We start from the raw sequence: 72,089 nt of genomic DNA, 5'->3' as shown, positions 1-72,089 counted from the left end.
GCTGATGACCAACTAATTATGAGCCAGAATGTAAACTACTTACAACAAGCTGTCTTTAGTTCGTTTAAAGAGCCAGAAAATACAATCTGAACGTCTCCATCACTAAGACAAAATCAGTGGCACTTTTAGGAAACCAGAGAAATGGTTCAAATGGCTCTGAGCACTATGGGACTCAACTGCTGAGGTCATTAGTCCCCTAGAACTTAGAACTAGTTAAACCTAACTAACCTAAGGACATCACAAACATCCATGCCCGAGGCAGGATTCGAACCTGCGACCGTAGCGGTCTTGCGGTTCCAGACTGCAGCGCCTTTAACCGCACGGCCACTTCGGCCGGCAGGAAACCAGAGATTGTGAGTTAAGACTGAAACTGACAAGCAGATCATAATGCAAGTTAATACCTTGAATATTTAGGGTACAGTATTACATACAGGGCAAACAATGAAATACAAAATAAATTAGCCGTATTTAACTATTTCTGCGGAACTTCATGCAGACAAGTGGGAAAGAAATTCCATAGAGACTCTACTAAATTTCTATAAGGCTATGGCCATACCAGCACTGCTCTATGGATGTGAAAACTGGACTGTTAAGAAGAGAGACGAAATGAGAATACAAGCATGTGAAATGAATTACCTTAGATACGTGGCTGGACATACTCTGATGGATAAAAGAAGGAATAATGACGTCCGAGGGGAAATGAAAATGCTAAACGAAACTGAGATAAGAAAACAATATCAGTTAAGATGGAAAGAACATATAGACTTATGCCAAATGCAAGAATCACAAAAAACATTAAAGAATATAATCCAAGAGGAAAAGGTCTTTGGGAAGACGAGAGAAGAGATGGGTTGGCCAGTTTTGCAGAAGACGGAACGGACGAGAATGTCCAGTTGTTGATATAAATGTATGTGCTTAATTTACATCGACAAAATGGATGTACCAAAGTACTAGTATTGTCAGTATATAATTGATGCAGTTGTAATGTCCCCACAGAAAATACCCTCTACCACGCACCAATTAATCATTTTCAATCAAACCATCCACATTCATTCACTTTGGAAAACTTATCTGATCTGATTTTTTCGTAATATATGCGGCGACAGCTCGACGACGCCAAAGTATTTTCTAGTGCGTTTATTGTTTGAAATAACAGAGATGCATATATGCATTCTCCATGGTTGTTAAGAGTGGTAACTAGGACAGCTTCTGGAGTATCTGTTGAGGGATTGACGTGTTTCTGAGAGATACATATTCTGCTTTTCTTCTCGCTAAAGCGAACCAATTAACATTTGTGCCGCTAGCGGTTTGTTTGAAGAGAAAGAGACTGTAAAAGGAAAATAATTAAGGCGTGGAATCACCGGAGATCTGGATATGTAATGGAGATGGATTTAATACACAATTTCCTCCATAAATAAGGTTTGTGACTTTTTTGTTCTGGAGTGAATGAACGAATGAGTTTTTTCTGAATCATTTGATGATCACGTTGGCCCTGTAATTAGTGGGAAAGTTTCAGCTGTGTCGAAGAGAGCCTGCAATCACTGAGTCTGTGTTAAATCGTCCAAAAAGGCTTCGTACACATCTGGAATTCGCAATCTTTCGTAAAAGGAACAAACTGTCCAAACGATTGATTCTCCCGACTGACTGCAGTGTTTAACAGTAATAATAAATGTAAGGATCTCTTACAACAAGCCAGCCGCTGATTACCAAGACGAAGGACTTCACCAAAGATCCTATTTGGCTGATTTCACGTAATGAAATATTATATTAAAAACTGTACATAGGTAAAGGAGAGAAAGAGAGGAGCGAATGAAAATAGAGATGAAACTATAATCCTCCATTAGTCTAATTTTTCGTCTGTCTTATCACGGGATCAGCCAAGAACTGGGAGGGTCTTTCTTTACTGTATAGATTTATGTGTGAAGGTGAAGTGATCTTAAAGGCAACAGATACACGTCCATACAAACAAGACATTACCCAGAGATAGCGGCTAGCTGCATTCGTCATCCATTCTTAGATAAAGAGACGGCAACTTTTTATCCGAACATTTAAAAATGTTAAAATGGCCAATCCGTGACAGGACACGTTTTTGGACGTTGCTAAAATAATTTTGTTCTCTGTTTCATGTCAACTACGACGAGCTAACCTAACTGACGCTTGGAAAAAGAGGGAAGACTCGCAGGTAATATAATTGGATCTACAAATAAAGCCGAAAGACAGCAGGCTGGGCGCAGAGATAAGGCCAGATGTATATTTTCAGTATTAAAGCTTGCTAGTACAGTTGAAGTTTGAGTATTGATTAATTGTGTTCATGTGACCAGATGTATATTTTCAGTATTAAAGCTTGCTAGTACAGTTGAAGTATACGCTTTCTTCTTTAGTGCTGTTTGATATTTGAGTATTGATGAATTGTGTTCATGTGAGATACAGGAAGTGTTTTGATTGACCCGTCCGAGTTGCATTTATCTGTATATGTACATTAAGAAAGTAGACACAGAAGTACCCTTGTGTGAAGGGAGTTATATATAGTGACAGTAGACCATTTATATGGTTTTAACCAGGGCTATGTTTAGGATGAGTCAAGCAAAGCAAAGCAAAGCAGCACGCATCAGCCTTCAGTTGTTAGCACTGATAATAATGAAGCAGTAAGAAGCGTTGTAGGACCGATGGCTACAGACAGCGCAACAGAACGCCCTGTAGACACGGCTGGAGGTGTAACAGCAAGTACGCATCAGGGATTAGATCCCTTGGTAATTATCATGAGACAGATGCAGATGATAACCGAGAGCATGAATACTATGAAAACCGACATTAATGCGAAATTTGCCTCAGTTACTGAAAGGCAAAATGATTTGAATACGAAATTAGCCTCAATTACTGAAAGGCAGGAAAATCTGAAAACCGACATTAACGCGAAATTAGCCTCAGTTACTGAAGGGTAGGAAAATCTGAAAACCGATATTAAAGCACAATTAGTGACAGTCACTCAAACTCAAGAAGAGATTAAATTAGTCCAGACTGAGATTAAGCAGCAGTTACAAGACAGTTTTTCCGAATCAGAGCAGCGGATAGAGGCGAAGACCAAAGAACTCAAAGATCAGGCCGAAGAGACGAAACGAAAATTAACTGCACAAATAGAATTGGTGAAAGCACAATGTGAGGAATCTAATCACCGCGTACGTGTCGAAATGAAGGAGTATGTGGCTATTAAGATAGATACTGTACGGAAACAAGTGGAAATGGTTCCGCAATTAGTACAAAAGCAAGACGCCATGTCATGTGCAATTACGCAACTTCCTGAATTGACACGTACACAGACGAACCTAAAGGAAAGCGTTGAACATCTTACAGAGCGTCAAGACGTTATAGACCACCAAATTAACGTATTAACGGGTAGATTATCCGAAATCACATTAGAAAACAAAAGGCTAGTGTGTGAAAACGTTGAGCAAAATGTTAAGGCATCATTCCAGAGTTTATTTGGCAAACAGGAAGAGAATTTCTTTGCGAAAGGACTTGAGGAGGTGCGACAGCAGTTAGGCGCTGATTTGGAGCATTGGAAACAAACGATATAAGAGTCGATGCGCGCTTCACAACAAAGCTCAGAACAAATAAAGACAGGGCAGCAGCAGAAGTTGGCAACGACTATAAAGCCAGTTACTGCCCATTCGCACACAATACCGACTTGTGCAAGTAATTCAAACATTAAATTGCCACAAGCTGGTTGTTCGGGTGAATTCTTATCTAACGGAGATTACGAAAGCCTTTGCCATGCCGAAGAAAAAATGATAAAGCATCGGCAATTCCAGATTTTTAACGCTGACAAAAGGGGGGTCCATCCAATTGTTTTTATTCGAAGTTTCAGAGGAGTGCTACCCAGAAATTGGTCGGAGTGGCAGAAGATCAGTTTTGTTACAGGATATATATAAGGTTCGGGGGCGATCTGGGCCTCGGACATGACTTCTGTTTGCCCGACATATGACGATTTTGAGAAGGCATTTTTAGCAAAGTTCTGGTCAAAGGGGTACAGGAACGCCTAAGATGGAGGTGCTCTACCAAGAGCCTTTCTCCTTTTCGAATGGAAGCCTTAGAAGGTATTTCGAAAAATATATAAATAAAACGAGATACTGGGACAGACCTATGCCCTTGCCAGACATAATAAACATACTTAAGGCAAGACTACCAATTAGTATCCGGAATCAATTGATTTACGGCAATGATAAAGACTTGGAGTCGTTCCTCACGACGTTAGACCATATAGATATTATCGAAGAGAACAAACAGAAAGCCCGTGATAACAGATTCCAATATAGGGCGATAGAATCTCCGCCAAACGGTAGGCAAGGTGGAAGGATGGGTTATACCAATGGCGATCAATCGACACTTAGAAGGAATGAACAGAGATCGTTAAATAATGGAGAAACCCCTCAAAATCTCAATAGTAATCCCGGCAATGGTCTTGCGAGGGGCTATTCAAGGAACAACAGGAACGGGAAAAGATACAACCCCGTGTGGGGGAACGAAAGAAATTTCAGACCCCAAGCCTGGGACAATAACAATAACAGAAAGTGGAATCAACCGGGAGGAATGAATTCAAATAGCCAACATCAGTGGGGACGGACATCTACGAATCAACCAGAAATTACCGAAGTGACGGATGATGTCAACCAGCAGACAAATAAAAATCCAACAAACTTGTAAGGACCCACTCGTGCTCCGGAGAAGCGGTCAACAATTGGTTGAGGGGCAACAGGATATATGTACCCATGCTAACGTATAATGATGGACGATTACTGGCAGATGAACGGACCGAGCACTTAGAACCACAAGATGAGGATAAGGAACAGGTGGCAGTAGCCGAAGTGCAAGTCATTATGGAGACCGTACCTATAGTGGCGGTTTTAGACACAGCTGCAACCACAAATGTTATTTCGGAGGCACTATTTAACAGGATCAGAAATATAAGACGAGTACCAATTTTTCCAGGTCAAAATTGCAGAATAATAGGCGCCGTTGGGGCTCGATCGGCTAATGTAAAGGTGCAGTCACTACTTGGTGTGGAATTCGGAAATGTAGCAATATTAAGCACATTCCTTGTTGTGAAAAATTTGGTGGTAGATTGCATTATCGGAGTCGACAGCCTACGTCAATACGGATGCAGAATAGATTTTAAAACAGGAAAAATTTGGTTGAATGTTAATAAACAAGAAATTGAGTTGGAGTTGTTAAAAAAAAGCCTTACGGGAAAATATGATTGTGGGATCAGTGTGCAAGTAATCAGGACGGCCCAAAATTCTAAAGAGCACGTAATTAATGAGTTACAAGTCAAAGAAGATTTCGGTCAATTAGTGTTTGAAAAGTTAAATGAATCCGACTGCATTATCGAAGATCAGAAGAAGCAGCTCGATGAATTATTATTAACGTATGAAAAAGTTTTTGATGAAAGGCCAGGAGTTATTAAGGGATACATATGCCATCTCTACGTTAAGCCGCTCGAAACGTATTGTAGAACTTTCTATCCTGTTCCCTGGAGGTTAAAGGCTCAAGTTCAAAAGGAAATAGATCGCATGTTGAAATGGGGTTTGATCGAACCCTCTACAAGCCCATACTGCTCCCCATTGTTAGTCGTGCCAAAAGCAAGTGGGACTGTTAGACTGGTACTGGTACTCAACGCCAGAGAAATAAATAAAATCATAATTCCAGTGAGAACACATCCGGAAAACATAGACGAACTTATACAACGGTTCCAGGATGTCCAATGTTTGACGAGCAATGATTTGCGGAGCTCTTATTGGCAAGTCAAGCTGGATGAGTCATCAAGGAAGTATACGACTTTCATTTATTCCGGAAGAAGTTACCAATTTACCGTAGTTCCTTTCGGACTCAACATTAGTGCTGGAATCTTTGTAGCAGCTTTAGATTATGCACTAGGCCCAGAACTCAGAAGCAGGATAACAGTGTTTGTTGATGATTTGCTTACTGCATCGAAAACTTGGGAGGAGCATATTACCTTACTGAACCGAGTGTTGGACGTGTTCAAAACCACGGGAATAACTGCTAACCTACAGAAATCCCATTTTGCAGTAAACAGAATCAAGTTCCGGGGGCATATAATTGACGCAAAGGGAATTTTACCAACCAAGGAGAAGCTAATTGCGATTAGTAAGTTTCCAACACCCAGGAATAGGAGGCAATTAAAAGGGTTTATGGGCCTTGCCTCATTTTTAGAAGATTCATAACAAATCAGGCGATGAACGCAGCAGCTCTAAATAGTCCGTTGAAGAAGGATGTACCCTGGCTCTGGACATTAGAGTGTCAAGAAGCATTCGAAGAGATAAAAAAGCAATTAGTAAATGCACCGCTTTTGTACCATCCGGACATGCAAGAAGAATTTTACTTGTCAACAGATTCTTCGAATGTGGGTATTGGAGCGTGCCTTTTCCAAGTACGCAAGATAAATGGACAACTCACCTTCTGTCCTATTGCGTTTGCTAGTCATGTTTTATCAAACTGTGAACGAACTTACACGACGACAGAATTAGAGGCTCTTGCAGTCATCTGGGGATTTAAAAAATTTCATTATTATCTATATGTGTCAAACACTATAGTATATTGCGATCATCAATCATTAACGTTTTTACAAACGTGTAAACTGTTACACCCCAGACTGGCTAGATGGACTCTCGCTCTGCCACAATACCAATTTAAGATCGTGCATGTCTCAGGACAGCAAAACATTATTGCTGACGCTCTATCAAGGTCACCACAGGGTTTGACCAAAGAGATTGACGTAAATAATAACTCAGAATTCCCTGTATTGCTGCTGTAGGAAAATCCATATAAGATGTACTACGTCAATTTGTGTGCGCATATGGCACAGTTACAGAAAAGAGATGCTCAATGGGGAAGTGTCATTCAAAGGTTACAACAGCAACCTTCGGATCAGAAGGCAAATTACTAAAAGCTGGTAAATGGCGTATTATTTTTCCGCTGTGGAAGGCCCAACAAAGTCCGTTGGTGTGTTTGTATATCTGAGGCACAAATAGAGAAACTCGTATGGTTCACCCATTTAACCTGGGGACATTTCGGTGCGACAAAATGTGCAGACAAGATAAGTGTGTACTGTTATTTTCCCAACATAAAGCGCAGAGTGCATGAGGTCTTGAAGAAATGCATAATCTGTCAAAAAGCAAAGCCGGATTCAAAAGGGAGTAAGCACTCATTATGCTCTATATTAGTCCGAGAACCAAAAGAATTAATTTCGTGCGATCTGTGTGGACCGTTACCTACTTCACGAGGAGGTGTTAGATATGTGTTGGCATTTCTCGATGTGTGTACGAAATACGTAAAGCTATACCCGATAAAGGCGGCTACAGCCAAAGTAATTGTATTAAGATTGATAGGGGATTATCTTCCACATGTTGATATAACTAAGGCGATAATAACAGACAATGCTAAGATATTCACGGGATTCCGATGGAAACAGGCTTTGTCTCAACTCGGTGTGAAACCCATACCAACATCATTTTACCACCCACAAGGCAATTTGGTTGAGAGAATTTTTAGAGAGTTCAATCGATTTATGAGGACCTATTGCCATAATAAGCAGACTGCATGGGCAAATCACGTGGAAGAATTTGAGCAGATATACAACAACATGCCCCACTCCTCTACTGGATATACACCTCATGAATTGATGTTCGAGGCAAAAGAAGAAAACTTCTGGACTGAACATATGCCCAAAACTCAGGAAACGGAGATGGCCTGGGAAGAAAAAATAAGACAAGCCATCATAAATATGACGCAAAAGGCTGATCAGAGAAAACAACAATATGACAAATTAATCAAGAGGGTACAGGCGTACCACGTCGGAGAGAAGGTACTAGTCAAAAGACATACCAAATCATCCTTAATAAAGAAGAGTATAAAGAAATGGGAGTTATTATATACTGGCCCATACATAATTCTACAAATTCGGAACTCTGGGGCTTATCTGTTAGAATACCCGGGATCTAACAAAATTAAAGGGTTATTTTCCCATAACGACTTGAAAAAATTTAATGAAGATTAGAAGATAGGGAGGAATGGTGTTGCGAGTGACAGAGATGAACGCTCGTAAAAACATAACAATAAACTGTGTGTGTTTAGTGTTAGAAAACTTTAAACTGAAATAATTAATCAGTGACACAGATTGTAGAAATAGTGACCAACTATTACTATCGAGTGCTGCAAAGAAGATAGTGGAGATAGGCTTCACCTGAGTTTGGGTAAACATAGAACTTTGGCATTGCTAATGTCATCAAGAATTATAAAGGATCTGAATGATCTTCAAGAAGAAAGAAATATTTCCCTAGAATGACGCTGGATAATCAAAAGAGGCTCCCAGTGAATGTTCATATATAATTTCAAGTGCACGCTTGATGTGTAAACGTGTGAAGTGAAGTTTTGTGGTTAAGTAGTGAATCATGAGTGACGGTTAACGCCGCAAAGATAATTTCCCGCGCAAAACAATTGACGTCGGCACGAGAGTTAGAATCGATATAGACGACACAGATATGCTCTGTAAGAGACTCGAATCAAACGCGAGGGGAAACTGATTGATGTTGAACTTCAAAAAAAGTGTCATAATTAGAGGTTAAGAGTTCTTGATTTATTTTTGAATGTCAAAAGAAGTTAATATTCATAGAATTAGTAGTTATTTAATGGGTCTTGTTCACTTTGGAATTTTGTTTGAAAATCCATTTCCATATATGTGCATGTATGAATGCCGGATGAATCGGAGAATGGATGAAAGAAGTGAATCCACATTCCTCACTACTAATAACTTTTACATTACAGCAATCAAGCGGAGAAATATATGTATTTAGGATAAAATTTTTATGAGTATAGGTGTAGATAAATGATGTGACTTTTCAAGGAAATGATGGGTTATGTCTTTGTATAAAATGTACCACACTTTCCATTATTCGGTGATTTGAATCCAAAATTTACTGCAAGTTGCATGAATCCTTTAAATTACGAAGAATAAATCATTGACAGAAAATGTGTCAGAATTTTTGGACTTATAAGCACAAGTGGTGATGCGAAGTCCAAAAGAAAATTCAAATTAGAGTAAATATTATGATGTTTTTGGCAACAGCATTAGTCAATGGATAAATGGAAACCTTAAGTCAATGGCTAAATTCCTTGCAGTACATCGTAAGAAAAAAGGATGCATGAAGCCATAGGGATTTTGTTTTCAAAAAGGAGAATCTTGGACGGTGCAACCTAACCAGTTCTTTTACAGGAAGAGTTTCCCTTTCGGTCATTGCTAATTCTTTTGGAATGAATGTTGCATGTAAAATCTGGTATCATGTCCCTTCTACTCTTCCCATTGTGGGCCGCGTGGAAGACCGACTACAAATGTGGACGTCGGGGACATGCAAGATCCTGGGGAGTTTCAGCACCGCAAGATATTGTCCTGGGAACATGATTGTAAAAAAAAAAAAAAAAAAAAAAAAAACCTCGAGTTATTGATTGTAAAAGTTTTTTTAGCTAGAGGCACAAATCATTCTTCACCAAATCGTTATATAAATCGATCCCTATCTTTCCTTTAGAGATCAATTTCAAAATTATTTTTCCTCTTCTGTAGGCTATCCTATCTTCTATGTACCGTACGCTGGGGGTCTAGGCTTAAGAGGTTTTCCAAGGTTTCTCTGCTTAAGAAAGTTCCCGAATGGGTAGACCCTGATAACAGTTTCACGAAAGATCATCTTCCTTGGTCGTGCACAGCACACATAACACCACCTTGATGCACGTAAAAGCAATACAGCCGCGGTACCTGTCTCTTCATTTCTTCTGTTTTCAATGTTTCTTTTCTTCGTCTGTCTTAAATATAATTTTTTTTTTTCAGTCGGAGGACTCACACTCATCACTTCCGGGTTACCAACACTAATAGATAGCTCGCGAAGTGTGTTCGGTAAATCAAAATTAGGCTCACAAACTTCGCTCGCTGCGAGGGCCATTGTAATGTCCCCACAGAAAATACCCTCTACCATGCACCAATTAATCATTTTCAATCAAATCATCCACATTCATTCACTTTGGAAAAGTTATCTGATCTGATTTTCTCGTAATATATGCGGCGACAACTCGACGACGCCAAAGTATTTTCTAGTGCCTTTATTGTTTGAAATAACAGAGATGCATATATGCATTCTCCATGGTTGTTAAGAGTGGTAACTAGGACAGCTTCTGGAGTATCTGTTGAGGGATTGACGTGTTTCTGAGAGATACATATTCTGCTTTTCTTCTCGCTAAAGCGAGCCAATTAACATTTGTGCCGCTAGCGATTTGTTTGAAGAGAAAGAGACTGTAAAAGGAAAATAATTAAGGCGTGGAATCACCGGAGATCTGGATATGTAATGGAGATGCATTTAATACACAATTTCCTGCATATATAAGGTTTGTGACTTTTTTGTTCTGGAGTGAATGAACGAATGAGTTTTTTCTGAATCATTTGATGATCACGTTGGCCCTGTAATTAGTGGGGAAGTTTCAGCTGTGTCGAAGAGAGCCTGCAATCACTGAGTCTATGTTAAATCGTCCAAAAAGGCTTCGTACACATCTGGAATTCGCAATCTTTCGTAAAAGGAACAAATTGTCCAAACGATTGATTCTGCCGACTGACTGCAGTGTTTAACAGTAATAATAAATGTAAAGATCTCTTACAGCAAGCCAGCCGCTGATTACCAAGACGAAGGACTTCACCAAAGATCCTATTTGGCTGATTTCACGTAATGAAATATTATATTAAAAACTGTACATAGATAAAGGAGAGAAAGAGAGGAGCGAATGAAAATAGAGATAATATTATAATCCTCCATTAGTCTAATTTTTCGTCTGTCTTATCACGGGATCAGCCAAGAACTGGGAGGGCCTTTCTTTACTGTATATATTTATGTGTGAAGGTGAAGTGATCGTAAAGGCAACAGATACACGTCTATTCAGACAAGACATTACCCAGAGATAGCGGCTAGCTGCAAAGATAAAGAGACAGCAACTTATTATCCGAACATTTAAAAATGTTAAAATCATACTGTTCTCTTTCTTAATTCATTTTTGCGTGCAACGTAGCCGTATGAAATATTGAAAGCACCACGAAACAACGCGCAGAGACACGTGCCGGTTGAAGCCGTAAGAGAGTTTCACGCCAGGCACAAGTATTTGAAAGGCCACGTGGGGTGGTCCGATGGTTCACTGACCACCATACAGAGGCCGCCGCCGTGCAGAAGCGTTTCAGGAACCCAGCCATCTTGTAGAAGGGCAGAGAGCCTCTCCCATAGAGAAAGGTTGCGTGAAAATATTTGGACTTCAACTTCCGCTAACTACCAGGAAAAAGTAGTGGACATCAGGACATACAAAAAAGAGGAATAAACGCCAATCACACTGAGGAAGCTTTGTGCATAGAAGGGAATGCATTCAGAGTAAACACTCTTAAATGCAGTTAGCCTACAAGAGAAATATCCATTAGCAATTGATAACCTGTGAATGCTTATTTCCGAAATTTCAAGAAACAACTATAATACACTGCCTGACAATTCTTACGGAACAATTGACACCCGCTAAGGAACAACTGCCAGTTCCTACGGAACAACCGAGTATTGCTACGGAGTACCCGACAAGTGACAGTAAACGGAAATGTAGAGGTCGGGACATGTTAACTGCAGAGAAGCCTATGCACGAACGCTCTGTATGTAGTACGGTGGTTGACGAAGATTCTTGTGGAACCGATTATTGCGACATTACGTGTGGTACGGCAAGACATGATCTATGTGCTTACGATCGTGGACGAGTAATTGGACGGCCCGAAACCGGCCAGAATGTCACTACTGAGGGATACAGTAATGGGAGTGTCTAAAAGTGTCATTTCCTGATTAAAAAAGGCCACTGAAGGTGAAAATGTTATGCAAAATTACACAGATTGTCGTAGTCGGCCCACTACACCGCAAGAGGATCGGTAAGTAGCTCCAGTAGAGAAAATAAACAGGAAGATCGCTGCAAACCTTGCAACCGCTGCCGGTGCCGGCCAGAACCACTTCGTGGCAGTTAAATAAGGCTGATTGTGCGCTCGGAAGCCTGTTGAATTGAACCACCCAATCGCCGAGAAAGAGTTCTTTGGTGCAGGATCATGTTGACTGGGTGCAGCAACAGTGGTCCAGAGTGATGTTCTCCGACGAATTCGGTTCCACTGTGGCCAGTTCGTGTGGAGAGAGACACGAGTGCATTACATAACACAAGATGGTCATGAACGTTATTAGTATGGCCTAGACGTTATTGTTTGGGCAGACATATGCACAGTGGTAGAACACCGCTGCATATCTTTGCAGGAGGCACCGTAACAGCCCAGCGGTATTGCAGGGAGATTGTTCCAGATCGTGTCAGACTATATAGGGGTGCGGTACATACCAACTTTCTATTCACAAAGGACGATGCCCACCCACACAGTACCACTTATGTGTCGGACACACCAGAAAGCGAAGATGTTGAACGTATCGAATGGCCTGTGTATTCGCCGAACGTAAGCCCTACGGAGCAAGCCTGGAGAGCTCTTTGCAGACGTGTTTCTCAACGAAAACCCTGTCCTTGACCCGTGCAGTAGATGAAAATCGTCTTGGGAAAGGAGTTGGAATAGCCCCTGGAGACACCTCAACAGTTTGGCAGCCAGCATGAAGAACAGGTGCAAAATCTGCGTTAGTGGCCGAGGAGGGCATATTCTTTAGTTAGAATCCGATATCGACCTTTATGTTCAGAGTCTGACCCAAGCCGAAGATACACGTTATTTACGTCTGATATCCTGCTTTCCTGTGTGGTAAAGTCTGTACCATTTCTCGATATAAATATACCACTCGATCACTGTTACGTATGTACTACGTTACACGTCGTTCACCATTGCCTGTGATTATTCCTGTCCACCAATGTCTCTGTTCCTTAGTAATTATCAAGGAGTGCACACTCGAGAGTATTGCATAGCAGAGATATCATCCACGGATAGGAAAAACGTGATGGCATCACGCCCCGCGGGTACTTTGCAAGACAAGAATGTGGAATATCTTCCTCGTTATCATGATCATTCATGAGTAAAACAATTTCGCGAATCATAACTATAAGATTAATGTAGGCTGATTCTACAAAGAAGAAGACTACAACCAGCCACTATTAAACTGCTATTTATTTAAGTAAACAGCGTCGTAACCGGTTTCGAACTGACAAGTTCATCATCAGACGGCTGTTCGCAAGATTTACAAGATGCACTTTACATAATCCTCAGTTTTCCATTTTTCTTCTTCCATTGTAGCGAAATATTCTTGGTGTGTTGGTGCCATCGAAAATTCCGCGCAATTTTGTTGCGAAGTTGTAGGATTGTATTTTTCAAATACTGCAAAATACACTGCTGGCCACCGTAAATGCAACACCCTGAAGGAAGCATCCGAATCGAGTGAAATTTACACCATGGGTTTGCAGTGATGAGATATGCAACTGATTAGAATTTCAGCGCAGACGCACATCACGCGCGCCTGTGGCGCCACCTCATAGCGCCATTTAAGGCTTGGCGATTTCGACGAGTGTACGTTCCGCACGTGTGTTTGCCTTGTGGTTGTTTCACAAGACGATCAGTTATGTCTCGTAGACAACAGCGAACATCGTTTGATCAAGTATCCGAGTTCGACAGAGGAAGGATAGTGGCTTACCGAGATTGTGGATTATCATACAGAGAAATCGCTAGTCGTGTTGGACGAAACCAAACAACTGTAATGCGGATATGTGACCGTTGGATGCAGGAGGGTACGACGGACCGACGTGGTCGATCGCATTCACCTCGGTGCACCACTGCACGTGCTGATAGGCAAATTGTGCGCATGGCAGTGACGGATCGCTCAGTGACCTCCCGAACCGTAGCACAGCACATTGCGCCTGTAACGCATCATCCAGTGTCTGCGCGTACCATTCGACGCCGTTTACAGCAGAGTGGTCTGTCCGCAAGACGTCCATTGCTTCGTCTACCATTGACGCAGAACCACAGACGTCTCCGTCGCTAATGGTGTGATGACAGACGGATGTGGGCGGCAGAATGGAATGACGTTGTCTTTACTGACGAGGCACGCTTCTGTCTGCAGCACCACGATGGTCGGATTCGAGTGTGGAGACAGCGTGGAGAGATGATGCTGGACAGCTGCATTATGCACCGCCACACTGGTCTTGCACCGGGTATTATGGTATGGGGCGGTATTGGATATTACTCTCGCATGCCTCTAGTACGCATTGCCGGTACTTTAAATAGCCGGCGCTACATATCCGAGGTGCTGGAGCCAGTTGTCCTTCCTTACCTTCAGGGCTCGGCCACAGCCATATTTCAACAGGATAATGCGCGACCACACGTGGCACGCATTGTCCAAAGGTTCTTCGTCAATAACCAGATTGAAGTGCTTCCCTGGCCGGCTCGCTCTCCGGATCTTTCGCCGATAGAAAACATGTGGTCCATGGTTGCTCAACGAGTGATCCAGATTACATCCCCAGCTGCTACACCAGATGATCTTTGGCAACGTGTGGAAGCTGCTTGGGCTGCTGTACCCCAGGAACACATCCAACGTCTCTTTGACTCAATGCCGAGACGTGTGGCAGCGGTGATCTCCAACAATGGTGGCTACTCTGGCTACTGATTCTGGCAGGAACCACATGTCACAGACGTCTGTAAACGTAATCATTTGATACTTGGTCAACATGTTATCTACAAAATAAATTTTGTTGTGCTACTTCTTGTCTTTCTTGGTGTTGCATTTACGGTGGCCAGCAGTGTATATGCAGCACTTATTTGATTTGCACATCTCATATTGTGCAAAGCACCACACACACACACCAGAAAGTATTTGCTACATGTAAGAATCAACCTACATTAATTGTACACAGCTACGGTCTCACCATGTCAGTTTTAGAAAAAACAGAACTGTAAGAAATTTGCAGACTTTACTGCACTCCAGCAACGCAACGAACAAACAATACGTAAATTATTACGTAAAAGCGATTCTGAATATCGACTCACACAAGCCTGATTATGTAAAAAACGAATTTTTTGGATGAATTTACTAAACCGAGCACTAGCAGCTCTATTAAAGTCCAAATTTCATATACAGAATTCTGATACCGTTAGTGTGGCCAAAGTCATGCACTGGCAGTAGTAAACACAGAGATTGTGGGGAGCTCTACTATATCACAGCCATTCTGGAGGGGCAGAGGTTCTGAGAGCGGTGCGGTGGGAAACAATAAGGTCAAGCCAAATCATAAGTCGTGTTTTTTTTTTTCTCTCTGTTGACGGAGGCGCTCTAATTCAAATCTCGAACGCCACGGAACAGGATAAGTCAGTCAGGTACCGCCTGCAAAGTGCGTCTTGTAGATACACTTTCGTTGTGCAGCCAAACACTTTGCATTTCTCTTAGACGAAAACGGCGAAGAGAGAGAGGGTATTTGCGCCTCGCCAGAAGAAAAAAAAATTTGCATTCTGTAGGTAAGTAGGAAGGTACGAAAATTCTAAAAGAGAAATTGACAGGATGATGTTAGATATGATGAGTGTGTTCTCTTGGATAAAACATTCTGTAGATAAAATAGTCCCACATTCTGATGCCCGGGTGGTGACTACTCAAGAGAATGTCGATATTAGGAAAAAAAAACTAGCATTCTTTGGGCTGGAGCCTGGAATTTTAGATCTTGCAGTCAGGTAGGTAGGCGGGTACGAAAATTCTAAAAGACAGGATAATGTTAGATATAGTGGAAATTAGTAAGTGCAGTGACAGGATGAACAGGAATTCCGATCATGTGAGTATAGTTTAATAAATACAAAATCAGTCATGGTAATGCAGAAGTAGGTCTGATAAGGAATGCGGAGCAGCATGTTGAACACATTCACAACTAAGACAGACTCACCGGAGTGGTACAAGTTTATATGAGAAATAATTCCCCAGATGATGAAGAGGTAGAAAAAAATGTGTGATGAGATAAAAGAAGGTGTTCAGAGAGTTAAATGCGAGGACAAATATCTGTGACGCGAGGCGAATTTGAGTGTAGGGAAGGGGAGAGAAGGAAAAAGAGTAAGAGACTGTGGGAAAGGAATAAAAGAAGAACGCGTTTGATACAGTTTTGAACAGAATGTAATGTAGTCATATCTAACACTTGGTTTCACAATCATATCAACTGTTGAACGTAGAAAATCATGGAGACACTGGAAGGTTTCAAGACCCATTATAAAAGCCAATATTAAGCAAAGAACGGAAATCTGGAACGTAAAAGTAACATATAGATGCACTATACAAGTGAAACGGACTTTAAATCAGTATTATAGTAACAGAAGATCACGTAGATAAAGATGAGATGGGGGATATGATACTGTGAAAAGCATTTGACAGACTATTTATGTCGAAAGAAGAGCCCTGGAGTAGAAGACATTCCCTCAGAATTACTGATGTCCTTGGCAGAGCCAACCATAACGTGGCACCTGATGTGCAAGCTGTTTGGGACAGGGGACATGACTTTATGCTTCAATTAGAGTGCAACGGGAAGCAGATGCCGACAGGTGTGAATAGTACCGAACTGTCACGTTAAAGAGTCAAGGAAGCTAAACACTGACACGAATTACTTACAAAATAATGGGAAAACTGGTAGTAGCTGACCTCACTGCAAATCAGTTTGGGTCACAGTGAAATATCGAAATGACCGCGGCAGTACTGATCCGGTCATTTATCTTATAAAATAGGTTAAAAAAGATAAACATTCCTTTACACATGGAAACGCTTAATTTCCATGTTATAGCTCATTTTAGTTTCGTCAGTATGTACTGTGCTACCTCGATTCACCGCCAGTTGGCCCAATTGAAGGAAGGTAATGTTGACTTCGGTGCTTGTGTTGACATGCGACTCATTGCTCTACGGTACTAGCATTAAGCACATAAGTACGTAGCATCAACATGTTAGTGTTCATCACGAAAGTGGTTTTGCAGTCAGTGCAATGTTTAAAAATGTGGGGTTGGCAGGTGCCCATTTGATGTATGGATTAGCACGGGGCTATAGCCGTGGCACGGTACGTTTGTATCTAGAAATAATTCCAGAACGAAGGTGTCCCGACAGGAAGACGTTCGAAGCAATTGATCGGCGTCTTAGGGAGCACGGAACATTCCAGCCTATAACTCGCGACTGGGGAAGACCTAGAACGACGAGGACACCTGCATTGGACGAGGCAATTCTTCGTGCAGTTGACGATAACGCTAATGCCACCGTCAGAGAAGTTGCTACTGTACAAGGTAACGTTGACCACGTCACTGTATGGAGAGTGCTGCGGGAGAACCAGTTGTTTTCGTACCATGTACAGCGTGTGCAGGCACTATCAGGAGCTTATTGGCCTCCACGGGTACACTTCTGCGAATGGTTCATCCAACAATGCGTCAATCCTCATTTCAGTGCAAATGTTCTCTTTACGGATGAGGCTTCATTCCAACGTGATCAAATTGCAAATTTTCACAATCAACATGTGTGGGCTGACGAGAATCCGCACGCAATTGTGCAATCACGTCATCAACACAGATTTTGTGTGAACGTTGGGGCAGGCATTGTTGGTGATGTCTTGATTGGGCCCCATGTTCTTCCACCTACGCTCAATGGAGCACGTTATTATGATTTAATACGGGATACTCTACCTGTGCTGCTAGATCATGTGCCTTTACAAGTACGACACAACATGTGGTTCATGCACCATGGAGCTCCTGCACATTTCAGACGAAGTATTCGTACGCTTCTCAACAACAGATTCGGTGACCGATGGATTGGTAGAGGCGGACCAATTCCATGGCCTCCACGCTCTCCTGACCTCAACCCTCTTACTTTCAGGTATGGGGGCATTTGAAAGCTCTTGTCTACGTAACCCCGGTATCAAATGTAGAGACTCTTCGTGCTCGTATTGTGGACGGCTGTGATGCAATACGTCATTCTCCAGGGCTGCATCAGCGCATCAGGGATTCCATGCGACGGATGGCGAATGCTTGTATCCTCGCTAACGGAGGACATTTTCAACATTTCCTGTAACAAAGTATTTGAAGTCACGCTGGTGCGTTCTGTTGCTGTGTGTTTCCATTCCATGATTAATGTGATTTGAAGAGAAGTAATAAAATGAGCTCTAACATGGAAAGTAAGCGTTTCCGGACACATGTCCACATAACATCTTTTCTTTATGTGGGTGTGAGGAATGTTTCCTGAAAGTTTGGCCGTACCTTTTTGTAGCACCCTGTAGTATTTGTAGACTTGGAGGAATATTTTGAAGACGTTGAGTGGCATACACTCTTTGAATTACATAGGTGGCAGGGTTAAAATACGGGGAGCGGAAGATTGTTTGCAACTTGTGCAATGACCACATGGCAGTGTAAAAGACTTATGTCGTGGGACGGTCTTTCGTCTAACACTGAGGTGACAAGTTGTGAGATACCTGCTAATTTTGTGTTGGACATCCTTTTGCCCGGCGTAGCGAAACACTCGACATGATATGGACTCAAAAAGTCGCCGAAAGTCCCTTGCAGGAACGCGGAGTCGAACTTCCTCTGTAGCCGTTCATAATTACCAGAACTGCGCCTCGGCAGGATTTTGTGCACGGTCTGACCTCTCGATTATTTTCCATGAGTGTTTGATGGGATTCTTGTTGGGCGATCTGGGTGGCCATATCATTTGTTCGAATTATCCAAGATGTTCTTCAAACAATAGGGAACTTTTGTGGTCCGGTGACATGGCACATCGTTGTTAGGGAACGTAAAGTCCATGAATGGCTGCAAATGGTCTCCAAGTAGCCGAACATAACCATTTCCCATCAATGGTCGGTTCCGTTCGACCAGAGGACCTAGTTCATTCAATGTTAATACAATCCACACCATCAAGGAGCCATCACCAGCTTGCACAGTGCCTTGTTGGTATCTTGGGTCTATGGCTTCGTGGGGTCTGCGCCACACTTGAAATCTGCCACAGCTCTTACCAACTGAAGTCGGTACTCTTTCCCAGTCGTCTAGCGTCCATGCGGTATGGTCATGAGCCCAGGAGAGGCGCTGCAGGCGATGGCGTGCTGCCGCCCGTCGTGGCCGAGCGGCTCTAGGCGCTTCCGTCCGGAACCGCGCTGCTGCTACAGTCGCAGGTTCGAATCCTGCCTCGGTCAGGGATGTGTGTGATGTCCTTGGGTTGGTTAGGTTTATGCAGTTCCAAGTCTAGGGGACTGATAACCTCAGATGTTAAGTCGCATAGTGGTTAGAGCCACTTGAACCATTTGATTACGTGCTGTGAACAAAGCCACTCGTGTCGGTCGTCTACTGTTATAGCACATTAACTAAGTTTCGTTGCAGCATCCTATTGGATACGTTCGTCGTACGACTCACATTGACTTCTGCTGTTATTTCATGCAGAGTTGCTTGTCTGTTAGCACTGACAACTCTACGCAAACGCTGCTGCTCTCAGTCGTTAAGTGAAGGTCACTGCGTAGTTCGAGGTGAGGGGTAATGCCTGAAATTTGGTATTCTCGGCACACACTTGACATTGTGAATCTCGGAATATTGATTTCCCTAACGATTTTCGAAATTGAATGTCTCATACGTCTACCTACAACTACCATTTCCCGTTCAACGCCTTAGTTAATCTCCCGCGTGCGACCCTAATCACGTCGGAAATCATATCACATGAAGCGCCTGAGTACAAATGACAGGTCGCCAAGGCACTGCTCTTTAATATCTTGCGTACGCAATACTACCGCCATCTGTATACTTGCATATCGCTATCCCATGACTTGTTACTTCCATGTATACCAGCTGAGAGCTAACTGTTGCACTCTGTTCTCCAGAGTGCCAAATAATGTAGAGTTCTTTTTCTGGTGCCTTTGTGTCGCACTGGCCCAGGATCGGCATGGTTTGTAATATATTTGGCATGTAATTACAGAACATACACACAGCAACTTCGATTGCACAAATTTTTGTCAATTGACCACGGTTTCGATTGCACTAGGGCAATCTTCATCAGAATAAAATGTTGCATGAAATACGTGTAATCACACCATAGTTTAAAACGTCTGAGCAAAAGTGCTTTCGTCGGTTGCTGGATTACAGCCACTAAAATGTTTAAAATTTCAGGTTTAGGCACGATTACTTAAAGAGGCATCCTGCTGCCATTCTTGTCGGCACCCCTATTACCCACACCCAACCCCGATCCACGAGGGAATATGCAGACCCAAGTATCTGCGTGTAGTGTAATTCATGTGGAAGAGAGTGAAGCTTTTCCGAATGTTTGTGAATCGTGTAGCTGCAGCGGGACTGGGTAGCAGTCGGGTAGTCACCTAGCGGAATGTGGGAAATCATCGTAAGGCCACATACAGGTTTGCCAGCACGCCGACCCTCGTCTTTAATCCGCCGGGCAGATTCAATCCAAGACCGGAGATTGTCTAGAGTTACATGAATATTAATTGATTTTTAGCTCTTACTTCTATACTAACAAGAAAACTACACAACAGAAATTTAATTAGTGCACCCCACAGCGACTGAACACGATTTGCACGTGGCTAAGTAATTTAGATAACTTTGTCTCACAGGGTACATGAGACAAGAAATTACAGGACGAGGAAAAGAGTTCTAATACGCACTCTGGGGCGAAGTTCATCGATCTAAGTAAGTGCATAAAGTACATTTATTTAACAGAGGGAGAGAGAGAGAGTACTAAACCTGCATTTAAATGGACCACGCATAAAAAATACTGATTCCGTGATTCCATATGGGCAGAAAATAACAACATAATGATAATCACTTGTCAGCAAGGACTGTGTCTAAAAATAACTGCAAAATGTCCTCTAAATTACTCATAAACAAATATTCAAACAAATATAGTAATCGAAAGCAAAGTTCGTCACTTTCCGTCAATAAATGACTCATAAAAGCTGACTAGAGTGTCACAGCGCAGAGAATCACGAAAGCTAACAGGGTGCTCGACGCATGAAGTTCCGTTCCGTTTGAATCTACGTAAAACAGTAAAGCACAATCACTTGCGAGATTAACGCTAATCGTTGTAGAGGGTCCTAACTCAAAACCGAAATAACTCCCATTGAAACACTACTGTTCACATTTGCACGGGTGGAGCACGTTATACTTACTAGGCCAAGGAGCAGCGACTGTTATTCTGTATGATATCAAACCTCCCGCGTCTCTGTGCACAGAGACGAAGCAAAAATGGGAGGGGGAGAACAAATCAATCACAGTGACGAATTTTCCAGGGGTTCCTCCTATCAGAAGAAAGTGGTGGAAGCGGCTGGTTCTTTCGGCCTAAATTTCTCCATCTACACTCCTGGAAATGGAAAAAAGAACACATTGACACCGGTGTGTCAGACCCAACATTCTTGCTCCGGACACTGCGAGAGGGGTGTACAAGCAATGATCACACGCACGGCACAGCGCACACACCAGGAACCGCGGTGTTGGCCGTCGAATGGCGCTAGCTGCGCAGCATTTGTGCACCGCCGCCGTCAGTGTCAGCCAGTTTGCCGTGGCATACGGAGCTCCATCGCAGTCTTTAACACTGGTAGCATGCCGCGACAGCGTGGACGTGAACCGTATGTGCAGTTGACGGACTTTGAGCGAGGGCGTATAGTGGGCATGCGGGAGGCCGGGTGGACGTACCGCCGAATTGCCCAACACGTGGGGCGTGAGGTCTCCACAGTACATCGATGTTGTCGCCAGTGGTCGGCGGAAGGTGCACGTGCCCGTCGACCTGGGACCGGACCGCAGCGACGCACGGATGCACGCCAAGACCGTAGGATCCCACGCAGTGCCGTAGGGGACCGCACCGCCACTTCCCAGCAAATTAGGGACACTGTTGCTCCTGGGGTATCGGCGAGGACCATTCGCAATCGTCTCCATGAAGCTGGGCTACGGTCCCGCACACCGTTAGGCCGTCTTCCGCTCACGCCCCAACATCGTGCAGCCCGCCTCCAGTGGTGTCGCGACAGGCGTGAATGGAGGGACGAATGGAGACGTGTCGTCTTTAGCGATGAGAGTCGCTTCTGCCTTGGTGCCAATGATGGTCGTATGCGTGTTTGGCGCCGTGCAGGTGAGCGCCACAATCAGGACTGCATACGACCGAGGCCCACAGGGCCAACACCCGGCATCATGGTGTGGGAAGCGATCTCCTACACTGGCCGTACACCACTGGTGATCGTCGAGGGGACACTGAATAGTGCACGGTACATCCAAACCGTCATCGAACCCATCGTTCTACCATTCCTAGACCGGCAAGGGAACTTGCTGTTCCAACAGGACAATGCACGTCCGCATGTATCCCGTGCCACCCAACGTGCTCTAGAAGGTGTAAGTCAACTACCCTGGCCAGCAAGATCTCCGGATCTGTCCCCCATTGAGCATGTTTGGGACTGGATGAAGCGTCGTCTCACGCGGTCTGCACGTCCAGCACGAACGCTGGTCCAACTGAGGCGCCAGGTGGAAATGGCATGGCAAGCCGTTCCACAGGACTACATCCAGCATCTCTACGATCGTCTCCATGGGAGAATAGCAGCTTGCATTGCTGCGAAAGGTGGATATACACTGTACTAGTGCCGACATTGTGCATGCTCTGTTGCCTGTGTCTATGTGCCTGTGGTTCTGTCAGTGTGATCATGTGATGTATCTGACCCCAGGAATGTCTCAATAAAGTTTCCCCTTCCTGGGACAATGAATTCACGGTGTTCTTATTTCAATTTCCAGGAGTGTAGTTTAATATCTGAAAATTTGTAATCGGCGTCTCTGTGCTTGAATTCGATAGGCAAATCGTGTGGTCACATGTCTAGGGAAGCGCAGCCTGATGTGGACCAGTTGAGTCAGGCAGCAGAGAGTCCACCAATGGCAGCAACAGCGAAGTAACCGATTTTGTGACACTTTACGAGTTCCTAACGAGGAGCGAATACATAGCTTCATCAGTGCGCTTTGATAGTTTAGTTTTTGAATTTCTGCGTGTTAATTTAATATTTACTATACACAGATCTCGTGTTTTTCTTTGTATTGGAAAGTGAACCGATTTTGTGACATTTCACAAGTTCCTAACCAGGAGCAAATTAATTAGTCTCACCTGTGGGCTTTGGTAGTTGAGTTTTTGAATATTTATTTGTTAGTCTAATTAATTTGACACAGTTCTTGCATTTTCGTCAGTCAGTCGAATTAAGTCTGGTGGTGCTGTGGGAATTAGATTAGGAAATGAGACACTTAAAGTAGTAAATGAGTTTTGCTATTTGGGAAGCAAAATAACAGATGATGGGCGAAGTAAAGAGGATATAAAATGTAGACTGGCAATGGCAAGGAAAGCGTTTCTGAAGAAGAGAAATTTAAGTGTCAGGAAGTCGTTTCTGAAAGTATTTTTATGGAGTGTAGCCATGTATGGAAGTGGAACATGGACGATAAATAGTTTGGACAAGAAGAGAATAGAAGCTTTCGAAATGTGGTGCTACAGAAGAATGCTGAAGATTAGATGGGTAGATCACATAACTAATGAGGAGGTATTGAATAGAATTGGGGAGAAGAGGACTTAGTGGCACAACTTGACTAGAAGAAGGGATCGGTTGGTAGGACATGTTCTGAGGCATCAGGGGATCACAAATTTAGCATTGGAGGGCAGTGTGGAGGGTAAAAATCGTATAGGGAGACCAAGAGATGAATACACCAAGCAGATTCAGATGGATGTAGGTTGCAGTAGGTACTGGGAGATGAAGAAGCTTGCACAGGATAGAGTAGCATGGAGAGCTGCATCAAACCAGTCTTAGGACTGAAGACCACAACAACAACAACTACAGTAGAGTTTCGTTACGCCTGTCGATAGTCGCTTGTTACTTTGTTTTGAAAGCTAGTAATCACTCGGTGGCTTTAGTCACTCAGCTAGTCAAGCAGCAGTGCCGACCATGACAGAGCAGCAACAGGAAAGTAACTGATTTTGTAACATTTTACGAGTTGTTTACCAGGAGCGAACTATTTAGTCTCACCTGTGCGCTTTATTAGTTTAATTTTTGAATCTCTGCTCGTTGATCTAATTTATTAGACACAGTTCTTGCGTTTCCGTCTGTGTCTACAACAGAGTTCCGCAGCGTGTGCCGACAGTCCTTTGTCTGTCGGTGCAGTGTGGTTTTCCACGATCTTTAGTATGGACAGGGAGTGTGAGTGCTGTGTGTAGATGAAAGCCGAGTTGGCGACATTTTACTCTGAACTCCAGGCTGTCTTTACTTCTGTTACACAGCTTGAGGCTGCAGAGGATGAGCATCGCTGTTGTGGGGATCAAAGGAATGTCCAACACGACACAAGAGCCCGCCAGTTGGTCCACTCTGGTGGCCAGCCCAGTTACTTGTCCCATTGTGGTGGACCTCCCTAAACCATGGTCCAGTGGGAGGTCGCCTCGAGGTTTGGCAGCCAGCGAAAGACTTCCCAGGGGACTGAACGTAAAGCCTCCTCCGTTAGTCTGACAAATAGGTTCCACGTGCTGTCTGTGGCTGGCACTTATCCTCAGTCAGGTGCAGTCGCTTATCCTCTTTCAGGGGAAACCTCTCAGCCTGTGAGATCTGGGCAGTCACACAGGGTGGGAATATTGGTAGCTGGGAGGTCCAATATTACGCTCTTTATTGGCACCCTTAGGGACATGGCTGATAAGGAGGGGATGAAAGCCAGTGTGCACTCCATGTGCATACCGGATGGAGTCACTCCAGATGTGCAATGGGTCTTTCTGGATGCCATGAAGAGCACAGGGTGCAGCCAACTACAGGTGGTGGCTCATATCGGTACCAATGTAGTGTGTCGCTTTGGGTGGGAAGAGGTTCTCTTTAGTTTCGAGTGGCTATCAGAAGTGGTAAAGGCTCCAGACTTCCTTGAGAGATGAAATAATAGCTCACCATTTTGAGCATAGTCGACAGGACCGATTGCGGACCTCTGATATAGGGCGGAGAGTAGTGGCAGAATCAGAAGCTCAGACGGGTCTGCGATGTGTAGGCTGCAGATTACTCGACTTGCGCCGTAGGATGGATGGGTTACGGCATCTGCTAAATAGACCAGGAGTCCATTACACGCAGGAAGTGGATACAAGGATAGCGGTGGCTGTGTGGCGTGCATTAGGCGGTTTTTTCTAGGTCAGAGTGTCTCCGGGAAATACAAAATATGCTTCAAAGACTGAAGGTTGAAGAAGTAAGAACCATTGCTATAACGATTGATAATTGTCGTAGTACCAGAGGTCCAAGCGCTGTAGAAAGCACTGATGGTCAAACCCGGGGATAAGATCAGCTGAAATTCTTGCGAATGACTGAACAGTGTTCAGAAAGAATAGGCTAAAGACAGTTGCCGCTGACGTATTCGTTTGTATTAGAAGTGGTTTACCTTGCAGCAAAATTGAAGTAGATTGTTCACGTGAATTCCTTTGGGTAGAGGTCACTCTTGGCAACCAGAATAAAATAATAATTGGATCATTTTTCCGATCACCCAATTCAGATGACAAAATTGTTGGAACGTTTAAAGAAAACTTGAGTCTAATTTCAAACAGATACCCGACTGGTACTATTGTAGTTGGTGGCGGCTTCAATTTACCCTCGATATGTTGGCAAAAATACATGTTTAAATCCGGAGTTACGCATAAAACATCATCCAAAATTGTGCTAAACTTATCCTCTGAAAATTCTTTAGAGTATTTAGTTCGTGAGCTCACTTGAATAATAAACGATTGCGAATACACACTTGACCTCTTAGCAATAAATAATCCTGAGCTAATAACGAGCACCAAAACGGATACAGGGATTAGTGAATACAGGGTTGTCGTAGCGAGAATGAACACTGTAACTCCCAAATCCTCCAAAAAAAAAATGGTGAACGTATCTATTCAAAAAAGCATATGCAAATTCGCTTGACGCCTTGCTGAGGCACAATCTCCACTCCTTACAAACTAGCAATGTAAGTGTAGACCGAATGTGGTTTGAATTCAAAGAAATAGTACCAATGTGAATTGAAAGATTTATATCAAATAAATTAACAAATGACGAAGTTGATCTTCCATGACACACAAAACAGGTCAGAAAACTGTTGCATTAACAACAAAAAAAGCATACCAAATTCAAACGAACGCAAAATCCTCAAGATTGGCTATCTCTTACAGAAGCTCGAGATTTAGCACGGACTTCAATGGGAGATGGTTATAATAGTTTCCACAATGAAGCCCTGTCTCTAAACCTGGCAGAAAATCCAAAGACATTCTGGCCGTATGTGAGGTATGCTAGCGGCAAGACACAGCCAGTGCCTTGCCTGCGCGATAACTAGATAAATACTGCCGATGACTGTGCTTCTAAAACTCATCGTTCTGATATTTGGTTTTGGAGGGAAGTGTGAGGAGTAAGAATTATACAGGAAGACCAAGAGATGTCTCACGACAGCAGGTTCAAATGAATGCAGTATGCAGTAGTTATTCGGAGATGAAGAGGCATGCACGGGATGGAAGAGAGAGAGAACTGCATCAAACCGGTCTTCGAACTAAAGACCAAAACAACCAAATAATTTTGGGAGGTAATTGATTTTTGGGCGTGCTTATTCATATGCACTTGCAAAACATTTTTTACTGGGGAACTTAAAGGAACAGTATCATTTCAAACTGAAGAACATGTTAAAACCCTTACGTACCTTTGCACAGTGCTGCCGTACAAAGAACGCTCTAGTCCTAATACATACAGAAACAGAATTATGTAACCAACTGGAACCCCTCGGCTTTGCTAAGTCCAGGTGCCAAGACAACTGCAAACGAGTTCTGCAGACGTCCACAATTAGGATACATGAGGAATTAACGTTATGATTTAGGTGGGAACTTGACATACTCGTACACGGTATTTAATCACGATAATATGATAAACTAATACTCATTACAAATTATAATTGTAATGTCAGGATTAAGTAAATGTAACGTGGTGGTATTGCGCAGTCTAAGTAGATCAACTTTTTATGTTGTTGCATGAGGGCTTCATGTTACTTCGTTGCGTGTGTCAGGTAGCTTATTTTTCCTCTTTTTCCACTGAAGTTGTCACCCAGTAACGTCTAACAGCCTAAACATATCCATTGTTATGTGTTCTAATCTTAAGGAATGGAAACTAACATTTTCATGTACTAACAATGTAACATTGTGTCGATACATATCTTATGGGAATAAGACGTATCGTACTTTTAATTGATCATCATTGACGATATTTTAGTGGATAAGACCTCACGTAGTGTGACTGCTTGTCTGTTTGGGACATATTTCCTTTTCGTTGACATATTATTTTGTTTGAAAAAAGCATTATGCGAATCAGCTTTTGAAGGTGTGCCAAATTAATGCCAACAATGCATATAGATTTTTTTGCATAATTGTAAACCTAAGAATTTTCTAGAAAGATTTCATTTCTGCTTCTAACTTTCTACTTTCATCTTTTTGGGCACCGTTTGATAAATGAGATTGTTCTTAACACAAGGGCTGTGTGTAATTTTAGAAAAAAATACAGACTATCAGTTACATTTGTAAATGCCAGTTTAACGACGTTTTATTGAATGAGTACTGAAGAATTAGGATGAGGTGGTCATGTAACTTGCAAAATGCTTGAATTTAAGGGAGCGCTGCTTTCTGCATATGATAACACGTCGTCGGAATGTAGGTGCGCCGCAGGTGACGAAACGGAACGAAAGAAACATTACTCGAAACCGGTAAGTGGTGTGCTCTGGAAATGCCGGAGAACTGGATCTGCTGAGGTGAGCGGCCTACTGCACGACATCCAGCGTAAACCTCCGATTTATCTCTGGCAGAAGTCTGCTGGAATTTTACATTCATGGCCGTCAGTAGCATTACGTCTTCAAGTCAAGAGGAGCGGTGGTGAGAACTGAGTTCAACAGTGTACACTGAAGTGTATGGAAGTGATTGAAAAACGAATACAGATTGTTCAGCATGTAGTAAAGACACAAAACAAATTCCTTCTTTGCATTATCCCTTTCTGCCTAAAAATGTCATTTTATTAGTTTTGTTTTGAAGCACCAGTGCCCTTAGCATGAAACCACCTAATGTTTTGCAACACACTGACATGTAATGGCGCACTAAGTACATTTAAGAATGTAATGCATTGTAGCAGTCATTTACAGCGTTCAAAGCAACAGCTGGTGCTCAGATTGTGCTGCACAATTTTAGGTGACAGTGAGTTGCAATTTTTGTAGTGACCATATTGAGGAGATCAGTAACAGTTAAATATATGTATTTGAGTCTATACTACTGCTTATATGAGTGATTTCGAAATGAAACCATTGGGGCAGTATGTAGTTCTAACGCATATTTTTTTTTTTAAATTTTTAGGCCAATTTTTGATTGTTATTGAGGACTATAATTTTTTTTAAGCATTATGAGATCGTGGAAGTTTCGAGACGTGCAATGAGTGTAGGAATTACTCGAAATTTCTTTCAAATGTGTCACATGAAATGACGGATGGCTGGAAAGCGTATGTCCTAGTGTTTGCAAAATGAAACCAAATCTTGTATTCGTTACTTCCTTTGATAATAAGGGTTAATTTTGTGAAAAATTTTAAAATTATATCTTTTCATATTTTGGGGGGGGGGGGGGGGTCAAAGAGTTAAAGTATTGAGCTACTCCTTAACGTTGGTATGTGCTGTTTTTTGCTTGCAATTATCTTACCGATTAGGATGGGACATTCACAATATAACGTTGGCTTAAGAAAGCTTCGATAACTTCGTGAATGTCTGATATTCATTTGGCTTCCCTGAAAGTTTTTAATAATTGTTGCTTCCATTATTTTAGATACCCGTGCCGATTCTTAAGCATATTTTAGTATGAGTATAATTTCAGTTGAAGTTAAGTGAATAAAAGTACATCGCAGTTATGTGATCTATTCAAGTAGGTTATTATGAATGGAATCGTCAAAAATCTATAATTTGGCTCTGGCTATAAATTCTATTTATCTCTTACTTCATTTCATTTTCCGTTTAAGATGGTTACGTGATGCAGTATATTTCACTGTCGTGGATCAATTTTTTTGTGAATCGATGTTACAAGCCCACAATGGACTACGGAACTAATACTGTTGATGTTGTTTTGGACAGTTTATGAAGTATAATACTGTGATAATTACTTTCTGTATCTGTGACTACGTACTTCAACATATATTGGGGTGCGGGTGCACAAATCTCATAATTACTTGTAGGGAAACGATTGCTAAAATGTATGGGACTGCAGTGTTTCCAAGTTGTCACATGAAATCTCATCGTGGGCTTAGTATGGAACAAGAAGAGAACGTTAATGTCAAAGGTCCGTTACTAACCCTACGACAGTCACACAAAAAATTATCTTACCTCCTAGGAAGAACTCACGTATGAGAAACGTCGAGAAGGGAAACAGTCACAGTTCATCTTCACGTAGGGATTGCTGACTGATGGAGATACGGTAGCTGTATTCTAACGAATTCATTAATGATTCTACTTGGAGAATACCTTGATTTCAACCGCTTTACTTCAGTCCCGAAAGAATCGAAACAATTAATTTGAGTTTACGGGCAGCTTCGTTTGTTTATGTCGACTGGTCTGTTACTGATCTGAAGCAGAGCCAACAATATTAAAACACATTGAACGTTATTGAAATTCGTGATGAATATGTGTAAGTTTCGTTTGATTATGTGTTACTGACTACGGTTTCGTACTACTGCTAATACAAAATAAAGTCTGTGCTAGCGCAATACGCTAAAACCCATTCAGAAGCTGCCTGTAAGGCCTGCAGCCGGAATATCAACACTATAGAATTTTACGACCGCAAAATATTCACCTGCTACTAGATTCACGAAGGCAGTCTGAACGTTCGCTGTTTATGGTATAGTTTGCATAAGTTGAAGAGGTAGTTACACTCGATGTTAAAGAGAAAGTGACTCAGAGTTAGCTGCTCTAGTGTTGTGTGATGTATCTCACTGGACATGCAGATCTGCACAAAAGCAAATATGACTGTTTACCTCAGACTTCGGTAACTATATACTACTGTGCATACAAATCATCAGTTCCATGAGAGATGTAACGTTATCACTTCTTCTTTTATGCTCAAATTCAAGGGCACTTTTGCGCTGCAGCACTTCATACACGGCAAACCACTACGAAGCCCATAGCAGAGGAAAAATGAGTCTGCAGTATACACTACCACTTTTTTCCCGTTCCATCCGCTTAAGGGGGCTTTGGAAAATGAGTGAGTAAATGGATCTGTGCATGCTGTAATTAGTTTAGTGTTGACTTCATGACCGCTTCGGTAGCAATGTGTAGGGGTGCTGTAGTTTAACCTAAATGTTGGTTATTGAAACTCTGTAAGCTGACTTTCGTAAGTTGTGATCGATCTTCAAGCGTCTGTCAGTTCAGGTTTTTCAGCATATCCATGGTACAATCTCGTGTGTCAAATAAATCTGCTGCTTTACTTTGTATACGTTCAATAGCAGCTGATAATATAATTCGGTATGTATCCCACACATCTGAGCTAAATTCAAGGATGGCTGGTAAGAGGATTTTGTAAGAGAAGACCTAAAAAGATTGTCGTTACTTTCCCAGTATCTTACCAATAAAACAACTATATGCAGAGAGTGATGTTTGTTTTGAGCTTGGGAGATAATATCATGAGTGAGAAGAGGCATTTGTTTCACCATTGCAAAGCTTTGTTTGCAAGGCAATCTGGAGCTCGAGGCATACAAATCGTCTCAACCGTTTCATGCTGGCTTGTGTTAATTATAACAGTTTTGAATATTATTTGCTCTGTTACGCCTAACTCATCCGTTGTTTTCTTCAAATATCAGGACGAAAATCTACGTGTGGCGGATTTAGTAGCTGAAAAAGCACGTGGCTAAAGACTGACGAAATATTGAAGTTAGCGAACCTACAAATCGCTCCTTCAGAGACACTGCGTGAATTGTGTTTACACAGGATCCAATTTTTTTAAACTGTTTATGATTGAATGGCATTTAAAATAACCCGGAAAATTTGTAGCGACGTTCGTATCTGAAACAGGGTTGTGAATAATTGTTGAGTTTTAATTATAACAGGTGAAAGTATGTGCAGTGTTAAAATGGTACATTCCGAGGTTTCATCTGTGTTTTCTCTTCTTTCCACTTGCCAATAATGAAATTTTTGTTGCGAAAGAACCACTGTTACTACCGTCAGACAATGCAGAAGATATCGTTTTCGCTTCGCACCTCTGCAAATAATCCACTCAACTAGCTCTGTGAACGGATGTAGGGTAAAAGCTCACGGCTAGCAGGGACGTGCCAGTAGCTAGCTGATGTGAGCTAGCAGAGAGGTTGCAGTGTAATTGAGTCCTTCCACCCTATGTACTTTTGTAAGAAAATGGTGAATGAAGTTGATTTCTGGGATTACTTTGTCGAATTAGGAGATGAAAAAATGATAAAGGAATTCTGTCACTAAAAATTCAATGTGAAAATCGCTATCACGATCGTCGGTATCATATGTTAATTCAGCTTTATTTTCCTCTGATTTCGCATTTTATGGTATAAAAATCAGTTCCTCTTCCTCCTACTACCACTAATTTTCGTGTAAGAGTTTGAAACAGTCCTTCCCATTTGCATGACAGTTGTACTGGTTGCAAGTAAAGCACTTCGCTTTACTTCTGCTATCGCACTACTTATATTGACACGTTGTCGTGACAAAAACCCAGCCACTGTGGACCACTGATCGTACGAATCGTATCGCTTGTGCAGACCTAGTATTGGATAAGGTTTGTATACGTTTACCTTTTTTTGAGATGCCTAACTGCTTAAATTTTGAATAAAAATGATCAGCAAAGGCAACCTCACCCTGCCAGTCGACTTGTCAAAGATGGCGAATGTGTGGACAGAGCTTCAGGACACTCTCCTGTCCTTAGGGTGGGAAATTGACCCTAAAAGTTTGAAGAATCAGCAGTGATCAATAGCATGAGGATGCAGAATACAGTGGCAACCACTACCATAAAGATACATAATGTCTATCCACAGGACATGAGGCCTGTAATTGAAACAGTGTCTTGACGAACTCTCCTTTGAGAAAAGATTTCGGATTATTCCTCCATTCGGACCTCTGGGATTGGACTGCGAAGGGGACGGTGACCATGAGAAAAAATGGAATAACCAACCACGAGATAACATGGAATGTCAGACGTTGGAACGAAGTAGGAAAGCTAAAGAATTTGAGAAGGTTAATTCTAGATACATAGGGGGACAGTGAAGTTAAGTGGAAGGAAAATAGGAATTTCTGGTCAGACGAATATTGGGTAGTATCAACAGCAGCAAGAAGTGATATAATGAGAGTGGGATTCATTATGAATATTACAGTAGGGCAGAGAATGAGCTACTATGTACGTTGCAGTGATAAGGTTGTTCTCATTAGAATAGGTAGGAAACATAAGGTTGTTCTCATTAGAATAGGTAGGAAACCGTCACAGACCACGATGGTTCAGGTATACATGCCGATATTGGAAGTAAAAGGTGAAGAGATATAGTAAGTATGAGGATTTGGAACGGGTAATTCAGTATGTAAAGGAAGATGCAACTCTAATGATCATCCGAAAGAATGAGTGTGGAATGGAGTAGGATACTGGAGTACCGAAGAATGATAAGACGCTTTGGCGTTCGCTGAATATAGCGTCACAAGGAATACCAGAGTAGACAGTTTAGTTGGAGAGGAATTGACACCTTTAAATAGGCTAACCACATACCACAGACAGACATACATAGGTATAAGAAAGGTAACTGCGAAGAAACCTTGGGTAACAGAAGAAATACTTTAACTGATCAACGAAAGAAGGAAATACAGGAACATTAAGGAAAGACGGGAATACAGGAACATAAATTCTTTAGGAATGAAATAAATAGGAAGTGTAAGGCGGCCAAGGTGAAATGGCTGCAGGAAAGATGTGAAGTGGAAGGCGCATCAGACCAGTCAAAAGGCAGATGATTCGAAAAGAAAAAAATCCTCGTCTTATGGCACTGCCTCGCACTCTTGTGGCCTTCTCTTTCAGTGAGAACAAGGCAAAAGCGCCACTGCAATAATCATCTTAAATTTAAGAATATTCATAAAATTATTTTTTTGTAGTCTGGTTTCAGGTTATAACTGAAAAATCTATGCACTAAACATCTTAAAGACGCGATTCAAATCAGAATCACCTTCATCAGGTTACCTGTCATTAGGAATGTGGGTGCACTCAACGACTATAATATGACTTTCAAATGATAGAGCACAGCAATCCCTCGTCCTTTTTTTGAAGATTTTATTCGGCAGATACAGATTTCGGCTAAGGCCTAGCAATTATCAATGCATCATTTCATAGTATCAACGCATGTTCTACTACGTCAGTCTCCTATTGTTCGGGCTTCTGTCACAGTTCGTGCAAGCGTAGTCTTGAGCTATAGGGTACTGACGTACTAGAACATGCATTGATACTATGAAATGTTGCATTGATAATGGTGAGGCTCTAGCCGAAATCTTCATTTGCCCAATAAAAACTGCAAGAAAAGGACGATTGATGACTGTGCTCTGTCATTTGAAAACGAGAAGCGTCTGTCGGAGAAAGAGTTTCATTTTCTCTTGAAACTGTAATATCGAAAGCAAATTGCATGAAAGCCCTCCCATAAGAGAGGTACAGAAAGCAGATAGATCGAGCACAAAACCATGTCCACTCAAGCCGCAAGTTACGCAGTTAGCACCTAAACTGCACGATCGTACCACTACAATTATAACCAATAAAAGTAGGATATGAATTGCTATGTGGGCAGCAAAATAACTGAAGGTGGCCGAAGTAGGGGAGGCACAAAATTCAGACTGGCAATGGCAATAATTTTTTTTAATGAAAAATAGGAATTTATTATGAAATAGAAATTTGAATGTGACTATGTAGACTTTCCTGGCGTGTTAGTATATCAAATTCTTGTCGGGTTTCCAGCCGGATCAAACTGTAATGTGAGCACAATATTTCAGTGGTCCACATGGCCGCCATCATGAGATGAGAAAAGCTACGCTGCTCTCGCCTGTAACTGATTCCACTCGCAAATGACTGTACCTCTATATGCATCGGAAGTACTACAGCGCATGCACTAGGTACAGTACGCACGCGCTCATTCATTCCTGCTGCCCCCCGGCGTAAAAAGAGTTGCAGCACATCCGGTGGTGAATGCTGTTAAAAACGATATATCGTTACAAATGATTATCCATAGCCGGCCGATTCAGGTGCCGTGGTTTCCTCCTGAAGAAAAAAGCAGTGATACATCGAGCACAAAACCATGTCCACTCAAGCCTCAAGTTACCCAGTTAGCACCTAAACCGCACGATCGTACTTCTTCATGAAGAAACAAGGGCACCCGAATCGTCCGGCTATGAATAATCATTTGTAACGATATATCGTTTTCAACAGCATTTACCATCGGAGGCGCTGGAACACTTTTTGGGCAGCAGGAATGATTCAGCGCGTGCTCGCTGTATGTAGCGCTTGCGCTGTTGTACTTCCGATGCGTATAAAGGTGCAGTCATTTGCGAGTGGAATCAGTTATCGGCGAGAGCAGCGTAACTTTTGACACCTGATGGTATCCAGGAGGACTGCTGAAATGTTGTGCTCAGATGACAGTTTGATCCGGCTGGAAACACGACAAGAATTTGAGAAATTTGAATGTTAGGAAATCTTTTCTGGAGGTACTTGTCTGGATGTGACACGTGGATGGTAGGCCATTGAGACAAGAAGAGAAGAGAAGCTTTTGAAATATAGTGTTGCCGAAGAATGCTGATGATCGGATGGATAAATCGAAATGCAAATGGGGAGAACTGAATCGAACTGGGGAAAAATATATTTGTGACACAACTTGATTGAAAGAAGGGGTCCGTTAACAGCGCAGATCTTGAGACATCAAGGGATAGTCAGTTTCGCAATGGAAAGATGAGGCAGTGGGGTGGATTGTAAAGGGGACCAAGATCTTAATACGGTAAGCAGGTTCAAATGGATGGATGTTTCGGTAGGTAAGCAGGAATGAGCAGGCTTGCACCGGGTAGACTAGCATGGAGAACTGCACGAAAACTGTCTCCGAAACGGACACTACAACAATAGACATGAGCTTACTGTTAGTCTATAGGTACCATTACAGACTCCTTAACAAACAACCTTGCCAAGTGGATCCCCGAAACAACACAATTCAGCTACTGACCTGGCAATGACAAGGTGCTTATGTCTTAACGAGACTTAATTACATGGCACCGAGTAGCAGCACAAAGAAATAAATATGTAGCGCAGAACGCGCACAATTGTTGCAGATCGGCGGAAGAATGGCAAGAGACTCAGTCAGCCGTTAACAAAATGAAAACTGAATCCACACGAGCGTGCGGGCTAGAGTGGGAAACGCTAAGGACGCAACACAGCAGGTGAACCAGGAGCGCGGACGCTGTACGCTCCGGAGTGACTGCTGAGCTGAGATGCCACAGGCAGTGAGTGCGGCGGCTGGCAGAGCGTCCGGGCCGGCGCTGGCACACGCACTGGCCGAGGAGGCGGTCTTCCCTGCAGAAGGACGGCTCCCTCCGGAGTCCGGAGCAGCCCCTCCGCCTGCGCCGCCGTTGCATCACCGCAGCCACCGCCCGCGATGGTCGAGGACGCCGGCCGAAGACGTGCAGAAGGACGCGCCGTCCAGCCCATCCGCGCCGCCCCATCTCGACTATATAAGCGGGCCGTTTCTCCACCTGAGGCACGCAGTCCACAGAGGAGTACTCCAGCTGCAACATGAAGTTCCTGGTGAGTACCGCAGCTCCTGCACTTGGAGCGATCCAGCTTCTGCATCTGCTCCGCCGGAGCGTGGCGGAGGTTACTTCATTTACATCTACATCTATACTCCGCTAGTGTGTGGCGGAGTGTACTTTCTGCACCACTATCACTCGCCCCCCTCTTTCCTGTCCCAGTCGCGATTAGTTCGCGGGGAGAACTATTTCTAGGAAGCTTCCATGTGGCCTAGAGTATCTCTGTCTTTCCCCATATGTAGAAGGAGGCATTTTATTTGTTGACTCTTCTAGAAACGTACGCTTTTGCCCCTTTTAGCCTCTGCGGCATCGTCTGTCATTTGAGTTGGTTTATCGTCACTGAGACGCTTTCTTACTTACTAAATGAACCTGTAACGAAATGCGCTGCTCTTCTTTGGATCGTCTCTATTTCCCCAACGAATGGCTCTGAGCACTGTGGGACTTAACTTCTGAGGTCATCAGTCCCCTAGAACTTAGAACTACCTAAACCTAACTAACCTAAGGACATCACATATACCCATGCCCGAGGCAGGATTCGAACCTGCGACCGCAGCGGTCGCGCGGTTCCAAACTGTAGCACCTAGAAGCGCTCGGCCACACCGGCCGGCTTTCCCCAATGAATCCTATTTGGTACCGATACCTTACTGACGAGCAATATTGAAGTAGCGATCGAACGAAATTTTGTTAAGGTACCTCATTTGCTGATAGACTAGTTCAAATTCAAATGGCTCCAAGCTCTATGGGACTTAACATCTGAGGTCATCAGTCCCCTGGACTTGGAACTACTTAAACCTAACGAACCTAAGGACATCACACACATCCATACCTGAGGCAGGATTCCAACCTGCGACCGTAGCTGCAGCACGGCTCCGGAATGAAGCGCCTAGAACCGCTAGGTCACAGCAGCCGGCGATTAGTTTCATGCCTTTTCATTTCAGTCTCTGACCACAATATGAATTCTTTAGACGATGACCCGTTTCAGTCTGTATTGACCATCATCAGATCTTTGTTACACCGTGTCCTAAAGTGTTACGTCCATAATGGCATCGTCAAAACATATAAATATATCACTTTAGGACATGATCTAAAAAAGATCTGAGGATGGTCAATACAGACTGAAACCGGTCATCGTCTAAAGAATTCATATTGTGGTCAGAGACTGAAAAAAAAAGCATTTTACAGTATTGGATCACTGTTTGTATATGCGATTATGTCGCAGTTGGTGAGACTAGTTTCACATAACTAACCTCAGGACATCATACACATCCACGCCCGAGGCAGGATTAGAACCTGCGACCGTAGCAGCAGCGCGGAGTCGGAATGAAGCGCCTAGAACCGCTCGGCCACAGCGGCCGGCGATAGACTAGTTTCCTGAGGATTCTCCTAATAAATCTCAGTCTGGCATCAGCCTTTTCAGCTATTAGTTTTATTTAGTCGTTCCACATTAAATCAATTCTTATGTATACTCCTAAATATTTTGTGAAAGTAACTGGTTCTACTGATTGTTCTGCCCCCATGTAATGATACAGTAATGCGTCTTTCTGTCTGCGTATACTTCTATTTATTTACCTTGAGGGTCAACAGCCTGTCCTGCACCATTCGCCGATCTTCTGCAGGTCTTCCTGCATTTCGCTACTGTTTACTAGTGTTTCGACTTCTGTGTATACAACAAAATCATCCACGGAAATCCCCATAAAACTTCCGATGCTATCTACTATGGAACTTATGGCGCTGTAACACTCCCTTGGAGTATCCTCGTTGTCACTTTTACATACAATGACTTCGCTGCTTTGGGAATGACATGCCGTGTTCTGTTTAGTAGAAACTCTTCAGCCAATCACACAGTTAGTCTGATATTCCTTGCGCTCTCATTTTGCTCAGTAGGCAGCAGTGCGGGTCTGTATAGAAAGCCTTATGGAAGTAAAAGAACACGGCATCTATCTGGGCGCCTGTATCTACCTCCTTTTAGTTCTCGTGAACGAACAGAGCAAGTCGGGTTTTCCATGAGCGTTGTTTATGGCTCCCATATTGATTCCTACAGAGCAGAATTTCGGTCTCCAGGAACGACATAATACGCGAGCATAAAACATGTTCCAAAATTCTGCAACTGACCGATGTCTATAGCTTTGTGTGTCTAAAAGACGACCCTTCTTGAGAACGGGAATCACCTTCGCTTTTAATCGTAACTGTAGTAACGTGTCACTCTTTCACCAGAGGAAGAGCACGTTCTTTCACACACTTTATTCAGGAACGTACTGGTATTCCGTCAGGTTCAGTGGCCTTCCGTTTGTTGAGTGATTACGTTACTTTTCTATCCGGGAGTCACTTAATTCGATAACTGTCATTATGAAGCCCGTGCAATAATCAAAACTCTATAACTGTTATTACGAAGTTGGTTCGATGATTTAAATACCGAAACGCAGTACGATCTTCCTTAGAGCAATAGACACCTGGGAAGTTCCTTATTGAACTGTCACCTACACAGTCGCTTTCTTAGTTAGATGAAAATAGGTATTATGTGCTCCATGATTAAGAACTTTAGCTGCTGTTGTTAAGTTGTTCGTAGGCTTTTTGAATGAGTGTCAGTTTTGGAAACTTCCTATCAGATTGAAACTGTTGGCCACACTAAGAGGAAACCCACACCCTTGCCTGTGGTGAGCAGTAGTCTTACCCAGGTGTGACTCACGATTTGCTCAGCTTCACTTCTGCTAACTCCTCCCCCCCCCCCCCCCCCGTCCCCACCACCACCACCCGCTCCCCAAACCCTATTTTACTAACAGAAACTCTCCTGCACACCTCGCTGGACTAACAGTCCAGGAAGATTTTTAGAAAAACGCCTGTGAAATTATTAAAACAAGGTGGGAAGCTTACAGAAGCGAAGCTTCGACAGCGATGGATTGCTCAATAGGTAAAAATGTAGGCAGCGGAAACAGAGCCCTGTGTTCGTGTCGTGCTATGGCCTACAATTCAATTTGCCAATGAAAACAGCACACACTCCGTGAGAGAATGAAACATGCATTCTGGGATCTGTTAGTTTATCAAACATCACGCAGTTGAAGAAAAGTTGTAGTTTACTCCATCAACTTACATTTCCATTGGATGTAATCCTCTTTCGCCAACTGCACTCTTCTAATTCACCCTGCTCTCTATCAGTGATCTCATTCCTGTGATTTGCGATCACTGAAGCAGTTGTAGGCTGATTAGGATAGCTCATTCATTCATTGAGTGAAACTTTTCACCGCCGCCTACGTAGAGCAATTTCGGTTAACTTTGTTTCTAGACTAAATATTTATATCAACATAATGATTTTATACCTTACGGCTATGTCGCTTGATACAGACGTACACAACTTATTTTTCTGTTTTAGTATATTCTTGTGTTGTCGCCGTACGTATGAATGCATTTATTTTTTACTCCCCCCCCCCCTCTATATGAGATGCCACTGGTGATGGACTATATGCCCCTATACCAGTCTCCAAATAAACACTATTCAAGTGCTGTTCATATCATACAATAAGAAGTTGTTAACCACAAGCTGTGAATCAGCCAGCACACTAGATTGCCTCCACTTTTCGTTTTCTGTTTCAAAGTGTTTAGCTTAGAAACCTGTACAAATCGACTCATACGAATACGGGAACTAACGAAAAGCCTTTAGACAAATCCTTTCAAAAGCTGGAGTTTAAAAACTAGCATACGTTGTCGTTGTGCTCCTTACAGATTTTCGTCTATCATTATATTGACATTTGGCTTAAGTTATTTGCGACAGCGTAATATAGGACGACGAGTGAAAGACTGCGACACCATTCCTCCTGAGAGCATGCGAAAAATTGAGCTATATCACCTTGTCTGAAACTGGGGCAAATCATGTCAGGACCACGCCAAAGGATAAGGAGAGGACGAAGGATACTGCTGGCATTTCTCCAGTAAGCACTGCGGAATGTTTTGCCAAGGAGCGACGATAGGATCCGCGTGCCTTGAACTGCGTTCATAAAATTTATACATGCTCGACAAGTATGCGGGTACGTGACGTAAGAGAGCTTGCACGCGATTGTCCTGCAGACTGCGGTATACTTATGAAAATAACTCAGCACACATTATTCCTAAAAACATCTAGATTCTGTAAATCGTAACAACTTTATTTGAGTTCCATGCTCATGCTTCCGATCCTAAAGATAAATATTTCTGCACTGTACGCTCTGTATATACTCTTCACTTGTTATTGTATTCGTTAGGGGGTAAATACTTTAGACCTGTGAACTGATACATTATTCTGTAATGGTCTGACGTCATTGAGAATAACTATGGTTCAAATGGCTCTGAGCACTATGGGACTTAACTTCTGAGGTCATCAGTTCCCTAGAACTTAGAACTACTTAAACCTAACTAACCTAAGGACATCACACACATCCATGCCCGAGGCAGGATTCGAACCTGCGACAGTAGCGGTCGCGCGGTTCCAGACTGTAGCGCCTAGAACCGCTCGGCTACTCTGGCCGGCGAATAACTATGCAGATGCTTTTAATGGTAGATATACAGTGATTATATTGTACCTACCACAGAGATTATATTATACCTGCCCACTGCAAGATTGAATGTTGCCTGGCACCGTTGCGGTAACATGACGCGGTAACGAGAGTATATAATCGGAAATGAGGAATTATCGTAGCGGTGGGAAGCACCATAATTGGGGAAATATACTGACATTCGTGACTGTGACAGGAGGCACATTGCCTGGGACTGAGCATTCGCAATCGGCAAAGATATTCACACCTGTCATTGATCGTGGGGCTCACAGACTTCCCCACCTTCTACCTTTGTAATGTAAGATAGGTGTCCCTGTGTGGCAGATATGACGACAGAGTACAGTGTTGCTCCACTCACAAGTGTTTCGGAACACAACGTTCAGAACACGTGTTGAACAGGGGGCTCCGAAGCAGACAGCACCTACGTGTTCTCATGCTTACCCAACAATATCGTCAATGTTTATTGTACAGGATCCTCAAGAATGGGCAGTGTATCAATGGAAACATGCCATCTAGTAGCGTGAATCATGTTTCTTGTTCCATAAACTTTATAGCAGTGCCAGGATATGCCTTCGTGAACGGCTGCACGAAACACGCAACCGGCCACGGACGCTGGTGGAAGGAAAGAAGATTAGTGTTTAACGTCCCGTTGACATAAAGTTTTTTAGGGATGGAGCATAAGCTCGCGATGTTTCAAGGATGGGGAAGGAAAGCGCCCGTGCTCTTTCAAAAGAAGCATCCCGGCATTTGCTAGAGCAACTGAGATAAACCAAGAAAAATCTAAATATGGCTGACCGGACGCGGATTTGAACAATCGTTCTCTCGAGTGCGAGTCCAGTGTGATAACTACTGAGCGACCACTCTCGGTGGAGACAAGGGTAACAAACATTTGGGCTTACAAGTGGTCTGTGGTAGTAACTGAAGACACACCGAGAGCTGTGGGCTAGGTGAACATTATTGGGAACCACATGCACCCCTTCATGCTTGATGCTTCTGCCGACGGTGACGGCGTCATTCCAGCAGGATAACTCTCTGTGGTACAAGGCCAGAATGGTGTTCCGCTGGTCTTAGGAGCCTGATAGTGAACTCACTATGATGTCTTGGCCGCCAAATTCGCCTGATCTCAATCCAATGGAACACATATGGGACGCTGTTGGGTGCCAGCTCTGCACACAAACCACCGGCTCCTAAATTACAGAAACTGAGTGACCTGTGCATAGACGTAAGATGCTACATACGTTCGGTAAGCTACCAAGGCCACAGAACCGGTTTTGTAGTGCACGAACTCGTTAATATCCAGGCAATCACAGTGTTTCGATTCATCGATGTGTATCTGGTGTATGTGTACGTTATTGGATTTCTTTCCATATTTTAGAGATTATTATAAGAAAAGCTCAAGCAGTAAGAGTAATGTAAGGTAGATTACGGGAGCATAACACAAACATTTAGTAAACAGTCACTAGGTTATTTTTACGTCTGTTCACAGAAACTAAGAAATTAAGACTAGGGCTTAACTTTTAAGTAAAAGTGATGCATTTTTCCTTCCCAGTCACAACAGGCGGGTATGCTACGGAAAACTCTCATGAAAACTGTTTCTTATAAGCCAAAATTCCATGCGAGAAAAGAGACGTTTTTGAACCAAGACTCGATCTTTCAAGCTGTTCAGTTTTAATTTCAAGGAGAGGAATATCGAACGCTTACAGTACGTAATGCAACATATTCTTTTTCAGAATGCAGTTTGGTTTTATTCGGGATTCCGCTACACTCACTCATTTTGGGAACAAAACCCTATTATTCAAAATAATCTCCGTTCAGTGCGATGGCCTTACGCCACCTTACTAGCAGGTCCTCCTGTATGCCCGCACTGTACCACTCTACCGGTTGATGTAGGAGGCAACATCATGCTGCGTAAATAAGCTGCCCATCATCCAAGTACTGCTTCCCGAGGAGTGCGGATTACATTGGGTCAGACTGTTGGAAGGCAACAAATGCGAGATCCGGATTGTATGACAGATAAGGAAGAACAGTTCAATGAAGTTTTGTGGCCGACTATGTCAGCACTACCATCACAGATGTCCAGTTGAGCAACGAGGCGTTATACTGTGACCCGTTGATCACATCGAGAGAGAGTGTCTGCACGTTCCAAAAATGCAGCAATCACCGTTGTGTGCGGCCGGCCAGAACCCGGGAGATCTGACAGGTCTGCGCGACCATGTTACCTTGATGACAGACGCCTCGCTCAAAGACTCCCCGTGCTTTTGTTCACTGCCAGATCTGGTAGACATTTTACAAGTGCCTGTGAATATCCGTGATGCTTTGATTTTCCGCCAGATGAAACTCAATGACAGCTCTAATGACAGCTCTCTGCTTGGAACTCACGTCCATTACAGACGCCATTTCCAAGGCTGTGTATAACGCCACCATCGATGGGAATTTCACGACACTTTAGGGGGTGAAACGGGAATATTCCACAGTGTTACACAACTGATTCCACATTTTTGCAACCGAAATCGGTCGAGAAAAAGTTACATTACTTATTGAACGCTCCTCCTACATAGCATAAAAATATAGAGAAATCTAAACTGGCAGACGCTACCTTCGTTTCATGTCAACGGTAGGTATGTGATTTACAATGTGGTGTGTCGTTTGCATCCATGTCGTCTACGATGGATTACAGTAATTGGCGAGGGATGGGAAAAAGATAGTGAATCGTAGTGATGATTGGAGTGCTCAGATGAAGGAATTTAGAGAAACCAAAGGATAACTAAGGTGTGGAATGGATTTGAACAAAGTTTCTCGAGAATAGTCACTGAGACACTTCGGTTAGGTGCTGTTGCTCTCATCTATATAATCTTTCTGAGATTTGTTGATAAGATGGCTGTATTTGTCACATGCAATTCAGATTTGAATATTTTGACGACTGCATCTTATAGTCAAATATGGGAAATGTTCCAAGATGCACTATGCCTCTAGGAACCCCAAAGAAAACATAAATGATCTGAAATATGCGTAGTATACACATAAATTCAGATCTGAAGGGTACTATTTCCAAGCATTAATCCCGACTTGCAGGGTCTGCTGGTTAATCGGATGTGGCATGTTAATTCTGAGGGGTAGACAGGTGCCCTTCCTGTCGCCAACTCGTATCCTCTGGGAAGGAAATAGTGCACCGCAAATTTCTGCATCTATTGTAATCCTTGGAATAGTGTAAATGTGTTCAGATGTCTGCGAACCGTGTAGCTGAGGCGCAAAGTGGGGACCAGCCCGGTATTCACTTAGTGGGATGTGGAAAACTACCTAAAAACCACATCCAGACTGGCCAGCACTCCACCCCACGTCGATAATCCGCGGGGCTGGTGCGCCTACCCAAGTCCAAGAACCAGCGCGTTAGCGTATATGAAGTGTACTGACACATATTTTTAGTGTCTGTGAGAAAACGGGAGCTGCGTATTTTTCAACCAAACAAAGAGGCACGGAACTAGATGAGCATCGAGCATTTCACAGAGAATGGCGCAGAAAGCCTCGATGTTGCTGTATCTATCGCTTCGCTTATGCCAGATATTCGAATGCGACTGAAACTAGAAACTTTTGTTTATGTGGACGGCGCTGTTCCCATTCAGTTCCCATATTCTTTCTTATCACCATGTTGGAAAACATATGGAAAAAAATATCGTCTCAACTGAAGTTACAGTTGGACCTGTCAATGTTACTTTATGAAATGGGGCGCCTTTCTGTACCCGCTGTGCTGTGCTAGACAGCGGGGAACGAGACAAATAGCCTCTGCCTTACGCAGTCGCTAATTAACGACGCCGTGTCGTCACAGGCCTAGCTGCACTGTTTGTACACAGAAGAAGGCCAAGGTCATAATCACTGTTCTATCCTCTTATTACGAACTAGTGACTCATGACAAAAGCTGTTTTCTGGTATGCTGCAAGAAGAAAGAGCCAAGATGGTGACCTTGATTCTAAACAGGATTTTCTCAGTAAACGTGTGCTTTACAGAGCCGTTTGACACAAATACTTTTTCTTTAAAACAAGCTAAGATTTAATTTAACACTGTTCTTATTTACTTAGTTACTTATATTATGCGTTTGTAGTTGATAAAATTTGCAAACTTCTGGTAGTACTCAAGAAGAAGAAGATTAGTTAGCGTGAAAACGGACGTGAATTACATTCTTTGGCCTCTGTACCCTGTAACTGAGAAATATATCGGAGTCATTAGTCAGTGCCTTTCGGCAAGATTAAGTAAATGTTCTTTATTGTATATGGAATTTCTTGTGTTTTGGGTAATCGACACTGGTACTCCAAAGTTAGAGTAATCGACAGATCATAGACCGAAAGGAACCAACAGCACTAGGGTAAGGAAGCAACAGCATTACCTACGTAATACAATTCCGAGAAATTGTTTTCATAGGAAGTCACGTGTGGTGCGAGTGGCGGTAAGAAGACAAAATAAGTCTCTTAAACCATTTCCTCGGTTTCACATATCTTAGCGTGGTGGAATATTGTACCCAAAACATCTTTAGTGTGCTCATAACTGGCGTGACGTTCCACACGTAATTCTTACAGTTTACTAGAAATAATCAAAACGCACGAAAATCACTGCTGCTATGTTAATATTTGTTGTATCTGCACCTTACTAATACACAGTGAAAAATGACATTTTCTTATGTTGTTTCTGAAGCTCTATATCCACAGTATGCCGTGCATTTCAATTACTTGATACGTTTTTCATTTTAATACTGAATAACTTTATTCTTTTGCAATCGAAATAGAGAGGAATGAGTAACAGAAAAGCAAAGAATTTATTCCTCAGTCGTTATGATCACTTATCTCTCCTTTCATCTCTGTAAATAACATGTCTTTGTGTTAACTGTGACAGTGGAACACGAGGTTTAGAGAGTACTCCAGTGACACCAACATCCCCTGGCCGGCGCTGACTGCTACCACCATGCATATCGGTAAAAAGAATACAGAACTAGGCCAATCTGGTAGTGCTCTATCGAACAGGCGCGTAAGTCTCCGATTTAACAATAATTCTGTTTGAAAGGAGAAACAAACCGACGGATTTCAGAAGTCGTATGAAAGACATGAGTAGGATTTGTTTGGGCTGACACCAGCTACACAATGCAACAACTAAATTGCAAATATCTGCCGAAACGCTAGAGGCAGTGCGCCTGATGAATCGTGGGAGAGACATCCGGTATACACCGCCAAGCGTCAGGCATTAATAAATATCATAAGTGTGTACCCTGTGGTATTACGCTAGACATGAAATCGTGGATTTCAGAAGGTATCACGCATACAAAACAGTTTCTGAGTTTTAATCAATGGAATGGGCTATTCTCTGTACAATTATGCGAGAATAGCTTCAGGGGAGAATCGCATCTAGCCATTGCAGCCATTTTTCATATGTTACAAAGGCCGAATTCGTCCTGTATAGGAAACCGAATTTTGGTTTTCTGTGATTTCTCTGAATCACTGCAGGGGAGTTAGTCTAATTATGCATTCAACAGAAAAAGTAGAGCATCACTGTCCAGATGAGTCTATGTACCATAGTTCTTCTGTTCCCTTTTTAGGCTGTTATGTAAATAACACTAAGTTATCAAAGAATAACTAATGCTGTAATTATTCAGATTTTCCTGATGTTATGTTGACGTGTTAAATAATCTGGCCTTCAGCCGGTCATTCTCGTTGTTCTCACACGATATTTCGTCGGAGTGAATCACTGGCTTTTCAGGTGCTCCCTGGGCATTAAAAACATGTGTCAGTACCCTTCGTATACCCGCCAGGGTTGCCGAGACCGCTAATGCGCTGCTTCCTGGACTTGGGTAGGACCGCCGACCCCGCGCATTACCGACGAGTGGCGGTGTGCCGGCCAGCTTGGATGTAGTTTTTAGGTGGTTTTCCACATCCCACTAAGTGAACATCGGGCTGGTCCCCACGTTCCGCCTCAGCTACACGGTTCGCAGACATCTGAACACATTCGCACTGTTCCAAGGATTACACTAGATGCAGACAGTTGTGGTACACTAATTCCTTCCTGGCGACAGGAATGGCAACCGGCTACCCCTCAAAATTAACATGCCACATCGGATCAACCAGCAGACCCCGTAATTCGGTATTAATGCTTGGAAAGAGAGAGAGAGAGAGAGTGCCGTTCGGATCTGAATTTACCTCTACAGGGTGTTGCAAAAAGGTATGGCCAAACTTTCAGGAAACATTCCTCACACACAAATAAAGAAAAGATGTTATGTGGACATGTGTCCAGAAACGCTTAATTGCCATGTTAGAGTTCATTTTAGTTTCGTCAGTATGTACCGTACTTCCTCGATTCACCGCCAGTTGGCCCAATTGAAGGAAGGTAATGTTGACTTCAGTGCTTGTGTTGACATTCGACTCATTGCTCTACAGTACTAGCATCAAGCACGTCAGTACGTAGCATCAACAGGTTAGTGTTCATCACGAACGTGGTTTTGCAGTCAGTGCAATGTTTACAAATGCGGAGTTGGCAGATGCCCATTTGATGTATGGATTAGCACGGGGCAATAGCCGTGGCGCGGGACGTTTGTATCGAGACAGATTTCCAGAACGAAGGTGTCCCGACAGGAAGACTTTCGAAGCAATTGATCAGCGTCTTAGGGAGCACGGAATATTCCAGCCTATGACTCGCGACTGGGGAAGACCTAGAACGACGAGGACACCTGCAATGGACGAGGCAATTCTTCGTGCAGTTGACGATAACCCTAATGTGAGCGTCAGAGAAGTTGCTGCTGTACAAGGTAACGTTGACCAAGTCACTGTATGGAGAGTGCTACGGGAGAACCAGTTGTTTCCGTACCATGTACAGCGTGTGCAGGCACTATCAGCAGCTGATTGGCCTCCACGGGTACACTTCTGCGAATGGTTCATCCAACAATGTGTCAATCCTCATTTCAGTGCAAATGTTCTCTTTACAGATGAGGCTTCACTCCAACGCGATCAAATTGTAAATTCTCACAATCAACATGTGTGGGCTGACGAGAATCCGCACGCAATTGTGCAATTACGTCATCAACACAGATTTTCTGTGAACGTTTGGGCAGGCATTGTTGGTGATGTCTCGATTGGGCCCCATGTTCTTCCACCTACGCTCAATGGAGCACGTTATTATGATTTAATACGGGATACTCTACCTGTGCTGCTAGATCATGTGCCTTTACAAGTAAGACACAACATGTGGTTCATGCACGATGGAGCTCCTGCACATTTCAGTCGTAGTGTTCGTACGCTTCTCAACAACAGATTCGGTGACCGATGGATTGGCCTCCACGCTCTCCTGACCTCAACCCTCTTGACTTTCATCTATGGGGGCATTTTAAAGCTCTTGTCTACGCAAAACCGGTACGAAATGTAGAGACTCTTCGTGCTCGTATTGTGGACGGCTGTGATACAATATGCCATTCTCCAGGGCTGCATCAGCGCATCAGGGATTCCATGCGACGGAGGGTGGATGCATGTATCCTCGCTAACGGAGGACATTTTGAACATTTCCTGTAACAAAGTGTTTGAAGTCACGCTAGTACGTTCTGTTGCTGTGTATTTCCATTCCATGATTAATGTGATTTGAAGAGAAGTAATAAAATGAGCTCTAACATGGAAAGTAAGCGTTTCCGGACACATGTCACTATAACATATTTTCTTTCTTTGTGTGTGAGGAATGTTTCCTGAAAGTTTGGCCATACCTTTTTGTAACACCGTGTTTACTATGCATATTTCAGATGCTCCTTGAGACTGGGTCTTGGGTGGTTCGGGTCCAGTATTTGTGCCTGAACGGCACAAGGCGCTCCGATTTCTGTCCGCGCCACATCAGGAGCTCAGTCCACAGTCTGCGGAAACATAACGAAGTGCCTAGAACCGTCAAAGCATAAATACTGGACCCGATCCACCCAAAGACTTGTCTCAGGGAGTACCTAAAGAAGACAGTGAGCCAAGCCGTCGAAATATCGTTAAAGAACGAGGCAAACAGCCGTCAGAAGACCCCTTATTCAACATGTCAATACACCAACGCTAATGCAGTTACACGATTTCGGAGAGTCCCCTTCTTAAAATCTGGAGGTGGCGCAGTGGCTAGCACACTGGACTCGCATTCGGGAGGACGACGGTTCAGTCCCGTGTCCGGCCATCCTGATTTAGGTTTTCCGTGATTTCCCTAAATCGCTCCAGGCAAATGCCGGGATGGTTCCTTCGAAAGGGCATGGCAGACTTCCTAATCCGATGAGACCGATGACCTCGCTGTCCGGTCTCCTCCCCCAAAAACTACCCAAACAATCTTAAAATCTGATGAGGGCGTTACTTGTTGTCAGGTGGTACTGAGCGCCTTCGTAGCGGCAGCGCTGGCTCGTCCCGGATACCTGGGAACGGGCCTAGCGGGCCTGCTCGCCAACGGCGTCGGGGCTCCAGCGCTGGCGGCACCTGGCGTCGTGGCTCCAGGCCTCATCGGAGGGGCGGGAGCAGCCTACCTGGGGGCGGGGGCGGCCTTGCTGGGAGCGGGAGGCGCGCCCGTGGGTGGCCCCGCCAACATCGTCATCGGACCCGACGGCGTTCCCGCGGACACCCCTGAGGTGGCGGCCGCCAAGGCCAGCCACGCGTCGGCCGTCGCGCAGACGCAGGCGCGAGACGCCGCCCAGGCCGCCGCCGACGCCGCAGCGGGCATCTACGCCGGAGCCGGCGCTGGCGTCGGCGCCGGTGTGGGGGCGGGGTTGGGCGCCGGAGGCGGCGCTCCGGGCGCCGGTCTGGCCCTGTACGGCCCGGCCAACATCGTGATCGGCCCCGGCGGCGTGCCGCTCGACACCCCCGAGGTGGCGTCCGCCAAGGCGGCCCACGCTAGCGCCGTGGCGCAGACGCAGGCCCGCGACGCCGCCCAGGTCGCCGCCGACGCCGCCTCTGGTGCTGCGTTCGCCGGTGCCGGGTTCGCCGGGGTGGGTCTGGCCGCTGCAGTTCCTTCTGCGGGTCTGGCGCGCTACGGCCCGGCCAACATCGTGATCGGGCCCGGTGGAGTGCCGCTGGATACCCCTGAGGTAGCTGCCGGGAAGGTGGCCGACGCCGTCGCTCACCTGCACGCCAAGGCCCGTCTGGGACTCATCGCAGGCTGAGAGAAACTTTGGTTCCACGACTGAAAGTTCCCCTGTATTTTGCTCAAGACGACCGGCCACTCAGTACTCATGCTGTATATAATAATTTATAATTTTTCTACAATGTGATGTAAACCCTTTGCAATAAACAGAGTAATCTCTGGAAAACCAGAAATGTTACTAAAAATAATTTATCTGTTAGAAACTGGTAGCCCCAATTCTACAATTCTAAAGACACGAAAGCCGAAAAAGAGTGCAACAGGTTGCAGCCTGTCCGTGATATAAAGCAACCATTGAGCAAGCAGTAAAGAATACCAATGACAAAAATGCGAGAGGAATTGAAGTTTGGTGAGAACAAATGAAAAGTTTTGGGTTTGCTGATGACATTATAATTGGATCAGAGACCACTGAGGACTTGGAAGATGTTCAACAGAATGGACAGTGGCGTGAAGGAGGATATAAGATGAATTTCAAAAAGGATAAAACGGGGATAATGGAATGCAGTCGAAAGAAATCAGATGATGCTGAGGGGATCAGAAAATGAGACACTAAATGTAGTAGATCGGATTTGTCATTTAGGCATTAAAATAACTGATGAAGGTCACAGTAGAGTGGATATAAAATGGAAACTGATAACAGTAAGAAAAAAATTTCCGAAAAAGAAGAATTTGTTAATATAAACATAAGTATTAAGAAGTTTTTTCTGTTATTATTTGTATGGAGTGTAGTCTTCTACAAAAGTGAAATATGGAAAACACGGTTTTTAGTGAACAAGAGAATAGAGACTTTTGAAATGCGATGCTATAGATGGATGTTGAAAATTATGTGTGTAGATGGAATAACTATTTAGAAGATACCGAATCGAACTGCGGAAAAAAGAAATTTATGACACAATTTGACTAAAAAAAGGGATCAGTTGATAGGAAACAGTTTGGTAACTGTGGGAAGTTTGTGGCGGGTGGGGAGGTAATGTTGTAGAGGGAGACCACGGTATGAAAACAGTAAGCAAGTGCAAATGGATGTAAATCTCAGTAGTTACATAGACATGAAGAGGTCTGCACAGGATATATTATTGTGGAGAGCTGCATCAGACCAGTGTTCGGACTGAAGATCACGACAACAACACCAGAAATGTACAGTGCAGTTTTCAAAAATGGTTCAAATGTCTCTGAGCACTATAGGTCTTAACTTCTGCGGCCATCAGTCCCCTAGAACTTAGAACTACTTAAATCTAACTAACGTAAGGAAATCACACACATCCATGCCCGAGGCAGGATTCGAACCTGTAGCGCCTAGAACCGCTCGGCCACCCCGTGCAGCTTTGTGAGAGGGAATTATCACTTATAGAAACAAATAACCTTAGCTCAGACAGCAACCTCGTGGATAGTAACTTGACAGCAGCTTCGATGTGTGTCTGTACTTAGCGTGAATGAAGGGGGTGCATTCTTGAGGTGTGAAGTAAAGAAGTTATACACTAATACTAGTACATCTATCAGCAGATAATTTATTTGGCGTATCCTCATCTCCAATGATATTTTCCTGCTGATCTCCACCCTCTTATCATACGCTGCATACGTCAAAATTTAATCAGAAAAAAGGTATCTCGTTTGTGGGTCACGAATCACAGTTCCAGTGATGCAGTTCAGCACCAATGTGCTTCAAATATGTGTTTATGATACAAGTGAGATGTGATTTACCTCATCAATGCTAATATCAATCAGTTCACACAGACCCATTAAGCTGCCAAGGTGGGCGTTTATCATGGACAGTTGGAAGGTTGCCTTTGACAACTCACGCTGCTCGTCCATTAGTGAGCAATAAACTAGATTCAAATTTTTCTCCATCATACGGATGTCTCCGCTTGGGACTTAATTACTGCTGGCCTAATGTAGTAACTGGCCGTACAAGTCAAACATCACTACAATTATACAAGTTACTGCTGTTAACAGTCATGCAGAAAATTTGTTGTCAGGTGTTGACACGTTTAGTAATACCATTTTTGCTAATCATGGGCAATGCAACACAGAACACGGAAAATCTCAACAGTCTACATGTTGAAGTCATAGACAATCATCTTTAGTATGAGTATTATATTATCGCTGTACAACCTTAGGAATGCTAATCTATGCTTCACTCTATTGGCGTTAGGCTGCCTTACAGTGTCCAATGTTCTAATGCACATTTTTCGCACACTGGAGCCCTGAATACTCTTGTACTAAAAAAGTGTTGAGACTTCTGTGGGCACTTATTAATATTGCCTGTTGGCTTTCGTCTCGGTATCTTCTTCCGTTATTTGTTTAATGGTTTTTCTGACTTTTCCAAAGCACGAGTGGCTGACATCTACAAAGATTTACTCTCCATTTTCAAATTTCTGCAATATCAAATATCAAGTAGTTATTACAAGATGTAAAAATTGAAGAGTTTCGTTAACATCGTTACACTTCGAAAATTACAGCTACCGTTATTTTACTCACAGTAGCGTCGGTGCAATATGTAACTGTAAGAAAGTAAGTGGCATTGTTAATCTAAAAAGAGTAACTACGTAAAAAAAGTTTTATCTTATCACCCTTTATTATCTCATTGATATTTGATACTGCAGGAATTGGAGAGAGCCACATGCCAGAACTAACCAGTTATGAAATACATGATGTAATTTTTTTCTGATTTCATTTTGTTCGTTATTGTCCATTTGTTCGTGATGGACGTGCCATTACACCTGCTAAAGGTCAATGTTGATCCGTTCACTCTGTTTTTTTATTATAGAGGGCAGCTAACCCTCTGACCGAACACGCTGAGCTACCTTCCCGGTACAGGTCATCTAGGACACAGAGGATACTGCGACTGCGACTGTAACCAAAAACTGAGTGAATGGATCAACAGTGAAAATGAATATGTATATTGGGACGTCCGCCCCGAGTAAATGGAACGAACAATAAAAAACAAAATGAGATTCAAACAAAAAGCAGAGTAAAATTACAATGAAATCCAGACTTTGGTAGCTGCTTACAGGTGTTGATACATGTCAACAGGGACAATTGACAATGTGTGGCCTGATTGGGGCTCGAACCAGGGATCTTCTGCTTACATGGCAGACGTTCTATGCGACTGAGCCATCGAGGACACTACCCTCTGTGTCCGCGATAGCTCAGTCTGATAGAGCGTCTGCAATGTAAGCTGGAGATCCCGGGCTCATGTCCCTTCGGTGCACACATTTTCAACTGGTATTTATCAACGCCTGTAAGTAGTTACAAAGGTCCGGATTTGACTATAATTTTATATTTAAAATGGTTTCAGTATTGAGAAGTAACGGCGAGGCTGTGGACGCACAGTGAGGGACTGACGGAAAACACTCAGAGATAAGTTTTTATGAATTTAAATAGTAATAACTAGGGAGAATACAAATCACCTATAACGCAACTGGATTTTGTTGTCATGAAAGTAGTTCTGGACAAAAGCGGCGCATTTAAATAATCATCTTTACAAAGCAACTGCATGTTTAAGAGAAGTGCGACTTTAGTCAGAGAAGTCGCTTTATATTAAATTCGGTTGAGGTGCCATTTCCAGGACGCACTACGATGATACACAATTGGCAAATCGCAGAAAAAACTCAGACAGAAGTAGCCGTTTTTGTGGCCAGTAGAAACAATATGTGTCATGACAAGTTCGGCGCTTAGGTCCTGAAAAGGATGATGAAGGGAGACGGCACATTTCGATCAATGACATTTACTCGAAATAATAGGACTGCGATCCTATTTGAATTACAGTTCACTTTTGTTGCAGACACCAACTGAGAGATGTCATCGGTTAGCTTCTCCACAAGGCTGTATGAATCTGGTAACGACGTGCGAAGTCTGTAACGCTCGTCACTCTGTGACGATGAAGTTCTTGAAATTAATACACCAACGTGTATACTTCAATACAGATATGGAGAATCTTTACCTGCATAATTGGGATCCGGATTAGCTTAAAAATATCATGAGGATTATTTTTACTTGCAACTGGGAAACGAGATTATTCAGCAAGCATTATGGCGTTGTAGCAGTTTTGCAGTGTTTATTGTGTGATATATTATCAAGTAGCCTTGTCTTTCCACAAGAGGCTGTGACAGCTCGTATGAGCAAAGACGATGCTCTTGCCATTTGAATACGTGATGCTTTCATTGCACTGGATAACAAGAATGTAGAACAGTTTTAGAATGATTTTGGCGGACTTGTTACTCTTGTGAGTCCTCCTTAAAATGGAGAATGACATTCATTTCCAGTGCAGCATGTTGACATTATAATTAACAGTATCAGCCTGTCTTCTTCCTATGTAACTTGCCTATAGAAAATTTAATTGGCGTCTGATTCTCTTGGGTAATCGTAAGTAGGCCTACATTAATAAATATGAAGTAAGCAATTATAAACAGGAAGTTAATAAACGAGTCGAAGTTTTCTAACCACTCAGTTCCCTTAGGGGCAGTTTGGTGTAGTTCTTCCAAGCATCCGGTGACAGTATGCGAGGGGCTGTCCTGAAATGCAAGTGGCACCACCTGCTCCGCCTCAGTGACTGCAGTCACAGCTTGGAGACTCTCGGCACCCACAGCTCCTGAGAGCCGCAGCTGTTCTCTCCCTCCCACATCTGATGCGATTCAGACTGCGGCATGTGACATGAGAAAGACTCAAGCCCATGCGTATGACAGGTGGCCTTTGAAGTAGGGAAGTCTTGCTGGAGGTGAAGACGACCACTCTGATTTTCAGGCAACCAGAGGATTGACTCCGTGGTGATGAGGCCCATGTTGGTTCTTCAGTCAGATGGTAGAACCTCGCTGAATCATTTCATGTATGAGAAGAGACTGATACTTCAGCATTTTGGCCAATAGCCGAGACAAAGTTTGCTTTGTTCGTGTGAGTCGGAGCGATGTTTAACGCTGTGTGCCACTGAACAGGACTGTGCACAAGTGTAGCAGACACAACGTACCAGACACAGTGCACATGTACTTCCCAAGTTGGCTATCCAACAGACGAAAGTGAGAACTCTAGAGCCATACAATTGGAAAACACTCAGTTGACAAACAGACTGATGTCAACCCAATCATTCTCAAAGTGTTCGCGTCCGTCATCCAAGAAGCTCCAATTAGCTTTCGCAATGAGTAATTGTGGCTTTTCACTATTTCAGCTACTGAAAGGTATGTGCTGAGATTCGATCAGGATAGAGCCAGTGAAAAATGTCGATGGTTCCCAACCGCAAGGTTGGACGAGTAGTACATCTTCGAGTGGTAAGATCTTTGACAGCTAAGAGAGATAGGTGCACGAGGTAGAAGTTTGAGTAGTGGTGAGGAGATGCGCAGAGACAGCAGACGTGTTTCGAGTCGGAGCTAGATGCCTGCCGGAGGCAGCCGGGTCGTGACAGCATCAAAGTAAGAATTGGCGCTACGCACATAATAAGCTATATATTGAGGGAAACTCGGCACATACCTGAGGAAACTAGAAAGAATAATTAATAAAATAGGTTTTCTTTGTTTAAATAATGTCTAAAAGCTAGATAGAAATCCCATTGTTGATGCAATAAGCGTTTTGTGAAACTTTCTCGTAAATCCATGCTATAGAAGTCTTTTTAGTTTTTCACATGTGCCTTAAAAGTTTGAACGATAAATATTTTTTAGATAAAATTAGAGTTTCATCTCACACCTTATGTCGTTATCCGCATCCTGTGCTTGCATTGAACCAAAAGGTACATAAAAGTAATGTTCCCATGAGTAAAGCTAATAATTTCATTTATCAGTGAAAAATAATGTATATGCCATTGTACAGTTGGCAAATTATTCAGATCAGGACAGAATTTTTACTAAGTAACAAACAGGGCCAAAATGAGTAAAGTTATCTAGAATGACAATTTTATGCCATTGCACTACGGATGACTTGAATATATGTTTTATTATCGGCTAAACGGGAAGGAGTGCAAGAGCTAAGTCCACAGACGCAGTCTGATGCAGGTTGGTGACTTTCATTTATTTTTACCACTAAACTTTCATGCAGTCAGATGGGTATTTTGAGTATTAATTTTCCAACAATATTTTCATGCAGTCAGATAAAGTTCAGTTCAGTTAAATACGCAGTCAGATGCAAGTTTTATTTAAGACTAAAGCAGTCACATGCAGTTCAGTGTAGTTTAAAGAGAGAATTCTTATTAACAACACTTTCACTACTGTCAGCAGTTAATATTCAGAGACCATGCGTTGTGCGGAACAGATACAGACATTTTCACATATGTTATAATTTGACCCAGAGCTTATCTCCTGGCATCCACTGAATTAGCATAATATAACTCGAATTTTCTCATTATAACTTTACAGAGACCGAGGAATGTGGCCTGGCAGACGCTGTATTGCCCTCTACACAGATCCGCTGAGCTCAGTTGTCGAACTCTCCAGTACCCTGTAAGTCACAAAACCAGCGTATTTGTATCACTCTCAATCCTAGCTGTTTCGCTGTCTGGTGGTGATGGCACACACAAATGAGTGCCGAGCACAGCTGATTGAGGCGGCACCTAGCGCAGGAGTCTGGCTACAGGTTGACGTAATGCGTTGGGCGGTAAGCAGGTCGGGTATGTCGTCATCCACTTGCGACAGTAAGCGGGTCATCATATCCCTGAATTCGTCCGTGTCGCGGCATTCCGTCTGCACCGAAACAGTACCTTTTCATTTCTGATTTCCAGAAGTAATAGGAGCTTCGAGATGAAATAACGGTCTAATATTAATAACATGACAAAAAATTGCTCCAGTAACGATATTATCATATTGTATTCAACTAAGAACTTTCATTTGAACAATTATCATTTTAAGAATCATTATTGGAGCAATAGGAGGTTTAAATCAAACATCTCTACGTCAACTTCAAGCATATTCTTCAGTTAGACATTTAGGGTGAATAATTAGATCCCTAACAGTCAGAGAAAACATCTGAGAACTATATTTTATTATTTGCTCACTACTAAGATTAATTATGGTTTTATTATTTAAGCAAATAAATCTATTTTTCATAAACCAAATTTATTCAGCCAGAAATATAAAAACTGAAATTAAATTCATAATATTCTTATCTCTCCTATCTCTAGGTGGTTTACCACCATTTCTTGGGTTCCTACCAAAATGAATTGTTATACAATCATTAATAGAAAACAACATAACAACTATTATAACTATAATGGTCGTATTAACTACAATTACACTTTATTATTACATACGTATTAGATTCACAGCCTTATGCACACAAATCTGAAATTTTCACCTCTCAAACTTGCGTGTGTAGGGAAGAGTTCTCGGTAACAACCGGCAAAAAAAAAGAAAAAAAGGGAAGAGAGCCAACAGCAGAGATACTTCCATGAGGCGAAGGCCGCACGTCAGCTGCGACAGGTCCGGTCAGAAGCGGTCTTCTTGACAGCAGGTCACGACGTCGCCTCCCCTCTTAGCGGCGAACCATCCCGGCGTGGCTGGTCGCCCCGCCCACCGCTCGCCGCGGCCCTGGGATGCCTGCCAGTGCCTACGGCCTTACCGCAAATAATTTACGCTACCGCTGCCGCTGCCGGTGCACTGCCCATAATTGTGATTTGGCCGCCGAGAGCAAACAGGCCGGCGCGGCGCGGCGCGGCGTCTAGGTCAGCGGGGTGGTCCGGAACAAAGGCCAGCGCTTGCCAGGACTACTTTCACTCACCAAGAGGCGGAGGCGCGGCTCGGAGCGTCTCGCACTGCTAATTGAGCCGCTTCTCGTCATAAGTCGATCAAGGGCACCGCGACGTCAGCAAAGCCGGAAGAACCGAGCACATTAAAGCACTACTTTGGTCGTCACATAAAAACACAACGTCCGCATTGCGAAGTTCCGAGAAGACTTTATGGTCCTCTGTTTGATCTGGCGGATATGCAGGGAGTGGTGGGGGCAAAATACTCCGTCGGAAAGTGGTTCTCGTTCCACCGGTGTGTGTCAACGAGAGGAATGCGTGCGAGAAGCGTTCAACGAATTTGCCACGTGATCTGATTAAAAATCTTGAGAAGCATTGCAATTGTTTGATACACTACTAGCCATTAAAACTGCTACACCACGAAGATGAGGTGCTACAGACTCTAAATTTAACCGACAGGAAGGAGATGCTGTGATATGCAAATGATTAGCGTTTCAGAGCATTCACACAAGGTTGGCCCCGGTGGCGACACCTACAACGTGCTGACATGAGGAACGATTCCAACCGATTTCTCGTACACAAACAGCAGTTGACCGGCGTTGCCTGGTGAAACGTTGTTGTGATGCCTCGTGTAAGGAGGAGAAATGCGTACCATCACGTTTGCGACTTTGATAAAGGTCGGATTGTAGCCTAACGCGATTGCGGTTTATCGTATCGCGACATTGCTGCTCGCGTTGGTCGAGATCCAATCGCTGGGTTCAGGAGGCTAATACGGAACGCCGTGCCGGATCCCAACGGCCTCGTATTACTAGCAGTCGAGATGACAGCCATCTTATTCGCATGGCTGTAACGGATCGTGCAGCCACGTCTCGATCCTTGAGTCAACAGATGGGGACGTTTGCAAGACAACAACCATCTGCACGAACAGTTCGAGGACGTTAGCAACAGCATGGACTATCAGCTCGGAGACTATGGGTGCGGTTACCCTTGACGCTGCTTCACAGACAGGAGCGCCTGCTATGGTGTACTCAACGACGAACCTGGGTGCACGAATGGCAAAACGTCATTTATTCGGATGAATCCACGTTCTGTTTACAGCATAATTATGGCCGCATCCGTGTTTGGCGACATCGCGCTGAACGCATATTGGAAATGTGTATTCGTCATCGCCATACTGGCGTATCACCCGGCGTGATGGTACGGCGTGCCATTGGTTGCACGTCTCGGTCACCTCTTGTTCGCATTGACGGCACTTTTAACAGTGGACGTTACATTTCAGATGTGTTACGACTCGTAGCTCTACCCTTCTTTCGATCCCTGCGAAACCCTACATTTCAGCAGGATAATGCACGACCGCATGTTGCAGGTCCTGTACGGGCTTTTCTGCATACAGAAAATGTTCGACTGCTGCCCTGGGCAGCACATTCTCCAGATCTCTCACCAATTGAAAACGTCTGTTCAATGGTGGCCGAGCAACTGGCTCATCACAATACGCCAGTCACTACTCTTGATGAACTGTTGTATCGTGTTGAAGCTCCATGGGCAGCTGTACGTGTACACGCCATCCAAGGTCTCTTTGACTCAATGCCCAGGCGTATGAAGGCCGTTATTACGGCCAGAGGTGGTTGTTCTGGATACTGATTTCTCAGGATTTATGGACCCAAATTGCGTGAAAATGTGATCACATGTCAGTTCTCATTTAATATATTTGTCCAATGAATACCAGTTTATCATCTGCATTTCTTCTTGGTGTAGCAATTTTAATGGCCAGTAGTGTATTAGTAAGCATAAAACCTTCCATCTGTTTCCATATTCTGCAACTGTTCTACAAGCTGTGTCAAAGGCACAAATACAGCGACTGTGTTTGAATAAGCTGCCTACTGTGATGGCTAGCAAGGCTACAAACATGGACATGAAGACCATCAATCGCACCTGCGGTGTACGCCGATAGCGCAGTAAAAATACCACCCATGAAATGTATATGAAGTTATTCTTAACACGCATAAGCAATCTTCTCCGAAGGGACATCTGAAGGCTGAAGGCCTGAAAATGGTACAGTAAACTGAAAGTTCCGTAACCCAATGTCCGTACACTAATCGTGCCATATCCGGAAGTTACAGTCCCTAGAGGACGAGCGAAAGTTAAAGTCTCAAGGGACGCAGAAAAATTCAACTCCGGTACACTGCTGATCAAAAACAAATATTTCAAAGTCGAACTGCTGGTCACCGCATCAGAGGTCACATCTACTCGATGCAGAGGTCACGTATGGTGTACATTCATAGCTGACACCAACAGAAAGCGAAGATCGACGTGGACGGCGGTGTCGTCGTAGCAGCTGGACCAGAGTGACGTCCTGACTGTGGGAAAGCTTCCGGAATCGGCGTAACTCACTTAGAGGGAACTGGTCGAGAGTAGCCCTGGTGCCAGCCTAAATACTTCTCAGACGCCAGGATTCTGCAGGTACTACGTCCGACCATGTGGCCTGTGGAGGAGAGACGGTCTACATGACCATTGACGTGTGGCGGCGTTTGGGTTTCCACACGACAACGAGGCGGAGAGTAGCCATCACTTGTCAGTTGTCCGAAGAGCTGCCCCTGTCAGATTCATGCCTGCATACTCGTCTGTCTTGTTTGTTGACAGCTGAGTCGGCGCAAGACCTCACCACACCAGCACCCATCTGTTTTGATGGCGAGTCTCTGAGTTGAGCAACTCTGTAAACAATAAGCCGTATCTGATATGCCTTGAAGTGCGCGGGCTCTTCTGACTTTGCGTTCCTTCCGCTGAAAAATATGTATACTTTGAATTAAATAAGAATCCACAGTTATCAGTTAAATAAGCACCAAACACGTCCTGTAAAAACTCATTACTGAGGCCCTGTATCCTCCCGTTTGATTCGCTCACGTAATTACTATATTTCCTTAAATCATTGTAGAGTTGCTAGTCTCCCGTTGCGTGCCTCCCCAGGTAGAGCACAGGTGAACATTCACCAGGGAAGTAAAATAGTCGGGGTTGACCAAAACTAGCAAGCTGCTGCCTTGCGGCTGGCAATTGGGCCTCCTAAATAAAAATTACGCGTCCTCAGGTAGAGACTGGACGTAGGATTGACAGCCCACTCTGTAAAAAATACCTTTTACGAAACTTCAACTAAGAAAAGCCAAATGGGTAATGGATGATGGACATGGCATGGTAAGGGCAAGGAGGATGGGCAACAAAACGACGGTGACAAGAAATCAAGAAAAGATGGGAAAATAATAAAAGCGTAAGTCGGTTTTATTCATTGGTACTTGGAAAGTGAGATTACTTTACGGCTAGGGGAGTCTGATTGTGATGCTACACCAAATAACGAACTTGAAGCAGAGCAGCATAGCATTACAAAACTTAGACGGGCCGGGACTGGAACCCTAGAAAAGAAAGGAGAAAACACATTTTATATCTGAAGCGAAAGGAACCACTGGTTTTCGACAGGCTTTGTAGTGCATCACCAACTTAGTAATAGGATTCAACTCCATAAACACAAGGCTAGGAAACTTAGGATAAAAGGGAAATTCTTCAATTACTCCATAATTAATTCCCACGCACCAAACTGAACACTCAGAGGGTGAGGAGAAAAAAGCTTTCCATGGATCTCTGGATGATGAATACCCAGAGCACGACATAAAAATGCTTGCCGGAGACCTAACTGTCCAGGTGTGAAGAGAACAAGTTTATAGACCAACAGTCGGTATCTGTGGTAAATGCCATACGTAATGACAACTCGACAAGGTTGATACTATTCGCAACGTCTATAAACTTAGTGATAGGCTCCACATTGTTCCCATGCAAGGGAATACATAACGGAACATGGGCAGCACCAGATGGAAATACAATAAATCAGATCGATCATGTACTAATTGATGCAAGTCAGACTTACAGGATCCAAGGAATTTAAGAGGTTTGAATACAGACCCGGATCAGTTCCTAGTTCGGGCACGGGTGAGAGCAAGAAAGTACAAATATTTTCAGGAAAATTCAGGAATACAGAAATACAACTCGCTGAGGAATGAAAAAAATAGGATATGCTGGGAAGCTAAGACGATATGACTGCATGAAAAATGCGAAGAAGTCGAAAAAGAAATGATTGTCGGGAAGACTGACTCAGTATACAGGAAAGCCACAGCCAAATTTGGTAAAATTAAAATCACGGGTGGTAACGTTAAGAGTCCAACCGGAATTCCACTGCTAAATGCAGAGGAGAGAAAGGATAGGTGGAAAAAGTGTACTGAAGACGTCCATGAGGGGAAAGATTCGTCTGGTGTGATAGAAGAAGAAACAGGAGTCGATTTAGAAGAGACAGGGGATCCAATATTAGAATCGGAATTTAAGAGTGCTTTGGAGAACTTAAGATCAAATAAGGCAGAAGGAATAGATAACATCCGGTCAGAATTTCTAAACTCATTGGGGGAAGTGGCAACAACACGACTATTCACGTTGGTGTGTAGAATATATGAGTGTGGCGACTTACTATCTGACTTTTGGAAAAATATCATCCACACAATTCTGAAGACTGCAAGGCCTGACAAGTGAGAGAATTATCGTACAGTCAGCTTAACTCCTCATGTATCCAAGTTGCTGACAAGAATAATACAAAGAAGAATGGGAAAGAAAATTAAAGATGTGTTAAGTGACAATCAGATTTGCTTTAGGAAATGTAAAGGCACAAGAGATGTAATTCAGAAGTTGCGGTTGATAATGGAATCAAGGCTAAAGACGAATCAAGATACGTTTATAGGATTTCTCGACCTGGAAAAAGCGTTCGACAATGTAAAATGGTGCTAGATGTTTGAAATTCTGAGAAAAATAGGGGTAAGTTGTAGGGAGGAATGGGTAATATACTCGTACAATATGTACAAGAGCCAAGATGGAATAATAAAAATGGATGACCAAGAACAAAGTGGTTGGATGAAAAAGAGTGTAAGACACGGATGTAGTTTTTTGCCCCTACTGTTCGATCTGTGCATCGAAGAAGTAATGATGGAAATAAAAACAAAGGTTTTTGAGTGGAATTAAAATTCAAGGGGTGAAAGGGTATCAGTGATAGATTCGCTTATGACATTGCTATCCTGAGTGAAAGTGAAGAATAAAATAATAATAGGCTAAATGGAATGAACAGTCTGTTGTGTACTCAACATGGATTAACAGTAAAACGAAGAAAGACGGAAGTAATGAGAAGTAGCAGAAACGAAAACAGAGATAGATTCAACATAAGGACTGATGGTCAAGAAGTAGGTGAAGTTATGGAATTCTGCTTCTGTTACCTAGGCACAAAAGAACCAATGACGGAGGGAACAAGGTGGATATAAAGCGGGCTAGCACTAGCAAAAAGAGCATTCCTATCCAAGAGAAGTCTACTAGTATCAAACATAGGCCTTAATTTGAGGAAGAAATTTCTGAGAATATGCGTTTGGAGCACGCATTGTATGGTAATGAAACATGAACTGTGGGAAATCCTCCGTATAGAAGAGAATCGAAGCATTTGAGACGTGGTATTACAGATGAATGTTGAAAATAAGGTGCACTGATAAGGTAAGGAATGAGGAGGTTCGGCGTAGAATCGGAGAGGAAAGGAGTATGTAGGAAACACTGACAGGGAGAAGGAAATGGATGACAGGCCATCTGTTAAGACATCAGGGAATGACTTCCACGGTACTAGAGGGAGCTTTAGAGGGAAAAAAACTGTAGAGGAAAGCAGAGATTGGATTACTCTCAGCTAATAATTGAGGACGTAGGTTGTAAATACTACCCTGAGATGAAGAGTTTGGCGCATGAGAGGAATTCGTGGCGGGCCGCTTCAAACCAGTCAGAAGACTCGTGACTCAGGAAAATAAGAAAGAAGAAAAAAAATGTCAAGAATATCTAACGCAGTGAAAGGGATCTGGCCCATGGCACAGAAATACAACAACAAAACCTTAGGATCAGGGGAAGCAAGGGAACGATACCAAGAGAGAATAGCTCATGCACATTCAGGGGCAGAACAAATTTAATAAAAAATGAGAAGGGCGAAATTATAAACGAAGAGGAGGAGATATGGGAGAAGTGGTGTCGCTAATCCTTAATGCTAAACCAATTGTATGTAAAGACCCACATTTTTAATATACAGGGTGTCCCAGCCATCTTGTCCACCGAAAATATCTCTGGAACAATAACAGCTATTGGAAAACGACTTTCACCGGTATCAATGTAGGGCTGGGGCCCATGAATGTACATATTTGGAAACATTCTAAAACGAAATCATATGTGCTTTTTAACATAAACTTATGTTTCTTTAAATGGACCTCCTATCTTTTTTCTTCAGCAATCCATAGCATGACAAAGCACATACACAATGGCGTTGATTGCATCGCAATATTCCCATTACATCCCGAGATATTGAGACGCGAAGTTGACGCTTGAAACACCCGACATGCGCTGCTAGCGCACGTCCTGAGGCTCAGGCGTGAACCCCATGCTGCCCGTAATCGCGATGTGATTGACATGCGTAATCACACTTCCATACTTATCAAGAGGTCCGAAACGAATAATACGGTCTGCTGCCATCCTACTGCGATTACGGGCAGCATGGGGTTCACGCCTGAGCCTCAGGACGTGCACTAGCAGCGCATGTCGGGTGTTTCAAGCGTCAACTTCGCGTCTCAATATCTCGGGATGTAATGGGAATATTGCGATGCAATCAACGCCATTGTGTATGTGCTTTGTCATGCTATGGATTGCTGAAGGAAAAATATAGGAGGTCTATTTAAAAAAAAACATAAGTTTGTGATAAAAAACACATATGCTTTCGTTTTAGAATGTTTCCAAATATGTACATTCATGGACCCCAGCCCTACATTGATATCGGTGAAAGTCGTTTTCCAATAGCTGTTATTGTTCCAGAGATATTTTGGGTGGACAAGATAGCTGGGACACACTGTATATGTTCCAAACATTACAGTTACTGGTACTGTTTTGTGCCTTCCCCACTTCAGGAACACGAACGTGTCCATTCCACCAGATCCAAAGGGTGTGCGTTTACTCAAACTACGTTTCACTTTTCTTTTTACCGGAAAAAGCACATTAGCACCCCCACGTCACACAGCTGCTCGCCAATCTGTTTTCACTAGCGCCCTCAGGAATTACAATAGACTTGGCTACCTTGTTCGTCTTCCAATCTCGCTGCTTCACTTACCTCCAAAATAGCACAGAAATCAATCAACATATTCGATTCATTTACGAACAGCATCAATTGAATACAAAATTTCCACTACAAATTTTCGAGGATAGTAACCAATGATTTATTATTTAACCAAACTACGTCGTTATGTAATACTATAGCCGGTAACGAGCGAGGTCAAACGAAATATCATCGTCACTTATAAGGTTTTTAACACAAGCAGCAGTCAACGACAAATACGCTTTAATCAAACCATTACCAGTTTCGGACTATTACAAGTCCATCTTCGGATGGATTCTTACAGCTTTCCTTTCTTTCCTGTATGAACCTCGTTTTATTTTCTTTGTTGGTGTGGTGCTCTAAGATATGCAAAATACTTTTCGTTCACAATACGGTAAAATTACGAATGACTTTTTCATTTCAACTTTTGCAGAAGCAATCTTGAAACGATTTTTAATTAATAAAACAGGTTATATGGTAAAAACGTACGTGGTGGACTTTGCTGTGTGACGAATTCGTCTCGTATTTGTGTGCTGCATTATATAATGTCATCTGTAAACTGCTGTAACATACAACATTTTGTAATTCCTGACACTCACACTCCACATTTGTAACCCGCCAGGATAGCCGAGTGCGTTAACGCGCTGCTTCCTGGACTCGGATAGGCGCGCCGGCCCCGGATCGAATCCACCCGGCGGATTAACGACGAGGGCCGGTCTGCCGTCCAGCCTGGATGTGGTTTTCAGGCGGTTTTCCACATCCCACTAGGTGAATACCGGGCTGGTGCGCACGTCCCGCCTCAGTTACACAGCTCGTAGACATCCGAACACTTTCGCAGTATTCCATGGATTACACTCGTCGCAGACAGTTTGGTTACACTAATTCCTTCTCGAGGGGTACGGGGTGGCGGCAGCAAGGGCATCCGGCCACCCCTTCCACTAACATTGCCACATCCGATTAACCATGCCGACCCTGCGTATCCGCTGGAAAAACGGCCCAAGCAAAAGAAAGAAAGAAAGACACTCAGCATTTGTAAAACATGGGCTAGCTTCAAATCAGTGTCCGAAACAACAGTTTCGAATATGTTAGAGTAGGAAAGTTATTAATTTACAGATGCTGTAATCAATGTATGAGCATAGTAAAATATATCTTTGGTAGAGCAATGGAACTGATATAAAAATAGAACTGGGAAGTGACGTTATGGTCTAGCGGACACTACTTATGGATAACAGCTGTGCTTCAGAATGTCTACGAGGGAGATGCCTGATATAGCAGACCTGCAGAAGGGTGAGATCCTGTGCAAAAGGTCCATTAAGGTTTGCGACATTTCCGGAAGCGTGACCGAGTTGCCTCACCAGTTAAGGTAGGCAACCGACCGTATCGTCACCTTGCTGAACTTGGATTGGAATGAGGTGAATGAGCCCATCGCCAGCATTCAGCGTGAGCGAAGAGTGTTTCTGCCGTTAACGTCTTTCAGAGGGGAACGTTCAAATAGTTGAAATGATTCTGAACACTATGGAACTTAACTTCTGAGGTCATCAGTTCCCTAGAACTTAGAGCTACTTACACCAAACTAACCTAAGGACATCACACACATCCATCGCCGAGCCAGGATTCGAACCTGCGACTGTAGCGGTCGAGCGGTTGAGGGGAACGTTGAGGTTGATCAGCTGTGTCTCTGAATCCGTTGCGTAGCAGCTTTATCTACAGAACCAGTGCATAGAGATCAAACTAGCCAAGAACTGTGGGCTCAGTCTAAATGACGAGCGAAATTTATCAGCTTTCCGGTGGCCACTGGCTATCTGCCATAATCTTTGAAGGAGATGATACAGAATAAGTCGTCCTTTCCGGAATTTAGGCGGTCAGTGTGTTGAGAATATTTGTTCGCACCAGCTACCATGAAACAGAAAATGGTTACCCCGGCATGCAGTGACACAATCAGCTACTGGCGAAATATACGAAGAGAGTGAAGGACACTGTTAGAAGTGTGTGCTTAGATTCTCAGGAGCATGAGATTATTGGCATATTTTGGATGATGATGATGCTGATGATGTTTGGTTTGAGAGGCGCTCAACTGCGTGGTCATCAGCGCCCATACAAAGTCCCAATTTTTATGCAATCCAATTTTTTACACAGTCCAATCTAAGCACTGTCAAGAATGGTGATGATGATGATGAAATGATTAGGACAACACGTAGACGCAGTCCCTGGGCAGAGAAAATCCCCAACCAGGCCGGGAATCAAACCCAGGACCTTGTGATCCAGAGGCAGCAACGCAAGCCACTAGACCACGAGCTGCCGACGTATAGTTCAGAGAGAACGCGTCCCAGCGACCAGTGAGCAACCTAGGAGCTTCCAGCAACTGGAGAGACTGACTTTGGAGATGGAGGAGGCACGCCACGCCGATGGTACATAGGCGGAGCATGCATTAAGGAGTCGACCGCCATATGGGAGGGGATGTCAGGTAATCGATCGCGCTTATGAGATATCAAATGCTGTAGGTGCCAGGTTGAAGGCCATCTGGCGAGCAAGTGTCTGTAGCCAAAGAACTGGTCTGATATAAGACAAGAGGTAACGGGTGTTCCGCCTCTAATCCCATTCTGTAAGCAGATCTTGGCGATGTCCAGTTGAAGTCTGCTACTCCTGTGAAGGAGCTTCAGCGAATCACTTTTGGATTCCAAAACGTCTGTGAGCCTGGTATATGAAGACCGGTATCTGGCATGATGCACGCGATATGTAAACTCGCACAACCTGGCGGGGTAGTCTCGTGTAGGGTATCAAATTCTGTTGGGAGATGTTCCCATTAAGCTTCGTATCCAAAATTATACCTGTGTGACTAAAGCGAATGTGGCTCTGTCGATTCCCAATATTTCGGGGGTGGGTTTTATCCAACTTGTGAGCCTAATTGTGGATGGAAAGAGAGGCAAGATTTCTCTTGATACGCCCATGATTTTTGTAAGCACTTGTAAGGAACAGAGGCTGTAAATTAAAAGAGAGTTGTCATGGGAGGTACTGCTAAGGGAGACAATTATGATTTTAATCTTTTATCTCCTGAACAGAGTCGTTGGCTCTGCGAGATGTGTAGTCAGTTTAGCGTTTCCTTGCCTGACTGTCTGGGTGAAACGGGAAGAGTATAAAATAGTGATTACAGACAAATCCCTGTAAGGCACCCAACATATCGACATCTCCACCTCAGATTATGCAGCTTAAGACGTTATAAATGAGATGTTGAAAGAGGAGGGAGGAGGGGTTATTACGCCGTCTTAATCACCCAATTCTTCCTCCATCTTTGTTACACCTAAGGGTCAGGGCGGGGTGGGTCCCATTGTGTATAACGCAGCTTTAAACAAAGAGGTGGTTCCCCGTCACTGCCATTGCCTGAGCTGCACTTGTATTTTGGCTGGTTTCAGAAGGGGAACATATTAACTACTATCGACTCTACTCAGGCATACTACCAAATTAGATTGGCCAGAGAGTCGACGCCAAAGGATTCTTCCACAGATTGGAAGCTTTGTGAGTACGACTGACTCCTGTTTGGGCCATGTACAGGGGCTACAGGACTTACCAGTATTTCTGAAGATTATATGTAGTTATTACTACCCAGATGATCTGGTAATTTGTAGTGAAAGCGTTGACGAACATCTTAAGCATAGTAGGGTAATCCTTCAGTGTCTTTGCAATCAGCATTAAGTCATCAAAGATGAACTTCAAGTAACCATAGACTTCCTTTATACGAGGTGTGATTTTCCATTTTTAAGAATGGTCTTCTAAATTGTACAATGGTGGTATTGTATTGTATATTGTATATTAACTGGGGACCTAGAAACGACGGAGAGGCTTCGTCCCTGCCGCAGCCCCAGTGGTCCACGACCCCACGACGACTACCGCAGTCCGCTTCACCCTGCCGCCGCCCCACACTGAACCCAGGGATATTGTGCGGTTCCGCCCCCGATGGACCCCTCAGGGAAAGTCTCAGGCCAGGCTGGTGTAACCCCTATGTTTGCGTGGTAAAGTAATAGTGGTGTACGCGTACGTCGAGAACTTGTTTGGGCATCAATCGCCGACATAGTGTATCTGAGGCGGAATAAGGGGAACCAGCCCGCATTCACGAAGGCAGACGGAAAACCGCCTAAAGACCATCCACAGACTGGCCGGTTCACAGGACCTCGACACAAATCCGCCAGGTGGATTCGTACCGGGGACCAGGCGCTCCTTCCCGCCCAGAAAGCCGTGCGTTAGACCGCACACCCAACTGGGCGGGGACAATGGTGGTACTTCCATGCTACTGTGATGCATCTCCTTCAAAATAGTCATCTTCTGACTGAACACACCGACTCCGAAGGTGTTTCCACTTTTAGAAACATTCCTGGAAATTTTTGTCCTGCAGTGTCTTAAGGATGCTCTCCGTATTTGCCTGGATGTCTTCAATGGAGTCAAAAGGCTTCCATTTCAGTGAAAGTCCGCAGGGGCCAAATCAGGAGACTATGGCTGTTGTGGAAGCACAGGAATTTTGAATTTGGTCAAAAATTCAACGATGAGGAAGGCACAATGAGCCGGAGAATTGTCATGGTGTAGCATCCAACTCCTGTCTTTCCACAATGCAGGCCTTTTCTTCCGCACCTTTTGGCACAAACGGTCAAAGACACATTTGCAGTATTCCTGGTTAATTGTCTGTCCTCCAGGGGTAAATTTATGATGCACAATACAGGTAGAATCGAAAACAATCACCAACATTGTCTTCACCTTCGATCACTCTGCCATCCTTTATTCAGTCATGGTGAACCTGGAGTCTTCCACTGCGAAGACTGCACTTTGGTTTCAGAATCATATCCATATATCCGCGCTTCTTCACCTGTAATTACACTTTTTAACAAATCTGGGTCATTTTCAGTCCGATTAATCAGTTCTGGGCACACTTCAAGTCGGTATTGTCTCTGGTCATCTGACAACACTTTTGGGAGAGAATTTTGCACACACTCGACACATGTTCAGATCTTCAGTTAAAATTGACTGAACTGCATAGAAACTTAAATTCATCAGCCATCTCCCTAGTTATAAGTCTAAAATCAGAGTGCACTAAGTCACGAACTTTCATAACATTTCCATTCGTTTTTGAGGTGGAACGACCGTTGGACTGTGGTTCATCTTCAAATGATTCGTCCCCATTTTTAAATCTGTTGAACCAGACAAAAACTTTGGCTGGCTCATACAATTATGTCCGAAAGCTGTTTTTAATACGAGGTTCACTCCAAAAGAAATGCACACTATTGTTGTAAAAATACAGTTTTCATTCTGCATGTGTGAAAGTTTTTCAGTGTGTAGACAGATCCTTCCCGCTTGTTTTCAAACTTAGTTCAACCTGTTCCCGTGAGTGGCGCCGTCAGAGCATGTCTTCAAGATGGCCGCTACACTTGACGTTCGCCAGAAGCAACATGCTGTCATAGAATTCCTATGCTGTGAAAACGAGACAGTGGGAAACATCCAAAAGAGGTAGAAAATGTGTATGGAGATGCTGCTGTCGATCGCAGTACAGTTAGTCGGTGGGCAAGCAGGTTACGTGATGAAAGTGTGCACGGCAATATTGAGGATTGTCCTCGCTGTGGCAGGCCTCATACTGCACACACTCCAGACAATGTGCAGAGAGTTAACGAATTGGTGGCTGCTGATAGACGCATCACAGTGAACGAATTGTCACGCTACGTTGGGATAGGTGAAGGAAGTGTCTGCAGAATACTGAAAGTGTTGGCGTTAAAAAAGGTTTGTGCCAAGTGGGTTCCCAGGATGTTGATAGTGGCTCACAAAGAAACAAGAAAAACGGTATGCAGCGAACTTTTGGAACATACGAGAATGGTGGAGATGAATTTCTTGGAACAATTGTGACAGGTAATGAAACATGGATCCATCATTTTTCACCAGATATGAAGAGGCAATCAATGGAGTGGCATCATGGAAATTCACCCAAGGACAAAAAAAATTCAAAACCGCACCTTCTGCTGGAAAAGTTATGGCCACGGTGTTTATCGATTCCGAAGGACTCTTGTTTGTGGACATCATGCCAAGTTGAACCATAACAAATTCATATGTGACGACACTGAAGAAATTTCAAGCTCGACTGAGTCGTGTTCGACCACATCGGCAAAAGCAGGATGTTTTGCTGTTGCACGAAAATGCACGGCCACATGTCAGTCAAAAAACCATGGAAGCGATCACAAAACTCGGACGGACAACACTGAAACACCCACCTTACAGTCCTGACCTGGCTCCATGTGACTATCATCTCTTTTAGGAAACTGAAAGAATCTATTCGTGGAACAAGGTTTGAAGATGATGACTCCCTTGTGCACGCTGCCAAACAGTGATTCCAACAGATTGGTCCAGAATTTTACCGTGCGGGATTACAGGCGCGGGTTCCAAGATGGCGTAAGGCAGTTGAAAGGAATGGAAATTATGTGGAGAAATGAAAGTATTGTTCCTAAGGGATGTATCTACACACTGTAAAACTTTCAAACATGTAGAATAAAAAATGGATTTTAAAAAAGTAGTGTGCATTTCTTTTGGAGTGACCCTCGTAATTTGTTTGTAAGTCTCAGAAGTTGATTTCCCAGTTTTAAAACAAAATTTCACACAAACTCATTGCTCCTTTTTTACGTCCATTTTCATGCAGGCAGAATCCGGCAACAAGCCCTAACAGACCCATACTCAACCAGCTACCACAAGGAACGGAATAAAGGAAACGCAGTTTCCTGTCAGAGGACGTTCAAGGACTCACTCCCCACCCTACGTGTATCTGCCCGCCGAACCATTAAGCAGTAGTGGATCCATTCTCAAAGCTTTCCAATTACACCTCGTATGTCACCTAGTCTCCGCACGGGATGTCAGAGAAGACGACTACTACTTGAGGCCAGGTGGTCTTGCCTACCTCCTAAGAATACTGTGGGAGTAGCGCATATTATTGGGACTCAATGGTCAACTTATTTTTGGAAATATATTTGGCACGACGGGAATAAACAGACTTTGAATGCCGAATAGTAGTTGGAGCTAGACGCATGGGACATTCCATTTTCGGAAACCATTAGGGAATTCAATATTCCGAGATTCACTGTGTCAACACTGTGCCGAGAATACCAAGTATCAGGCATTGCCTTTCACCAAGGATAACGCACAGGCCGACGGCCTTCCCTTAACGACAGAGAGCAGCAGCAGTGTTTTCATAGAGTTGTCAGTGCTAACAGACAGGCAACACTGCGTGAAGTAACTGCAGAAATCACTGTGGGACGTAGGACGAACGTAGCCATTAGGAAGGTGCAATGAAATTTGGAGCTAAAGGGCAATGGTAGCAGGGATCGACACGAGTACCTTAGCTAATAGCACGCCAGCGCCTGCAACGCTTCTCCTGGGCTCATGACCAGATTGGATGGACCCTACACTAGCGGGAACAGCTTGACCTGGACAAAAGAGTCCCGATTTCAGTTGGTAAGAGTTGATGGTAGAGTTCGAGTATGGAGCAGGCCCCAGGAAGCGACGGACCCAAGCTGTCAACAAGGAGCTGTGCAAGCTGGTGATGACTCCATAATGGTGTGTGGCCTTTGCCACATGGCATTGACTAGGTTCTTTGGTCCAACTGAACCGATCATTGACTGGAAATTGTATTATTCGACTGCTCGGTGACCATTTTCAGCCATTCATGGATTTAATGTTCTCAAACATGTCACTGGGCGATTGGTTTGAAGAGCATTGTGGACAGTTGTAGCGAATGATTTGCCACCA

General features: G+C 43.5%; 1 protein-coding gene across 1 annotated transcript; it reads left to right on the top strand.

The window, feature by feature from the left end:
- Positions 1–35,707: 35,707 nt before the first annotated feature.
- Positions 35,708–49,655, top strand: LOC126474966 (cuticle protein 18.7-like). The gene is made up of 2 exons (XM_050102491.1): positions 35,708–35,843; positions 48,713–49,655. Exons 1-2 carry the CDS (start codon positions 35,832–35,834, stop codon positions 49,499–49,501), a joined length of 801 nt encoding a protein of 266 aa, XP_049958448.1. The 5' UTR covers positions 35,708–35,831; the 3' UTR covers positions 49,502–49,655.
- The last annotated feature ends 22,434 nt before the right edge of the window (positions 49,656–72,089 follow it).

The sequence above is a fragment of the Schistocerca serialis genome, chromosome 4 (genome assembly GCF_023864345.2).
Source record: "Schistocerca serialis cubense isolate TAMUIC-IGC-003099 chromosome 4, iqSchSeri2.2, whole genome shotgun sequence".
NCBI lineage: Eukaryota > Metazoa > Arthropoda > Insecta > Orthoptera > Acrididae > Schistocerca > Schistocerca serialis.
Note: the sequence above shows the minus strand (reverse complement) of the source record. Positions and strands in the feature narration are given on the sequence as shown.